The 69,645-nt window shown below is 41.4% G+C and overlaps 7 protein-coding genes across 10 annotated transcripts in view; 3 read left to right on the plus strand and 4 right to left on the minus strand.

Annotated features, from left to right (window-relative positions):
- Nucleotides 1-833: 833 nt before the first annotated feature.
- zp3f.1 (zona pellucida glycoprotein 3f, tandem duplicate 1) lies at nt 834-2,667 on the plus strand. Its single transcript, XM_086044019.1, has 9 exons — nt 834-999; nt 1,103-1,269; nt 1,343-1,443; nt 1,559-1,647; nt 1,711-1,888; nt 1,957-2,062; nt 2,135-2,220; nt 2,303-2,394; nt 2,467-2,667. Exons 1-9 carry the CDS (start codon nt 936-938, stop codon nt 2,529-2,531), a joined length of 948 nt encoding a protein of 315 aa, XP_085900145.1. The 5' UTR covers nt 834-935; the 3' UTR covers nt 2,532-2,667.
- Nucleotides 2,668-3,892: 1,225 nt separating this feature from the next.
- LOC147140569 (E3 ubiquitin-protein ligase RNF212B-like) lies at nt 3,893-9,047 on the plus strand. Of its 4 annotated transcripts, none has more exons than XR_015088456.1 (13): nt 3,893-4,296; nt 4,628-4,734; nt 4,831-4,883; nt 6,695-6,769; nt 6,903-7,009; nt 7,096-7,198; nt 7,282-7,310; nt 7,386-7,426; nt 7,790-7,814; nt 7,914-7,969; nt 8,156-8,216; nt 8,308-8,338; nt 8,413-9,047. XR_015088456.1 is itself a non-coding variant. In XM_086043751.1 (13 exons), the coding sequence occupies exons 4-13, from the start codon at nt 6,695-6,697 to the stop codon at nt 8,474-8,476; spliced, it is 606 nt and encodes a 201-aa protein (XP_085899877.1). In that variant the 5' UTR covers nt 3,893-4,296; nt 4,628-4,713; nt 4,831-4,883; the 3' UTR covers nt 8,477-9,047. The 4 variants fall into 4 exon arrangements, 3 of the variants coding, with proteins under 3 accessions (XP_085899877.1, XP_085899875.1, XP_085899876.1); XM_086043751.1 differs by having other exon boundaries at nt 4,628-4,713; nt 7,914-7,971; nt 8,144-8,216; XM_086043749.1 differs by having other exon boundaries at nt 7,914-7,971; nt 8,144-8,216; nt 8,413-9,045.
- Nucleotides 9,048-9,177: 130 nt separating this feature from the next.
- On the minus strand, nt 9,178-13,436 carry homeza (homeobox and leucine zipper encoding a). The gene is made up of 3 exons (XM_086043747.1): nt 12,960-13,436; nt 12,138-12,228; nt 9,178-11,785 (listed from the first exon to the last, which is right to left on the minus strand). The coding sequence occupies exon 3, from the start codon at nt 11,756-11,758 to the stop codon at nt 9,788-9,790; it is 1,971 nt and encodes a 656-aa protein (XP_085899873.1). The 5' UTR covers nt 11,759-11,785; nt 12,138-12,228; nt 12,960-13,436; the 3' UTR covers nt 9,178-9,787.
- A 2,870-nt stretch (nt 13,437-16,306) lies between these two features.
- dhrs1 (dehydrogenase/reductase (SDR family) member 1) lies at nt 16,307-27,392 on the minus strand. Its single transcript, XM_086043911.1, has 9 exons — nt 27,266-27,392; nt 23,643-23,791; nt 22,520-22,663; nt 20,237-20,316; nt 18,966-19,098; nt 18,759-18,902; nt 18,609-18,678; nt 17,988-18,068; nt 16,307-17,913 (listed from the first exon to the last, which is right to left on the minus strand). The coding sequence occupies exons 2-9, from the start codon at nt 23,784-23,786 to the stop codon at nt 17,777-17,779; spliced, it is 933 nt and encodes a 310-aa protein (XP_085900037.1). The 5' UTR covers nt 23,787-23,791; nt 27,266-27,392; the 3' UTR covers nt 16,307-17,776.
- Nucleotides 27,393-31,580: 4,188 nt separating this feature from the next.
- c10h14orf119 (chromosome 10 C14orf119 homolog) lies at nt 31,581-34,111 on the minus strand. The gene is made up of 2 exons (XM_086044221.1): nt 33,338-34,111; nt 31,581-32,186 (listed from the first exon to the last, which is right to left on the minus strand). The coding sequence occupies exons 1-2, from the start codon at nt 33,779-33,781 to the stop codon at nt 32,013-32,015; spliced, it is 618 nt and encodes a 205-aa protein (XP_085900347.1). The 5' UTR covers nt 33,782-34,111; the 3' UTR covers nt 31,581-32,012.
- A 688-nt stretch (nt 34,112-34,799) lies between these two features.
- acin1a (apoptotic chromatin condensation inducer 1a) lies at nt 34,800-60,292 on the plus strand. Its single transcript, XM_086042951.1, has 18 exons — nt 34,800-34,991; nt 38,990-39,055; nt 41,439-41,550; nt 41,629-41,684; nt 41,864-44,977; nt 45,781-45,936; nt 46,092-46,171; nt 51,168-51,225; nt 51,544-51,583; nt 52,269-52,411; nt 52,485-52,628; nt 52,712-52,895; nt 55,336-55,481; nt 58,063-58,170; nt 58,248-58,355; nt 58,441-58,747; nt 58,823-58,935; nt 59,019-60,292. Exons 1-18 carry the CDS (start codon nt 34,854-34,856, stop codon nt 59,343-59,345), a joined length of 5,400 nt encoding a protein of 1,799 aa, XP_085899077.1. The 5' UTR covers nt 34,800-34,853; the 3' UTR covers nt 59,346-60,292.
- Nucleotides 60,293-68,927: 8,635 nt separating this feature from the next.
- Nucleotides 68,928-69,645, minus strand: part of mmp14b (matrix metallopeptidase 14b (membrane-inserted)) — a 21,600-nt gene continuing 20,882 nt past the window's right edge. Inside the window, exon 10 of the mRNA XM_086043494.1 lies at nt 68,928-69,645. This exon is cut by the window's right edge and continues 743 nt beyond it. The gene's annotated coding sequence lies outside the window, so the exon portion shown is untranslated.

Below are 69,645 nucleotides of genomic sequence, written 5' to 3' on the forward strand. Positions count from 1 at the left end.
ACAGAACCTTTGAGAAAGTAAATGCTAAATAGCGAGCAAGTTGTAAAAGCCATACTTGAGTGTAGAATGTTTGACTCAGTGGCGAGACATCGGTGCCAGCAAGGCCTTCTCTGCTGGCCTGAACACTATCAGAAGCACTGACCTACATTTACAACCTAAATGATAGTATTTGGTATCGACTTATTCCCAACAGTCTATCCTCTTCATTTCATAGCATATAGATCGACGTCTTTTTGTTCAGTCGGATTTCATCCACTGTCTGTTGCCCCGTCAGTCCAACTTGCCCATGGCCAGCAAAAACCAGTAGTGATTGCCAATGTGTTGTCAACCATATTTGCAATTAGACTGTTTCTTTAGCCAGTCAGATTTTAAATTCGCTATCTGGCACACAATATACAGTATTTTCCATCCCCTTATTGGTTGGTCAGAACAAGCTAAATTCGACAAGCAATAAATCTGCAGCAATTTGCGAACAATAATAAATGTACTAATAGGCATCTCTGGTGAGTATAATATATTTTATTTATTTATGTTTTTGCCATCTTACCAGATGAATGTTGATTCTTAATTGCTCCGTATGGTGTACATGGCATAGTCGTATGCTATTATATGGTGTTTTTGTTTGCTATTGATGATTTCTACAATTGTGATTTGATTGCGGTGTTATTATGAGGTCGAATAAGTGGGGTAAATCCTCATTGAAGGCCCAGGTACCAAATGCGCGGGCCACACACCACCAGTATGACTTCATTTATTCATGTGAAAATATGGGAAATGCTGCATTGCACTAACGTGGAATGTGGAAAGAGCTCACAGTAATCAGATGCACCTGTGCTCGTCGGCATGCACCAGGTGAAGCAGTTTGATTCGATTGTCACCTTCCAGTCAGAGTGGATAAAAACAGTATCAGTGCTCTAAGTGCATGTTCAGTCACGATGGCTTTCATTTGGCATAGTGCATTGCTTCTGAGCTTAGCTGCGGCCATTGCAGTGTATGCAGGTAATGTTGGTTTAGCAAAAGTTTGTTTATTTTTTTAAATTTAAGCAAATTTGTGTTCTCATTTACTGTATTTGTTTTTTTTTTTTTTTTTCCCCCTCTTGAGATGTCAAGCTGGACTGTAGGCCAGATTTTATGTCACTGGTGTGGACGGAAAGCAGACACCATGCCGACACATCGCTTTTCCGTTTGGGAACTTGTGTTCCCACCAGCTTGTCTGCTCGGGAGGCAACTTTCACTGTGGAGTATGTAGACTGTAACTTCAGGACAATGGTGGGTACCTGTTTATGCCACCGTCTTGTGGTTTTGATGCCTTAACACTAAGACGTTCTACACTTTGTCATAGGTGACCGGGGACAAGGTAGTGCACACCAATGACTTGGTTTATTTGTCTCCTGGCTCTCAAGTGCCAACCTTCGTCCACCCTGTTATTTGCATATTTGACAGGTTGGTCGGTATGATGTGGTTCTGCGCCGTCAACCTCTAAAAGCGATCATTTCACCAATAACTGTTTTTGAAGTTGGCATTTAATATTGCACTAAACCTTTTTATTTTTTTGCAGGCCCAAAGAATGGTCCCCAACCACCTTTGACCCAGTATTCTCAACCTATGGCCAGTCGGGTCTAGTCTTCCATATGGCACTTATGAATGGTGGGTTCATGGCAAAAATGAGAGTTTTTGTGTGCTCAACATAATGTTTTTTTTTTTTTCTAGATGACTTTTCCGGTCCGGCTGAATCAACCCGTTTTTCTCTTGGTTCATTCATCCCAATCATGGCTCGTGTGGAAGAAAATACACATCAGCCATTGCTCCTTCTGATGGATGAGTGTATAGCTAGCACTACGCCAGAGCGCCAGCCTGACCAGTTTTACAACATTATTGGCAATAAGGGGTACTATCCAAAAGCAGGCTTCATGAGTAAACCTATAGCAATATAATCATTCTTTTCTTCATTAATAGGTGTCTTTTGGACAGCAAGATGTCACGTTCCAGATTTGAACCAAGGGAGAGGTCATCAGAAATCAGACTATATCTTCAAGCATTTAGATTTGCTCTTGAAGAGGAGGTAACTTTTTGTAATTGCAGAGTTGCCTTTTTCAACATGATGTTGACTTCATGTCCATGCTCTTCTCAACAGGTGTTTATCCACTGTAAACTTGTAGCTTGGGATCCAGCTGGTATTGACAACACTAAGAAGGCGTGCAACTTTGTCAAAGGGCACGGGTAAGTAGAATTTTTATCAGCTCCCCCATTTCGTTGAAATGTTCCTTAATTTACTAATCCCAACAAACGTTCACCATTTCAGTTGGGAGTTGGTGGACAACCCGGTGCATAGCAAGCTGTGTGACTGCTGTGAAACAAGCTGCAAGTCCAGGTGGTCAAGGAGTGTAGCTTCAGGTATTTCTGTTAACTCCCCCTACCCCCGCTCTCCTGGAATTTTGCTGACCTGAAAGTACTTTGTGCTTGCAGGGAAACATGGCGTTGTCCAGAATGCAGTCCTTGGACCACTGACTATCAGTGAAGTTGGTGTCTAGAGACAATTTTTGGTGTGGCATTTCCTTAACATGTATTCTTGCCAACAGGAATAGACTGCAAAATGTTTTCTCAAGCTGCTTGGTCAACCAATTTTCTAGCCTAAAATTTGTATATCCAATAAACATCTGGAACATATTTGTTTTGTGGCTATTTATTTTTTATTGCTGATTGCACAAGTTGGGGTATTGTATAAAAATGTAACTACTTCACGAACAAGCTTTGCATTCTATTCATCACAGACAATTACCAAGTTGTTTTTGACTAATGGAGAGTCTACAACTACAGACAAGCATGCATAAATGATAGTATAATAAAACAGTTTCCCTAATTTAGGTGGTCCACAGCCCCTGTGTAGTTATCCAGGATGTTCTAAGGCAGGCGTGCCCATTAAAGCCGAAGTCAACCCCCAATTTTTTTTTTTTTCTCAAGAATATGTTCCCAGCAGACCCACTAGTTGAAACGTAGCATTCTGATTAATTTTGTTTGTGGAATATGTTAAGCAAAATGCACACATTTTTAGCCATCTCTTGGGGCGGCTATTTTGTCTTTGACTGAAAATGACATCACAACTGTTCACGGCTAACCTGTTTTCTAAAGCTGAGCCGTGATTGGTCGTTACCTGAGCCCTGGGTAGTTGTGATGTAATTTTCAGTCGACAAGACGAAATGGCCACCCCCAGAGATGGCTAAAAATGAGTCGATTAACTCTTATTTCACAAATGCCATATTTATCAGAATGCCTTGTTTCAACTAGTGGGCTATCATAGAACATATTCTTAAAAAATGCTTGGGTTGAGTTTCGCTTTAAAGGAACATTCTTGAAGAAAAATCTATTGTACAGTTACAAAACCAAAGTATGTTTGGGTTGAGCTCCCATTTAGAGGAAGTCAACCCAAATATATTTTTTTCAAGAATGTTCAATGCAAGCCCACTAGTTGAAACAAGGCATTCTGATATCGCGTTTGTGGCATAAGAGTTAATCCACCCATTTTTGACCATCTCGGGGCGGCCATTTTGTCACTTGTCAACTGAAAATGACATCACAAGTGCTCAGGTAACGACCAATCAAGGCTGACCTGTTTTCTGAAGCTAAGCCATGACTGGTCGATACCTGAGCCCTGAGCAGTTGTGATGTCATTTTCAGTCGACAGAAGTTCCAAAATGGCCGCCCCCTGAGGTGGCTAAAAAGGGGTGATTTTTGCTGCTTAACTCATATTCCACAAACACAATATTAATCAGAGTGCCGTGTTTCAACTAGTGGGTCCGCTGGGAACATATTCTTGAAAAAATGTGTTTGGGTTGATTTCCCCTTTAAGGGTTAAGGCCAGTGAGTGTGTAGTTCAATTTCTCATCACAGTCAATGAGTCAGTGGCTTGGCCAAACTCGGTCACCACACATAAGCGATCGTAAATACTGAACAGGTTTATTCCAAGGCTTCCATAGCTTTCCTACCAGTCAAAGTGTTGGAAAGACTTGGAAACTCCGCCTCCTCACTAACTGTTTGTCTGGTCCTTGTTAAAGTTGTTTAAAGTTGCTGTTAGAGTTTTTCTAATTGTTTATGGAAATAGCCCCTGGTTTGCTGCAGTTTTGTATTTATATAAATCGTTTTTTCATTTCGAGTTTGTATGTAGTGTATTTGTATTAATACCGAAGTTCAGTGAATGTCTCAATAGTCACAAGTCAACTGCCTCATAGCTACTATTCGCAAGCTAACGGCGGCTAACTGTTGTCCATATTTGTCTCCCACTTCTCAGATTTGCGGCAGGTAAGATTACTAAAATATGAGAGTATGTTTTCGATTTGTCAGCATATTGAGTATTTAATTTCATGTTTGAAGTAACATGTGAAATCTGATTTGAAAATTTGAAGTAGCATAAACTCTTTTAGCTAACACGTGAAGACATTTAATAGCATGCTATTAGTTAAGAATAACTATGTTTGTGTGAGAGACATTTTTTGAATATGCTTGAAGATAATGTGATGACATACGTAAATAGAAGTGAAAAAGCAATTTATTGTAGATGTAAAGCTTAACTATCATTTTACAAGTCTTAAGTTTTGCTCGTAGCCTTTTTTGTTTGTTTGTTTGTTTGCAGCTAGGTTATGGAGTGGTTCCACTGCAACAAGTGCTTCTCAAGAACAGGATCAAAGTTTGCAGTGTCCAGCTGTGGACACATCTGCTGTGAGGCCTGCATTAAATCTGGCAAGGCTTGTCTGTTTTGATAATATTCTGATTCCTTGTAATAAGTGATTGACAATATGGTTTGAGTCACTCTTGCGATTGTGCATTTTCCCTCAGAGCAATGTGCCATATGTGGAACCAGGTGCACTTACCTGCCCATCACAGATCAGGTTGGTGATTTTGACTTTGGATCTTGTGTTGCGGTGACCCAATGTAATTTTCCACTTGCTAGAGTTGTATTTCATGCACAATTTAGATTAGATGTATTTAGTAAGAGCCAAATCGGTCCATATTTACTCACGAAGAGAAGGTAAGTTGAGTTGGTATTAAAATGATTATACAGAAGATATGAAAATGAATGAATTTGTTTTCACAGCATGCAAGCATTGATTCCCCAAAACCTTAATGGAATTGCCAAACTGATAACAGGTTCACACAAATACTGGTGTTAACAGTTAAACTTGGTTAAACTACAAATACACTGTGGCTTAAGACTTAAAATGTTTTTATTTAGCATGTACATAAAGCGAGAGCATAAAAAATAATCAGTACAGAAATATACACAAGCTTGATAAATGCTTATTTGTCTTTGGCATTGCAACTTCAAATCACCTTTTTGATCTATAATACTGATGGATTAACTAGTATTTATGTTAGCATTACTAAGTTCTGTTCAGGACATAATAAATCAGACAATTTTAATTCATTTCAAGCATTGACATGTTTTTAATTTCTGGCTATTCTGACGTGTCTTTTTCTGTTAAAAAATGCATATCGCCTTCCATCGCCTATCTATATCATTGATGCTGTTCAGAGTCGACGGATGCGCTAACAGAAGTGCGTTTAAAATGATGGATGGACAGACTGATAGGCGATTACTATTTAGTCCGGCTTGACAAAAAGGCGGATAGAATAATGGCGGAAGGGTACCCAGGTTGCAGCCGGATGGCGATAAACGGGCTGGCAAGTTTTAGTAAAATGCCCACCTCTGAATATGACGAAGTGATTATACATTTATATGACTTTCATGGTCATAGCCTTCTGAGAGATACTGAACCTACTGAATATAGATATATACACAACACTTGAGTTTTTACAACCATTTATCATGAGCTGAACTCAAAGATATAAAACGTGTTTCTATCTGCACAAGGACTTCTTTTAAATATTGTTCACAAATCTGTTTTAGTGACCACTACTCCTTTGCCGAGATAATCCGTCCACCTTCCAGGTGTGGGATATCAAAATGCTGTTTAGACTGCTTGACAATTGCACAAGTGTGTCTTAGGTTTACACTATAAAATGTGCAGTTTTATTGTATTTGGGGAGTTATGTCATGGACACTCTAATGTTGAAAGGATGTACACAATACCTGATGGCTGAAAACACAACCAGTTCTTGCGAGGCGAGCATACTCACCGGAAATGTCACCCACTCAGGATGTTTGGGTTGTTCTGGTGTGATGTGTACAACATGTTCCAGTTCTTACCAATATCCAACATCTTTGCACAGACATTGTAAAGGCGTGGGGCAACATTCCACAGGACTTAATTAATAACGTGATCAACATTATACAAAGAAGATCTGTTGCACTGCATTAAGCAAATGGTCGTCAGACCAGATACCTGAACCTGACCCCCCAGCCCCCCCCCCTTAATACAGTCAAACTGCACAGTTGAAAGTGGCCTTTTATTGTGGGCTGCCAAACTCACACCTTGTGCAGTGGAATAAAATGTGTTGCACTGTGTGAGGGAGATACTGGGATTGCTTTTTGGGGTACACTTTCATTCTCATAATCTTCAGTTGTGCTGTAGCAGAGGAATTAAAAAAATGCTGAATTGTCCTTAAACTCTACATATACACACGGATTTTGAAAAAACAAATCAGAAATAGGAAATTATTTCAGAATGTCTTTGGAAATGTTGATATGTATAAGGTGTGATAGTGGTCTTCCTAAAAAACAAATGGCTTTGTGTTTTAGATGAAACCACAGGAAAGGGTGTTTTTTATGGATCCTGTGAAGCTCATCCAGTCACGACTTGAACACATTTCACAGGTTTGTTCACCTTCAGCCCTTTTTACTGCGGTTCTTTTCATGACTCTGCCATTCTGAGAGGTATTTAACCTTATTGATGGCCTAAGAAAGCCCTGAATTCATATCTGAACATGAAAGGCGGGTACTCCCTCAGGTTGCCGATTTTCAGCGGGCACAAATGGAGCGGGCAACGGCTTATTTCAAGCACAAGTCTGTTGAACTTGAAAAGTGTTTGAAAGAAGTCACTCAGCAGAGTTACAGGTGACTGGCTCAAGGATGTATTCATTGTACTCGTAAATGAGACAAATATTTGCTTGGATTGTCACAGTTGTTTCTTTTGCCATAAGGCAAATAGCTGAATTGAAAAGAGAGAATGCTGATTTAAAAAGCCAAAATATGGAGCTGAAAAGAGAGATGGCCGAGCTGAAAAAGCCTCTTTCACAGAGGAGGGTACGTGTGTTCCTGAATTTTAAATTCGAATTTCAAAAGTGTTTTTGGAATAGTTGGTTAAAGTGGAAGTCTTCTCTCCATAGGCTTCTCCAGGACAATTTCAGACGAATGGGTAAAAGCAAATTTACCTCTCACAATGAATGATTTGTTGTGTTGAAGCTGTAACTGAAACTTGAGTCTCATATAGTGCTCGAAGGATCTCGCTCCCCGTGGCTGTCACTTCTCCTGGTAATCCCACTTAGCCAATTACCTCTTCCTAGATAAAAAAAAAAAAAAAAAATTCTGTTCGTAATTAAGCAGGATTATGCAAAACCTTCCCAACCAATTTCCTATGAAACTCTGAAGAAGAGGATTGTTTAAGAAGATAAGCAGTATTACATTATGGTGTGAATCCAAATACACTTGCAAATTGAGTCTCAAAATTTCATTATAATTCTGCATGATTACTAACGAAATTATGACACGTTGGGTATTTTTCACCCTTGCGGCGGTGTGTTCGCTATTGGAATGTTTTTTTTTTAATTTTTTTTTTTAATATTGTTGCTCAATCTAATAATTTTGATTCATGCTGTACTTGTTTTGTATCCCCAGTTACCCCTCATTTAAGAACTATGAGGTATGTCTGACACAGCCATGTTGTTATATAGCCCCAAAACTAACAAAAGAAAAGTATTTTACAACACACATAGGTCCCAATGTGTTGTTTGCTTTTCAGTCCAGCAGATTCCCCAGTGTGGCCCAGAGACAGAGGTCTTGGTCTTGCATCCCGTGCAGTTAAGTACCAGGATTATTCAATTCAATTTCTTATCATTTTTGAGCAAATGAAATGAACAAAATACTGTTCTGCATGCATTTGCAATAGTGTACTATCATGGAGTTGCTGCATATTAAAGACTCATTATGCAATCAACTACTTTTATAATAAATAAGTTCTCATGTGTACAGTATGATTTTCCCCAGACTCCTGGATCGACCACTTCTTTGTCTAGCCACAGCCCTCTTCTTCCATACGGACACAGTAAGTTATGTTTCCCATCATTCATTTGTGCATATTTGGTCTGATGGTCTCCGAATATTAAATGCCTTGATGTTCCTCACTGTTTTTAAAGGGACCCCGACATCCATCAGCCCATCTACAAGGTGAGAAACGCAATCCTTAAGTCATCTTTTTGTCTCATTTGTACATTCTGCTCTTCAATTTGTGTCATTCACAGAACACCAAACATCTTCCAGTTCCATCTGATGACTGACTTATCAATTCACTCACCTAGGCGTTAATCAAACCTGTTCTATTTGTAAATACACATCAAAAGCTGTTTTTGTTGAGAGAAAAAAAAAGGTAGGATTATTTTTTTGTCCACACTTCAGTTGTTGTACTGCGTTGTTTTCCGTTGAGTCATTTAAGTCATATGGTCTAGTTTCTTCATGGGGCTCGTTAGTCCTGGGTTAGGGTTAGATGCTTTAGGTCTACACATTAAATTGTGAGGGGCATTACCGTTAATTGCACAGTCGCTCGCAAAATTTACAATTCAAATCATTGCAATGATATGAAGCAGTGTTCGTACACAAATTCATCTTTGAATGTATTCCTGACAACTTTAGATGAATTTTTGAACGACTATTTTTTGAAACAGATGTAAACAAACGCTTCGGACATTTCTTTAAAACATAACCAAGTGAGGTGACTTGGTGCATGTATGCGATTGAAGATTAAAACAACTTGAATATAGTGCTGTTCGTCACAAGTAAGAAATAAAATATTTCTTATTATACATGTCGTGATCACCAGCTGATTCAAATTCTTTATATTGTTAAGTTACATGTACCTCATTTGTCTACTTTAATGATTTAATAAATTCACGGAGTTAGATCAGCATTGTGTTTTTTCTTAGCACAGTGAAATTGAAACCAGTATTTCAACAGATTAGCCAAGTGAATCAAGGACTGTGTTTTGGAAAAAGTCTGCAGAAGTGAATGGCAATGTTTGTAACTTGTTTTTTTTAATCTAAACTTGTATAAGTTAACAAACAACAGCAGGTTAAAGCAGGACAGTGTTTAGTACATGAAATAATTGGACTTATTAAACATAACGGTAGCAGGCTCCAAATCCAAAGTGCAAGATGTCAAATTAAAGGGGAAAATGTCCAGTGTGCATTCCTTATAAGGAATAATGGGTTACAAAGGAATGATTACAAACATGTCAGTGGCAAAGTCCACAGAAATCTTGTCTCGTCCACTGTACTCGGGTACCAAAAGAACCACCAGTTTAAATTACTGCTACAATGAGCTATTCTGCCATTTATATCTAAACAAGAAAAAATATAGCAAACCAGTGTACACATTTCTTTCCTATTTACAGAAACACAGGCAGCAAAGTTCTTCAGTTTCAAATATATTAGGATAAGCAGAAAATGAAGTCAATATACATGCCTCAAAGCTTGATTTGGGCTTGTACTCGGAAGACTAAATGTTACAATCATGCTTCAGATAAAGCAAAATAGTAGATACCAAGTGACAACTAAGCTTGCTGGTCGAGATGATATTATTGGAGTGCTCAGTCGACACGAACCCTTCAGTAGGTTTCAACCTTTAATCTGTAACGACAGGTTCTTGGTCAGTCTCCCCAACAACCTGAGCTGAGAACCAATCCCGCACTTGTTGGTAACTCATTTTAGATTTCTTGCATAATATGTCAAGGTCTTTTTCATTGAGTGAGCCTGTTGAGAGGAAATAGTTTACTAATGGCTGCACATTTGGGGAACCTGCACTGGTTCCATTCACTTGAGATTTCCGTTTGCGGCTACCACCAACTCGCGGAGACGTTCCTGAACCATTAGGTAAACCGGCATTACTCTGTTGGGCGGCGAGCTCTGCCAAGAATTTGTCACGGACCCCCTTAACCCATCGCAGCTGGCCGTTTTTCACAGCATAACGCGTGTCCCCAAACCACTGGATAACATCAGCTCGAGGTAAACCTGTAATCTTAACAAGTTCTGTGTAATCTTCACTCTTGGGCCACTGGCATCGCAGGAAGTGCTGCTTTAACAAAGCCAACTGCTCCTTGGTCTTTCTCGGTCTGCCACCAGATGTCCGGGATGTAGATGCCGTTGAGAGGTGTAGATTATTGCCCCTGACTGAGTGGACTGACTTCTTTGATGTGCTGATGTTGTCTGGGGGCTGTTTGTATGGTGACGCCGCAAGTGGTGGAGTTCCAGAGGGGGTGGAGCAGGGAGAGGACTTGAATGCGTCGGGCGGTTCCTGCGGAGGAGCCTGTTGGTCGAGCTTGCACGGCTTGACCAACTGCAAAGGCTCTTCTTCACTTTGTTCCCCGTCTTTTAGACTGTCTCCATCGCCAGACAGATCTTCCATCGCTTCATATCCCTCCGCCTCAAGGTCCCGTTCCCCGAAAGCCTCAAGGCTGTGAGACAAGAAAGTCTGAAAGAAATGTGAATTTCTTACCACATTGCTTCGGGCTCCTTCCTGGCCCTTCCCCGCGGGATTAATAAGACGACTCTTTTGAGTCGTAAGTGAAAGAGGTTCGCTTTGTTGTTCGTGTTTGCCTCCGACAACCGGGAGGGCAGAAAAGCCCTGGGCTGCCGCCAGGCTTCCCCGACCGACTCTAAGCTGGTAACGGCTGTCGCTGAACCATTTCCGGATGTCATTGCGGCTCAAACCAGTCTCTTCCTGCAAGCGCCTAAGCTCCACCTCTGCAGGCCAGTTCTCTCTCAAAAAGCTCTTGCGAAGTGCAGCAAGTTGAGCTTTAGACTTTTTATAGCGTCCATGGCGGTGTTGTTGTGGAGAGGACCCCGAAAGGTCCAAGGACACCTCAGCAGCAGCATCGGCGGCGGTGGCAGCCGCCGCATTAGCACTTGATGGTATGTCACTTGGTGGGCGGTAGAAGTAGGAATCCTGAGGTGGAGGTAATGTGGAACTGAAACACGGGGAGGTGGATTTGGTTGGTTTATAAGAATCTGGCGATTCACATTTTGGTTTCTTCTTCTGGGGAGTCACACTCGGGAAGACGGGCTCTGCTTCAGAATCTTTATCCTCAATTACTTTGGCTTCATCACTTGTTTCAGTGGAGTCATCAAAAGAATATGGCACTGATAGTTTCCGTCGTGTCTCCTCTATCTCCTCTGATGACCAACTGATCCCATATTTAATTCTCTGTACCATAAACCAAACCTTAACTTTGTCCAAGGGCAAAGAGCAAACGCGGGCCAGGGTGTTGACCTCAAGTGAAGATGGGTATGGAAACAAGTTAAAGGCTTGGACTAGCTCTGGAATGGAGTCAAGTTCGCGGGTTTGATCAGAATGTGTCCACACCAATTTTAGTTCTTCTGACACAAGGGGCAAGCACACAACAGAGTTGTGGTTGGTGGTGAAACCGGACGCAGAGCCAGGGTTGCTTTCAGGTGACCTGGCTGGAAGATGCAAATCTTGAACAGCATGTTTATCTTCTTGCTTTACTTTACAAACAGTCTTTGTCGTTTTGCTCTCCAAGAACTTCTTGGCCGCATATGGTCCCACTCTGCCATTTTGTTCATCGTAGGTCGCCATCTGGGCCTTACAAGTAGGGTGTTTCACCTGGAAGAAAAAGGGGGTTATTTCATATGTTGATAGTTTCGGGGTGAAAAAAAATATCTGATCACTATAGAGGTTATATGCTAATGCGTAAAGAACTTTTGTTTTGCCTTCATTGTCGCAGTCAGTTATCGGACAGCTGTTTCCCCTCCCCCCTCTACTTTGAACTCCTTATTCTGAACTCCCACTGAAATGAGTCGTATACCCGGTCCAGACTGGGTTCCCCTCCCCCAAAGTGTGGTGGGTGACTTTTGTTTTGTGTGAGCAGGGGGGTGGGTGGGGGGCACTGGTTGCAAAGGGTGGGAGCGTGGAGAACAGACATCCATGAGAAAACCCTTCACGGTTACGTTCTCACCCTTTTCTTGTTGGGCTTTGTTCCACTGCAAGTCTCCAAAGACAAGTAGAGCCTCTTCACGAAGCTAAACAGCAGAGCAGAAGCCTGTGAACTTGTAAATGGAGAAAATGATCAGTAATAGGCTTTCATTATTTTTTTTCCAAGTTAAAAAGTACTAAACTCAAAAACACATCAAAGGAGTTTGAGATACTTTATTAATGTTGAGCAACAGGTATCCACAAAACAAGCCAACTTCTTTGTATTACTATTTTAGAATCAAGAGTGGATAAACAGTATTAAGTACAAGTACCATTTTTTTTATTCACTGGATTTCATGAATGAGTGAGTAGTCTTTAACACGCACAGCCTGGACACAGTGCTCAACTACTTTTTAAAAAAACGACAAAATGTTCCTTAAGAGTGGACATTTTAAATAGGAAACAAGATGAAATCATGCGCATCTTGTTTTGAGACTGCGCCACGGCCGAAGATTTAGGTCGCTTTAGCTACGTAAGAAATGTGTAACCAAACCACGAGCCAACTCAAACGCCACAACGTTCGTCATTCGTGACCTATTGGAACAAATAGGGGCGGTAATTTAAGAAGCCGCCCCATGTTGTTGTTGTTTTTTTTTTTTAAATATTTTTTTTAAACACGTAAAGCGGTGAAATTAAAAATGTTGATTTAAATAAGGGGGTATACACGGCTAAAAAGTTGCCCGTTGTGCCACTAACAATGGTAGTCGTGCCAGTCCCCTCCATGGCGTACTAAGTAAAACGCTTGACTGAGCTGGCGCACTTCGCCGCCAGACACACTTCGATTTAACGTGGAAAATAAACTTACCACAAAATAATCCGTCGTACCGGGGTTCCGTGTGAGCGAAAAGACAGCAAGAAGAAAAGACCCAGTTTCCGTTTCGTGAGAGGCGGCTCTAAATGGCCGAAGTTTGGAAGAAGACTATGGACACAATGCCCGTCCGTCTGGCGGCTTGACCCTTGGTTTATTTAACCGAGCACCTCGTCGGATTAACGGCCAAGGAAGGCAAGATGCGACGGCGACCAAGTTTGTAGCCCTTTCGTCGGACTTGGTCTCGCTCGCCCCCCCGGTTAGGCTCTTTTATTTCCAAGTAAGAGCTGGTGTTCGGTCGCGATCGCTGCTTGGTCCGCGGCCGCTTTTGTTCTGTTGAGAAGTGTTTCCACTGTCCGGCCAGATCGAGGCGAGGCGGAGCTGCGGACCAGGAAGCCCAACAAGGCCCAACTGACTGTCACAGCCTCGGTGGAGTGGGTGTGCCAGTTTGCCGGGGAAGGCTTCACATTGGTGGGAGGAAGCGTCTGTACAACAAATCCCGGCCAGTGGGCTAAACACTAAACCCCCCCCCCCGCCCCCCACGTCAACCACGTTGTGCGCCCCCGTCAGATCTGGCCCACATACTATTTACCGATGTGACTTATTTGCGTACAGAATCATCTATTTTATCCATCAACCAACAGCGCAGTACTGTCCCGCATTGACATGGTGTGGTTTTAGAAGGCGATTATTCGGGGAGGTGTTTATTTTTTTTTTACAAATTATATGAAATATGTAAATGTAGTTGCTAAATGATGGTGCTTATAATTTGAGGGCTAGCTCCAACATAAAAAAATAAGCACACAGCACCGCAGTGGGCACAAACATGAAAAAAAAACACCAAAACATTATCGTATGAAAATGTTTGGGCACTACTGATCGTTTTCAAGATTTTTCCTTTATAAATCATTGGTTGTTCGGATCAGCAGTTTCAATTAAATATATCATATACAGTAGTCAGGTTGATGGTTTCCAAGCATGGAATGTCCGCTTTACAATATTTAGGTCTGGGGACTGATTTGTCCATTTCAAACGGTTGTACTTGTAAGTTGTTCCTCTGCAGGAATGCCTTAGTAATATTTGCGCAGTGTTTAGGGTTATTGTCTTGTTGAAATATCCAACCCCGGCACAACTTCAACTTTGTCACTGATTCTTGAACAATTTTCTCAAGTATCTGCAGATACTGACTGTAATATATGCAAACTTCAACAAGATTGCCAGCACCTGCACTGGCCACACAGTCCCACAGCATGATGGAAGCACCACCAAATTTTACTCTGGGTAGCAAGTGTTTGTCTTGGAATGCTGTGTTCTTCATCCGCCATGCACACCGCACCTTGTTGTCCAAATAACTTTAGTTGAATCAGTCCACAGCCCCTTATTCCAAAATGAAGCTGTCTTTTCTGACTGGGCGTTAATTTTTAGCATCCCTCTAGCGACTCTGTTTATGGCATGTGCGCAGAAAAGGATTCTTCTGCATTACTCTCCCATACAGCATCTGCTTGTATAATGTGTGTTGAATAGTTGAACGATGCATCGTGATACTGTCAGGAGCAAGATCATGTTGTAGGTCTTTGGCGCTTGTCTGTGGGATGAGTTTGACTGTTCTCACCATCCTTCACCTCTGCTTATCCGAGATTTTTCTTGGCCTGCCACTTTGGGAATTAACTAGAACTGTGACTGTCGTCACTGTTCTTCACTGACTGCTGAAATCTTTGAGCTAGCTTTTTCTATCTTTCCCCTAAACAATGATAATGAACAATCTTTGATTTCAGATCATATGAGAGTTGTTTTGAGACTCCCATGTTGCCACTCTTTAGAGAAGATGCAAACATGAAAAAAACTTTCGAGTGGCCATGTTAAAGGGGAAGTCAACCCAAACATATTTTTTCAAGAATATGATCTTTGCAAGCCCACTAGTTGAGACAAGGCATTCTGATAAATATTGCGTTTATGGAATGAGAGTTAAATCACTCGTTTTTAGCCATCTCTGGTGGCAGCCATTTTGTCACTTATGTCGACTGAAAATGACATCACAACTACTCACTGCTCAGATAATGACCAATCACAGCTGACCTGTTTTCTGAAGCTTGGCCGTGATTGGTCGTTACCAGAGCCCTAAGCAGTTGTGATGTCATTTTCAGTCGACAGAAGTGACAAAATGGCCGCCCCCTGAGATGGCTAAAAAGGAGTGGATTTTGCTGCTTAACTCTCTAATATTCCACAGACACAATATTAATCAGAATGCCGTGTTTCAACTAGTGGGCCTGCTGGGAACATATTCTTGAAAAAAATATGTTTGGGTTGATTTCACCTTTAAATACCCTTTCTCATGGGTGGCTTTATCTTTGCATGTAGGTCAAGGGTCATTGAGCTTACCAAACACATTTTGTGTTCCAATAATTAGTGCTAAAGGTATTCACATCAATAAAACAAGGATTCCCAAATGTATGCAAATGCCTACTTTTGTTTAAGTAATTATCGCACACTTTCTTTAAATCCTATAAACTTCATTTCACTTCTCAAATGTCACTGTGTTCGTCTGCTATATGAAAGATTAAACTGAAATTACCGATTCGAAAAACCATTGATTTATAACGGAAAATCTTAATAATTATAAAGGGTGCTCAAACTTTTTCATATGACTAAGTCTTTTTGGGGGGAGGCATCATTTGGGTTACAACTGAGTTACTAGCAGTTTCTTTTCCTGAAGGGAAATAAGAATGGATCGTTAGCAAAATCGCCTTTGCCAGTTCTGAGATTGGGGGTTTGAATCTGGCCTCTGACATTCCTGTGTGGAGCACATCGTCTCGTTATTGCGTCGTCGGTTTTCACAGGTTTCCTCCACATTCCAAAAACATGCACATAAGGTTAATAAAACTCTAAATTGTCCTCAGTCCAGGGTGTACCGTGCTTCTCACACCTAAATCAGCTTGGATCGGCTTTAGCACACTCGGACCCTAGAGAGGACATAAGGTAGAGACCCTTAATTCTCAAAGTGTGGTACGAGTACCACCAGTGGCATGTGGCTTCTCTCTAGTGGTACTCAAAAAACTCACAAAGTTTAGCTCAGTTGTATCTAACTTTTAATTTCAATGTATTTGCATTTAATCTTTCAGAAATGTTTATTTTCAAACAATTATTTAGGTCGTTTTTTACTGTTATGTGCAACACATTTTAATGTATTTTTGTGTGTCCGGCGTGATATGTCTCTTGCAAAAAAAGTTTACAGTACTGTATATGTATAATCAAATAAAATTGGAGTTTAAAAATTAAAGGACTATTATACAGTATCTCGGTAGAATTGAAGAGTTGCTTCCCTTGTTTTGAATAAGACAAACAGCTGTGTTTTACCCCATTTCTTTATTTATCGAGATAGATTGGTAGCATACTGCACTTTATAGTACCAAGACTTTTACCAATACAACTATATATGTATAATGCTTTAACATTTTATAAAAAAATATATATATGCATTATACTGTACATTTTGTCTGTATCCACATCAAATACAAACAAACCAGCTTCATATTTACCCCAAATACACTTAACATTCTCAAATTAAAATGGCAATAATGGAACCTCCAAATTTGAAAAATATGCCTCTAAAATTTCACAAATGCGCACACTATTTTGTGTTTTTTTTGTTATGCAACCACAGAAGTTTACCAGTAACACTGATGTCAAAGAGGAGAAATAAAAGATGAGCATTCTTCTAAGGTGGATCTTTTCTCCGTCCAGGAAAATATGGCTTAACATTGTGATTTAATTGCAATTCAGTTATCCTGAAGTCTCTGCACATTTATCATTTGCGTTTTTCATGTGCCAAAGTTATGATTTGGTACATGATTTAATTGCAATTCAGTTATCCTGAAGTCTCGACATATTTATCATTTGCATTTTTCATGTGCCAAAGTTATGATTTGGTACATTCACATATAACATTAACATTGGTTATTATTACACTTGATGCATTTTATTTATCCCCGTCAGTCTATTATTATTTCATAGCGTTTGTCTTGGCTGCACTGCTACCATTAAGTATGTCGATGTTGCAATTTTTGTGATCCAATCAGATATCAGCATATTTGTGCTTCAATGTCAACCTAATCTGCCCAGGGACTTTAGAATCACTAGTGCTGTCTGATATAATTTAAACCACACTAGCAATGGAACCATTTCTTTAACCAGTCAGATTTAAAATTTGCCATACAGGGCCAGCTAGCTGGTTCACAACATCAGCATTTGTCCTTCCTTTTGATTGGTTGGTCAGAGCAAAACCTGTTACAGCCAACTACAATGATCAAAACACGTGTAGCAATCTGCACACATTAATTGATGTAATAATCAGCATCTCTGCTGAGTATGATTTGTATCCCTTAAATGCATATGTTTTTGATAAATATTGATTCTTAACTGCTACAGAGGATCCAAGTGGTGCAGTTGCATGTTGTTATGTTATGTTTTTGTATAGTATTGATGGGTTATATTTTATAATTATGACGTAGAAGTGGCGGTATTAAGATGTGGCTTAAGTCCTCACTGAAGGCCCAGGTACCAAATGCACAGCAACAACTATTTAACCCTAGAACAGATGGAATCCATTCGTATATTTTCCTATGGGAAGAGTTGTTTCAACATATGAAAAAATTAGAGGGTGAACAGCATTCCAGACACGGATTTAATTCAAATTTAGAGGTTTCACTATAGTAGCCATTCAAACTTCCTGGAGTCTTTCATTTGAAATAGACACTTGTGGTGATTGGATTAAAAAGTAGTCACAAAGAGGTTTTCAACGCCATACCATCTTGTGCTTAGAAATGGTTGCTTGCCAAGGGAAGCAGAAAGCGTGGCAGTCTTATAAAAGAAGGAACAAAAGATGAGAGCCAGGAGAGATATGGAACTTTGGTCAGCAGAAATTTAAGGGAGGTAAAGTCCTCTACCCACCGCCCTGGAAAAGCAAACAAACAAATAAAAACCGTCAACTCAATTTTTCACTTTCATTCTTCCCCAAAAGTGACTCACCATCGACATCTTGGATCCCATAACGCCTCGCCAGGTCACAGGTCATGAGAATTTTCCCGCTCAGTGACATCAGGTTTTTATCTTTAAAGCAGTGAAAGGATTCATTAGTTGAAGCTAAAGAAGCATTTCTGATTAAAGCTTAAAGTTGAAGTCAAGTCAAATATTATCTTTGCAATAATATGATCTATGTGCCCCCACTACCCTAAACACAGTATTCTGATATTACGATTGCGGAATAAGGATTAAGCAGAATAATCCACCTGCTTTTTTGCCATCCAAAGTGGCACCAGCCCCTTGCTGGTGACTGAAACTGACATCAAAGTGCCCACAGACTTATTTTACTAATGTCAACCTGTTTTCTGGGTTTGGGCATGCAATGCTCAAAAGGCAAGCCCAAGGGTACTTGACATTCATTTAAGCAGATAGTAGGGGGCTCAGTCTCCTTTGCTGTCTGAAAATGGGTGGATTATTGATTCTTATTACACAAACAATATTCATCAGAATACCAAGTTTAGACTAGTGGGGCACAAACATCATTATTGCAATGAACATTTTTCAACTTCTGCTTTAAAAGTAAAGACTAAAAGTTAAAAGATGTCAGTCAATTTACAATAGGCCTACCTTGAGTGAGGTTGACAATACACAGGCCACTAAATTCAGTGGTTTCTCCATTGGCAAACAATTCCTTAGACTGAGGGTGAAAAAAACCAGATATTTAGCAAAAATATCAATACTCTACACATGTGGTTCCTCTGCTGCGGAGGAGTCTACCTTGGAATCCACTTCCTGTGGTGCGTCATCAGAAAGCACAAATTGAGTTATTAGCTCCGTCTTCACCGGTCCGGGCCACAGACTGACAGATGCCACTCCCCTGCGCCGAAGCTCCACAGCCATATCAACTGCCATGCGGTCACACTGTAAAGGAATTGTTTAATTACTCTATACGTAAATCTGGGACCTTATGAAACGCCAACTTACTGCTGCTTTCCCAACACCGTATGGCACATTGAAGAGATATCGCAGCCCTCCCATGGATGAAATGGTGACGATCAAACCCTGACCTCGAGCCACCATCATACGGGACGCATACACTGAAGAGATATAGTGGCTTCTACCAGATTGAGCAAATAAAACAAAGATCGTTTAATTAAAAACCAAAAGATCCATCATTACAGAGGTGTGTAATTTACAGTTAGACATTGGTGCAAAAGGTCTTGTGCCACCTCTAACACCGTCAAAGAGTGTCTGTATACATTTTCTTGTGCTGTAGCCGATTTCACATCATTCGGCTCGATTGTGATTGCTGCATTTGTCACTGTCGCATTGACACTTTTCCATCAATTTGCATATAGTATGCAAACTACCGATCAACAACAGAAGTATAATACTTCTGTTATCGACCGATCAAGAGTCTGCATCACTGCAGACGCTGCACCGACCTGCCTGTCGATCTCTCGCTCCATTCGTCCCTCATTTGTGAACGAGAGCCCAAAATACTTGATCTCCTCCACTTGGGGCATGATCTCATCTCCGACCGACCTGGGGAGGGCGCTCCACCCTTTTCCGACTGAAGACCAGAGTCTCAGATTTTGGAGGTGCTAATTTTCATCCCAACTGTTTCACTATTGGTTGCAAACTGCTCCGGTGAGAGTCGGAGATGGCGGCTTGATGAAGTCAACAGTACCACAGCATCTTGGCAGAGTCTAACCCTCACGGGAAAATGAATTTGACTTACAGCCGGCAATGCCGAATGACCAAACTCTGACAGCGGTCTTACTGGGAACGAACAACCCGTACAAGGGGGTTCGGTACACAATACTCGTGGAGCAACCCCCAAGGAACATGGGTCAAACGCCTTCACAAAACACATATAGATTGTGTTTGTGTGTTCAATAAATCAAATCAAGTTACACAGGCCAAAAAGGCCCAATCGGACTCTTCTTTCTTCTTGACGGCATCCCTCACTGCTGGGGTGCACCAACGGGTTTGGGGATTGCTGCCAGGACAGGCACCGACCACAGTTCCGGTCGGCCGCCTAAACAATGTAGGCGTGGAACGTGGTCCAATTGGACTCAGTGTTACCTGCCTCCCCCGGGACATTGGTGAAGTTCTGCCAGGGTTTCTTCCAGAGGGTCCAACAGACGCTAACACTACATTTGGGCCTGCCAGGTCAGACAGTCATCTTCCCCCACCATTGGAGGAATGAGAAATGCAGTTTGTCGCCATGATCAAGCACACAGGCCTAATACCTCAGGCCCGTGTTGTTGATGGTGTCCCAAAAAGACGGATCAGTCTCCCAGAACTTTTTCCCATTGTTCTCAAAGATAGCCTGTAATGACACAACATATGAATGAATGAATGAATGAATGAATGAATAGTTTATTTTGGGTTGTACGCATAATACAAAAAAAGAAAAATACACAAATCATTTCGAATATCAATTGACAACCGAAAAAAGGAATAGGCTGAAGCAACAGGCTTATTCTTGCCTATCCTATACTGTCCCATGAATCACCTAGAATTTCAATAGAACAAGATAAATAAATGCTATACATTCACATTTTAATCTCTAATTTTACATTTTATCAATGGCCATAAACGTTTTTCATACAATTCAGAAATCTTCATATTAAATTGATGAATGCAGGACCTAGGTGTTATATAAACACAACTAACTATCATAGTTTTTGCTCTTTTAGTCATAATTTCAACAGTAGCACATTCCATTAAATTGTCAAAAACAGTTGTTATACCACCAATAATCCTGCATTTAAACTCAGACATGACAAACAAAGCAACACCCCCACCCCTTTTGTTAATCCTGTTTTGCACAAACATTTCATAGCCGTCTAATCCATCCTGCAATTCTTTATCATCACTCAGCCAAGTCTCTGAAACTGCAATTACATTACATTTTTGCTGAAATTGCTGAAGATAATCTTTTATTTTTGAAAAGTTACTATAAAGACTCCTGCTGTTAATATGGATAATTGAAAACCCCTTTGTTTCAAAACTGACATTTTCCTCAGAATCATACCCACAATTCAAATTAATATTCTGGTAGAAGTGGGTCTCTGGATCAATGTCATTTTCTACTTTGTAAAAGTTATGTTCTTGAAAACCAAAAGATAAGAAATCTGTATGTTCACACATTCTCTTTCTAGCTAATTTAAAATACATTTACCACCTAGAAATTATTTGATCTAATCATCTCAACAGGAAAAGAAACTCATCATTTCCATACAACTCCTCTTCTTCAACATAATCTTCATTTCATTTCTATCGATCCAGATCCGTAATGTCTCTAATAGCTCTAACTTTAGCCTGTTCTGGTGTACCATTCAGTATTATCATTACTTTACAGTTTCTTGCCCAGGTGTCTTGAATGCGTTTCTCCTTCTTCGGAATTCTTGCTTGTCGTGCCACTTCAGCATTTCTCCTTGTGAGATGTTCATTGACATAAACTCCTGTGCCCTTAAGTTTTCTTGCAAGCTTTGACACCCCAATTTTATGCTTTCTACTCACAAAGCGGATGATGATGTTTGATTTGTTGTTGTATTTTAATGGTAAGTTGTGGCGGGCAGCTATAGTGTTACTGTCTAAAGGAATGTCTTTTTTGTTGAAAAACGTTACCACTTGCTGCTCAAGTGAATGCAGTTCCCCTCTTGGTGCATCCTCCCCATGCTTGTCGCCTGCTGTGATCCGAGCATAGGTGTGCGGTGGGTCGCCTCAAGGCCGGAAATAACCAAGTCATCCATTCTTGTGTGTTGCTCCAAATTATCCACTCTTCTTTCCAGATCTTCAATCTTCTTGTCCTTCTCTTTGATCCCAACTTTCAATTGTCGCACTTCCTCAATTAGATCAAGGCTCACCTGTTGTTTCACCACCTTGCTAAATTCTTCTGACATGAAACTCAGAGACTTCTTAACTTCTTCCATGTCCTCTGCCAACTTCTTCGTTGCCATGCTGTCTGCCGATCACAAAAAAAACAAAAAATCCCTCTAGAAAACGCAGAAAAAAAAGAAAAAAAAACACTGTCCCACTGAGACTCCAGGTAATTCAATTTTACTGGTTGTCAAGCACATGTCCTGAAAAGTGCTCAAATCTTCAAAAATATCAGAAATAATCCTGCAGGTTGAAGCTTTACTTTCTTGCAAAGTTAAACAACTTTCCAAGGAGCTGGGACGTCAAATTCTGTCAATGATATTTGCTAGATTGGACAGCACAGCTTTCAACCAGCAGCCATCTTGGCATCAGGTCATGGAAAACAACAACCTGTGCCGCCGTGCTCCAAGTTGATGACGTCACACGCGGTGTCCCAATTCTGCAATTTTTGTAGACTTGTAACCTGCGCTCTCGAACACTGCGTGCACTTTGACTACATGTACACGTCAGTGAAGACCGTAGGTGCAAGTGTGGATATTGGGATTGGGCCATAGACGGACTAAAGCATAGATGAATGATAACTGCCCAGCTCTGATAACCAGCATAACAAAACAGGAGGTTCTGCAGTATATGAAATAGGCACCAACCTGTACTCCAGCGTATGCATTGTTCACCAGGAGGTCCAGTTTGCCACTCTGTTCCAGTTTTATGCGTTCGAACAGTTTCTCAATATCGCCATCATTGGTTGAGTCACAGATGACCGGCACACACTTTCCACCCCTCTCGCTTACCTGAGTAGAGAGCAAAGCCAGCATATGTGTAGTAACTATGGAAAGTGGTTTTCCCATAAAGCTGTTTTGAGAATTTAGTTGAGTTTTAGAGATGCGGTTCTATTTAAAAAAAAAAAAAAAAGTCCATTCCAATACCGTACTTCTGCTCACTTGAAAAGTGGGAGTGGCTTCATAAAAAAGGTGCTCTGTCCTGAGTTGTTTAATTAACACGTCTAGTTGTAAATACCATGAGCTGCAATTCTCAATTTTTGTCTCAAATTCATCTTTTAATCAGAAACCCAAATATTTTCATTATACTGTACAACAAAAACAAAGGAACTGACCTTGCCGTTCCAATACTTTTGAAGGGGACTGTACATGTTGTATTGTATTATTGTTTTGTCTTATCTTGTTGTCTCCTGTTTAATGTTAGCTTGTAACGTGCAGTCAACTTTGTGATGCTTTGTCAACAAACTGGCAGCACTACTTTTCTTATGTGACAGATACAACATCACCATCTCTGTTCTTTTCTACATCCTTTTGCTTTTTTCCCCCCTTCTTCTTTGTGAGCCCTGATTGCTAAGTTTGCTTCATTTTGTTGTGCTATAGAGGCATTTCCGACAAGACTACTTGTAGGGGGCTCTCTGATGACCAACGTGTCGTTGCAATGACTCGGTGTTGCGTCGTTGACATAGACCGTTTGTTGTCGGAGGTGGGGCCCACAAGCCAGTGCAGCAGACACTCAACAAGCGTGAGTTGGGGAGGGGAGAGTCGCGTTCGTCGCAAGCAGGTGCAAATAAATTAATGTCCAGAATTTTGCTGCTTAACTCATATTCCGCAAACGCAATATAAATGCCTTGTTTCAACTAGTGGGCCTGCATAGAACATATTTTTGAAAAAATAAGTTTGGGTTGACTTCCACTTAAAAAGTACTTCGGCGAGCAAGAACGTAACTTCTTGGTATGTTGTGGTTATTGCCCCACCCAGCTCATCATTTCACCTCTGCTGCTGTTTCTTTAAGAGTCTTCTCCTGACGTCCGGTGATGTAAACGGTGGCGCCTGCCTCAGAAAGCTGCAGCGCTATTCCTTTACCAATGCCTCTGGAGGCACCTGTGACCACACATATCCAGCCAGACAGTGACATTTTCTCTGTGGACGCAAATAGATGGATAACAGTCAATCAACAATTGTCATAAATAATGCCGATTGAAAAGAGGCAAGAAAGAAGACTCTTAACATCTGTTCCTCTTTCACAATGTTTTACACATTCATAAGCATACAAACATACACAAGATCAAGTACAAACCAGTTCTTGACAGTGGTACGTCAAAATTCGAAATGGTCGTACCATTTAAAATTTGACAAATCATCCCCAAAAATATAACTCTATGTACAGTATATTGTGTTGCTCATTCTGGTATGTGCGTCTTGGCCAGCTAAGGGTAGTTCAAGGCAGACATATGAATGTACACGTCACAAATCCTCAGCAGTAATATTAGTCCTTCTTCACAGAGGTTAAGCAATTTACGACTGTGGGTATTGTCTGTCTACATGTTTTGCCGCACCGTTTGTGTTGAAATATTCATTGATTCAAGAGTTATATTACCACAACATAGATGCATAATCAATAATCAATTGTCTGTGTCACGGAGTTTCCCATTATATACACACATGTACAGAGGTGGGCAATATACTACATTTTTCTGGTCCGTCAATCGTCATCAGTCAGCGGCCTGGGTACTTATCCGTCATTCGTCAGTCCATCATTTCTCGTGACAAACCGAATTGGAATCGTCAGTTGGTCAGTCCCTCAGTCAGTCCATCAATTAAGTCCGTCAGAAATCTCTTGGCCCATCAGTCGGTCCCCCCGAAAAACAGCAAAACTGATAGCCCGTCACTGGCGGACTGATGGCCCGTCACTGAAGGACGCGGTTAGTGACGATTACGCTGATGGACGAAAATTCACCTCCGTCAGTACTTAGTCCGTCATTTTTAAAAAGTGTCCCGTCATTAAGGCTTCTTCATACTCCTGCGGGCGATGTCAGCGAGCGCGTCACAGTGGCAATGCCGTGCGCAGTTTGCCTTTATACTCGCACGCAACCCACACGCATTGTTTTGAAAATATGTTGCAGTTTCACTCCAAGTCAGGGGGCGTTGCTACGGTTGATACAGACGAGGTCACCGCAGGGCGGAATTTCTTCTTCCATTTATGGCCAATGCCGGTCGGTATTTTCACTGCTGGGCAATAATGAAAACGACAGCGACAACAATCGTGCCTGCTACACCAAAGGGACCCAGATGACTAGACGATGCATTTAATTGTATTGCGAATACAAACTGGTAGGTGGCAGCGCAGGTGGGTATGTGTGTTTGCAGGCTTCTTTACACACACATACCGTACGTGACATAACACCCACGCCGCTGCCAAACTAGTTTGATGCGCAGCTGCGTGGTGGATCCCCTCCTCTGTGGTGACAAATAAATTCCTCTCAAATTACGGAGCCGGGGAAAAGTATACCTCATCTCAACATGTGACATAACGGACAAATCACGAGAAAACGCGCAAGGCCTTGTATACGCAGCGACAATTACTGATGTGTGCGCGGCATGTGTTGCAGACCTGTCGCCAACATGTCTCACAGCACAATGCATCAATGCGGCAGTTGTCGCCCGCGCCGACGCGGGAGTATAAAGAAGCCGTTTATCAGCAAAATGGGTGTCCGCCAGTGATGGATTGACAGTCTTGACAGAATGCCCATCATTGCGCGTGCATACACAGTTCATATGCATGCTCAGGCATCCTTCAACATTCCAAAAACATGCATGGTAGGATAGGTAGAGTCTGGGTGTGACTGAATGTGTTGTCTACAACTTGGCAACCAGTGCAGGGTGTGTAGCCCGCCACATGCTCAAAGTCTGCTGGGGATAGGCTGTAGCTCACCGATGACTTGATGAAGACAAGCTCTATGTAAAGTCTATGCACCAGTCTGGTCACCAGGCAGTTGCATAGACAAACACATTAACATTTTGAGCCAATTCAGAGTTTTCAATTGACCTAACATGCAGGTTTTTGGAATGTGGACTGAAGCCAGAAGACCTGGAGAAAACCCACGCAAGCACAACTAGAACATCTAGATACCAAAGAAAGAGTAAATTCTCAGACATCCTTCCTTTAAGGCTTCCATAAAGCTGTTTTCAATATCCTTGACATCCAGCTTCAGGTGTATGTACAGTATGTATGCTAGTCTAGTATAAACTTTGTCCTCATTAGTATGACAGCTTTGGCATACTATTATGATGACTACATGTCACTAGTGAGGCAAAACTGCACTACTTGACAACACTATGCTACTAGGGACACTTCTACTAGTTAACATCAAGTGCAGGGATGGGCAACTGGCAGCCCATGGGCCGCCTGCCACACTCTGAGTAGCCCTTGATTCATTTCTAAAAATAAGAGATAGAATAGAGCGTATTGACCTCAAGCTATCAAGGATATCGTATAAATCCTTTCCATTCACATTTGCATGATCCAGAATGCCCACATTTGTGCAGGAGCGATGCATATAGTTTTTAAAAATACAGTCTGATCCATAAATATTTGGACATTAACACAATTTTCAGCATTCCATCTCTGAACGACACCATTATGTATTTGAAATGAAACATCCAAGCAGTGCTTTAAGTGTAGACTGAGTTTTGATTTGCATCCAAATCAAGTGAATTGTGTCGGAATTCCAACACATTTTACATGCCTCCACCTATTTAAGGGACCTAAAGTGATTGAACAAATTAACATTATCATAAATCAGATGTCACTTTTCAATACTTTGTTGCAAAATCTTTGCAATCAAGGACAGCCCGAAGTCTCGAAACCATGGACATATCACCAGATGCTGGGTTCCGTCTCTGGTGATCCTCTGATCTTGCTTGGACCCTTGCTACGACAATAGTTGCACACAGCTGTAATGCTGAAAATTGGGTCAAATTATCCATTCATCCATTATTTATACCGCATTATCGCGGGGGTGCTGGAGCCTATCCCAGCTGTCTTTGGGCAGTATCGTCCTAAGAATTAAGGATCTGAATGCACAAAAAGCAGTATGTTTAAAAAAAATCTGACGTTCAGGCTTTCCTAATGCTGTATTCAGCTCGGATTTCAATGTAGGTTCTTGGGCAACCGATGTCGAATTTTGACATTTCACAACTTATAAAGGAGCAGAGTGCACCGTCACTTCTTGAGGCCATAGTCAATAAGTTCTCAAGGGCTGTGTCGTGGGGTTACCCAACCGTTACTCAGCATTTACTTGATAACGCCGATGCACTCATGACTACATAATAAATACAGGCCAAAGGTGAGCAACAACGTAGTAGTAGTTGGAAGTTATAGTTTTTTAAATAACCATTTGTTACAACAAATTACCACAAAGTAAATAAAGGAAAACAAGACTTTGCGTTAAATGTTTAAATGAAGATACTGTATGTAAATTCCAAATGTTATGCAAATGTAGTACAATTATAGAGCAGACAAAGTTAACAGAAATGTTATTTCACATAATTAGCTCCCAAAATTAATTACTAACTGAAAGCGTGTAGCGATATTAACAGCAAACAGAAACTTACAGCGAGTGGCGTCGGATATTTTTTCCTGTCTAGTCTCCGTAATTATCTGGAATCTGAAAAGTGCTAACGGTTTACTTCAGATATGAATATAACGCCTACTTTGCTTTGCCTTTCTTCTTCTTTTCGCGACCTTTTACCGTAGCTGCTATGCATGATGTTGTTTTACTGCCCTCCCACGGTGAGACTTCAATACTGCACGTGTGCCTCCTACCCAGTACAGTAGCACGCTGTATTTCCCCTTTTGTATTTTGTAAATCTTTGACTAATAAACATACACAATACTATAATTATACAGCGTGGCGAAGTAATTATTTCATTAAATGTGTAGGTTTGCTCATTTACAGTGCATACGTATGAGCAGTCTTCAATTTCTGGTTGTCTATTGTGATAATTGACATAATTTAGGTGTAGCAAAAGTACTCAGACTCTGTTGAAGAACATCCATCCATCCATTATCGATTCCGCTTATCCTCACAAGGATCGCGGGTCGTGCTGGAGCCTATCCCAGCTGTCTTCGGGCAGTAGGCGAGGGGAACACCCTGAATTGGTTGCCAGCCAATCGCAGGGCACACAAAGACAAACATCCGCACTCACAATCACACTCAGGGACAATTTAGGGAGTCCAATCAACTTACCATGCATGTTTTTGGAATGTGGGAGGGAAACCGGAGTACCTGGAGAAAACCCACGCAGGCACGGGGAGAACATGCAAACTCCACACAGGGAGGCCGGAGCCGGGATCGAACCCACGACCTCTGAACTGTGAGGCGGACATGCTAACCAGTCGATCACCGTGCCCCCCTGTTGAAGAGCAGACTTGTGTAAAAAACACACTCTAGTCAAAGGAGAAGTTATTCAAAGAACTCTCTTTGAATAAAAAAAGTGCATACCCTGAACCCAGAAAAAAAAACCTGTCTCTTTTTACTGTCAATTAACTAGCATAGTTTTTGCATTAAGAAGCAGAGTGGATGAGGGACAATGCTTTGCGCCAAGATAAATTCTGTCAGGATAATCAGGACCAGGGGTGCAGCAATGGGTGGGACTGGGTGTGCACAGGTCCACCGAGATTGACAGACTGCCCACCCAGTGAGATTCATGAAAAAAAACAAAATTTAATGATTATTAAATTATTTTTTAATTTGCATTTTGCGTTTTTTATTTTATTAAATATTAAGAATGGCGTACTTGTGGGTGTCTAAGGAAGATCTGAACTTCATATTATTCAGTTTGTCATTTTATTTGAATATACGACGTATTCCACTCAGTGAGAGAAGTAATCAGGCCCAACCTGATTTTTCCAGGCCCACCCATTAGCTATGACTAGACGTGGCCTAGTCAGACTCCTGACCTCAACCCAATAGAAAACCCGTGGAGCTAGTTGAAGTTTCAATTGCATTTTTTTTTTTTTTGAAAATTTTACAGTGTAAAATAATAATTTCTCCCACTACATGTGACCCTTTTTTTGCTGACAGCTCAAAGTAAAAAAAAAAAAAAAATTTTTCAAAGTTACAAATCTTTGACATATCTTACTACAGCCTGTCGTTTTTTACATTTAAATACAATTTTATGAGGCCAACTTAAATGATGAAGACGGTCACAATTTTTAATCAGCTCTTCTGGGGTAGCGGCACGTAGCTCCACGCACTTCCTAACAAATGTATGACAAATATATCATTTTAAATATGGACAAAATATGTGCATCACATTTTTATTTAACCAATGTAAGTGGAAAAACTGGTTTTGTGCATTTTTTCCCCCACAAAAATCAACTCATTTATAAGTTTTATATTATTCAAGTACAGTATGTTCCCGCAAGGAATTCCAAATCCTCTAATTATTAGGCCTACTCACATTGTACTAGTCTCCGACCCAGTCTTCTTCTTCTTCTTTTCCCTTCGGCTTTTCCCTTCAGGGGTCGCCACAGCGAATCAATTGCCTCCATCTAACCCTGTCCTCTGCATCCTCTTCTCTCACACCAACTACCTTCATGTCCTCCCTCATTACATCCATAAACCTTCTCCTTGGTCTTCCCCTAGGCCTCCTGCCTGGCAATTCAGAACTCAGCATCCTTCTACCGATATATTCACTATCTCTCCACTGGACATGTCCAAACCATCTCAGTCTGGCCTCTCTGACCTTATCTCCAAAACCTCTAACCTGTGCTGTCCCTCTGATGTACTCATTCCTGATCCTATCTTTCCTGGTCACTCCCAGAGAGAACCTCAGCATCTTCATCTCTGCCACCTGTCTTTTCCTCAGTGACACTGTCTCAAGAGCAAACAACATTGCTGGTCTCACCACAGTTTTGTACACCTTTGCTTTCATTTTAGCTGAAACTCTTCTATCAAGCATCACACCTGACACTTTTCTCCACCCGTTCCAACCTGCCGGTACACGCTTCTTCACCTCTTTTCCACACTCTCCATTGCTCTGGACTGTTGACCCTAAGTACTTAAAATCCTCCACCTTCTTGATCTCTTCTTTCTGTAACCTCACTCTTCCACTTGGGTGCCTCTCATTCACACACATGTATTCTGTCTTACTTCGGCTAACCTTCAATCCTCTCCTTTCCAGGACAAACCTCCACCTCTCTAGCTTCTCCTCTACCTGTTCCCTGCTCTCACTGCAGATCACAATGTCATCTGCAAACATCATAGTCCATGGAGATTCCTGTCTGACCTCGTCTGTCAGCCTGTCTATCACCATAGCAAGCAAGAAGGGGCTCAGAGCTGATCCCTGATGCAGTCCCACCTCCATCGTGAACTCCTCTGTCACACCTACAGCACACCTCACCACTGTCTTACAGTCCTTATACATGTCCGCTCTCACATACTTCTCTGCCACTCCAGACTTCCCCATACAATACCACAGTTCCCCTCTGGGCACCCTGTCATAAGCTTTCTCCAGATCTACAAAAACACAATGCAGCTCCGTTTGGCCTTCTCTGTACTTCTCTATCAACATCCTCTTAGCAAATACGGCATCTGTAGTACTCTTTTTTGGCATGAAACCATACTGCTGCTCACAAATGCTCACTTCTGCCCTTAGTCTAGCTTCCACTACTCTTTCCCATAACTTCATTGTATGGCTCATCAGCTTTATTCCTCTGTAGTTGCCACAACTCTGTACGTCTCCCTTGTTCTTAAAAATGGTAACCAGCACACTTCTCTTCCACCCCTCAGGCATCTTCTCACTGTCTAAGATCCTGTTCAATAACCGACCCAGTGCGTGCGCAAATAAGTTATGTCTGCCACCTGGTGGTAAATGGTGATATTGCAGCGTAAAAGTATACAGTGGACCACATGCATTGTATGAGGTTTTTGGGGAAACTGCTATTGTCAAAAATATTGGCGTGGATTGCAAAAAATTTTGTCACCACTTTTTGACTGATTCAAAGCTCTAATTAGGTCATATGAAATATTCACTGAAAAATGTTATGTATATGTATATACAGTTCAGTTAGTTTTCTTTATAGTCACTTTTAGGACTTGTACTGTCCTAAGGGGCGGGGGGTGGGGGGGAGATAAATAAATCAAAAACTTTATGTGTATGGATAGGTCTCTTGCCACTGAACATTTTGAGTGGTTGGAAGTCAAAAAATATTCATAAATGCCTGAGTTGTCACACTTTAAGTTCACGTCCAAATAATGTACACTGACATGCATTGTGTCACAAAAAAAACACATGCCACGAGGGTTAAGTACCATAATAAACACGCAGATCCATCCATCCATTATCTAAACCGTTCGTCCTCACAAGGATAATTAGAACAAATCCACAACAAAGACCCATTTCATGGCCATCTTTAAAAAAAAAAAGGCATTTTTTTTCATTGCTAGCACTTTTTCCTGGAAAAAAACACTCTTGCCACATTTTATACTTATATCCTAATTTGCATCATAGTTGCTGAATGAAACCACATAACACTGACAAAGGGCCAAAACCTCATAAGTCACATTTTAGTGAATTTCATAGTTTTTCAAAAATCTATACTATTGGTCAGTCCGCATGCGTGGGTGTTTTTAAACATTATTGATCAATCTAAAGTTTTCAAAATGGCTTGCTCTCTTTCACAACGCATTGCCAATGACTGAACAAACTTCACGTTTTTGTAGTGTCCTGAAAAGTGACTACCTGTATTTCGGAGGTATAGTATTTTGGCCCGATGCCAGAGATAATCATCTAGTGTCCATCTTAAAAAATGGCCACCATTTTAATTTTTTTGTGGCTAGCTTTCTTTTTCTGAAAAAGTGATCTGCTCCACCATATGCATCGCACATTGTCATAGCAGGCTGAAACACATATAACACAAAACTCGAGGGTACAATCGTGTAGTTTATTTGTGCAAGGTTACAAAAAATGTCCACACCACACCATATCCGGTATATAAATCAGGGTAGTCAAAACATAACATTATCACACTGCTATTAGAGCTACAGCTTCAATCATCCAGATGTGTCCATGAAGTACAGTATTAAACAAAATTCTAGTTTGCTGGAAAAAAATAAACTTAAAAAAAGTGGGGGCGTGTATAATAAATAAACTTCTGTGTGTGTGAAGTTTCCCTGAAGAATTGTTGAAGAAACAGACTTTTTAAAAGTTGTTCACAATGCTCAGGAGTGTATTCAACATCAAGGTTACACCTCACACCTACATGTATTTCTCTTTTGGGAGAAGTGATTATAATACCAATGCACATTCATTTTTGCTTATTGTCCCTGCATGAGTTTCAAGATGCAATCATGGCTCAGTCTCTGCCCGCTGTACCCGCGACACAGTTGTAAAAGTAAGCGACAAATGTGGGATCCCTCTCTTCCAGTATGTGTAAGAAATGATTGCGCTCTTCTTCTCCCCAAGACTCAAACCATTGTGTCCACAGGCGCAGCTGGCATTCAAATATGTTTGGTAGTCTGTCCTTAACCTTGACAAAGTGAAAAAAGGAGAACAGGTTAAGGAATAGTTGCGGGTCATTCCACAACCGGAGGACATTATCTGTATCCCCCTATTAAATTTCAAACAATCCACATAAAAAAATACAAAAACATGCACTTATTTTGTAAATTCTGAGACAAAATGTAACTGTAACTGGGAAAATAAAGTGATTCCTCAATATTGAAATATGAAATCGCTCAAGCACCTCTTAAAAACGGCGTCTTTTTTCTTTTGATGTCCCAAGCTCTTGATGACCATTTTACTTAATCATTGGCGTCAGGCCGAAAAGTATATCAAAGTTTTGTCAATTATTTTTCTACCCATAAATCAATTCTATTTGTCAGTTCTTATGTGTGGTTGAGCAAACATGTTTTGTTTGGGGTCTCCTGAAAAGTGACGATTTTGAAGATACGGAGTTTCTGTCTGATATCAGCATTATCAAATGTAGCGGATAAAATGAGTTTTAAATCTTTTTTTAATTTATTCAGTTGGTATGCAGAGGTGCAACAATTAACAGATAACTCATCGATCAATTCTTTAATAATTGATTCAGATAAAGGCATATTGCATTAAGGTCACTTCCCTTTTACAACCTTCCCAATTTATTTGTACTTTGTCCAAATTTGAGACAATGCTGACTGGGAACAACCAACCAAACATCTTTTGCAAAATGCCAAGGTGTTTTTACTTCTTGAAGAAGTTTTATTACTTGGTCTTTAGATTCAACTGACATCTCATGTGTTGGAGACATGATTCATGTCAACATACTTCACACCAAGCTGTGAGTACTCTTATTTAACTGCTGACCAATTAGCAGATTCAAATCGTACGTAGGTGTTTGTTTTTTTACCTGAAAATGACAATCTTATTCCATTTATTTTTCCTCAGAATTGTGCGATTCCACATTGTTTCCTTTTCTTGCTCTCAAACAATAAATTGTGACTCACTAGAATTTTTTTACAAGAAGAATGACATTGATAGTTGAGCTGGATGAATCAATCTTGATTTTGATAAGTGCATTTAAAAAAAAAACACAATCTCAGTTATTCCAACAATTTATGCACTGCCCAAATTGTCCTCCAATTCTTAAACGACCCATTTAAACAGTTAAGAGGACTGGGTGTGTGGCACTGCCGTTACCTGAAGAGTACTGAGAGAGTCTAGAAGGGTGCACACCTTCCCAGGCACGGCTTTGCCCACCAGGTCCTGCAAAAATCTCTCCCGTTGAGAGGAAGTCCAGCCCTGGAACCAGCTCAGGACGCACCTCTGCTCCTGGAGGCTCACATAAGAGATGGGCACCGGCTCTCCGACCTGGCCTCCGCTCGGAGACCCGCATGTCAGATTCTCCAGGGTGGGGGGGCCGTTGACACCCTGGGGTGCCGAGGGGAAGCCCTCCGGCCCGCGAGAGGAGAGGCCATGGCGGTCTTGTGTCGCCGTGGTCGGTGACGCCATAGTCGGCGGCGCCCCCTTGAGCCTGGAGCGGTAAGGACCACACAAGCCGTCTGTCGCCGACATTCTGCGGCTGTCCGAGGAAAATTGCTGCTGATGGTCCGAGTTTTGACCGACGTAATTGAACCATGACATGTTTGGACAGGCTGTTGGGGTTCAACATGAGAAGAGCAAGCAGCGACTTATCTGCTTTAAATTAATCGGCAGTGCCAACCGACTGGGGAAATCCTTTGGTTTGTAACAACAAAAACTGTACGTTTAACGGGCATCCATGAATAGGAAATACCTTTATGCACGAACGCATCTATATTACCCACCTTCAAAAGCCTAATTGTCATATTTAAAGAGAATCCGTCATCACCACTTCTATGCCATGCTATTCTTCTTTCTTCCTTTTTGCTTCTACTTCTTCTTCATAGTGTGTAACAGCGGTTTGCAAACTGTAATGGTGCGTTACCGCCACCCATTGATCTCCAATGATTACTGCTTTGTCTTGCAATCTAAACGGGTAATTTAAAAATAAATGAATGAACAAAAGAGCTTGTATTTCAAATGTACTTTATTTAATCCTAGAATTCAAATGCATATGCAATATTTTGAAAACAATATTTTCCTTATTCCTCTTTTTTTTATACTATTTTATTTAACTCCTCTCTCTCATATATTACACTTACACTTTGATTACACTATTACAATCCTCCTATTGGTCTCTTGGTCTCATCCATCCATACATACATCCAACCATCCATCCATCCTTCCATGATATGATCCAGGCCTTGCAGTGGCTCTGAAAGGTATAATTTGTGATAAAGAGCTATATTGTATGGCTATATTGAACCAGTTTAGGAGAAAGTATTGCCGCACAGACGTTTGAAATTATAATTAATACGTCCAATAAAGTGTTTATATAACTGAGGGCAAAACCAAACGGTCGTGAACGCTGCCGAAAGCGACTGTTCAAAAGTTGACTTTCAGAAGTATCAGAACTGCGCAGAAATTACGCAAATACGATCGTTCGCATAATATAAAATTATATTACAAACCAAAGGTTAAAAATAATAAATGTAGGTTAAAAATATGTAGTGAATGAAATCAAAAGGGACAAGCGTATTTTTGATATCGGATAGAGGAAGTTGTCGGCGATGACGTCGTCCGTAGGAGGGCGTTGCTCGACGCTCTCGCTGGAATCGGTCCAGAGGAACGGAAAATGGCGGACCTCGAAGACGTAACCCTGGACGGGAGACCACTCCAGTCTCTTCGTGTAGCAGATTTAAAAGCTGCTCTTGAGGAAAGGGGACTCTCGAAAAGTGGACAAAAGAATGCTCTTGTCAAAAGACTCAAAGGGGTGAGTTCCACTGCGAGTTGTGCGGCCACCATTGCAGCGAGTTCAGGATAACGATGAGACGGGCTGATGCTTTCTCGAGGGCCGACAACCGAGTATCGTTACTGTTGAACAGCGTAGTAGCTGGAGTTTGGCGTTTAATAATTTCCAATCGATTGCATGCTGCCTCTATTTGTTCTGTGCGTTTTCTTAAAAGTGTGTTCTGTGTCGGTGAGCATACCGGTCATTGGAAGAAAGAGTTAAGTCAACTTGAGTGCACATCTCGAAATATGTGTTGAGGCTGATGTTTCCCTGTTAGCTCATTAGCTATGCTGGCTAACGCCGTGAGTTTAGCAGTGGCCTCTGTAGATTTCTGCTGTTTACAGGGTCTGTCTGAAACACCCGAGAGTCTAGCTAATAGTTTGCAGCTATGTTAATTCAGTAGCGTAACACATTTTAACACGTAAATAACGACTGTTAAGTTGTGATCGAAGTCATCTTTTTGTATTGTTACTTCTCGCTATGTACTGACGACTTAAGGTCTGTGAATTCTTAAAATCTGTTTGAGGCCTTTGAGCTGCCGTAGGTCATTGACGAGCTGGTTTGTTTACTTTTCTACTGGCCATTAACCACCCAAATGTTACCGTTGACATTATTTCCTTTTTAATAAAACGGGTGGCAATACAACTGACATCAGAACTGCGCCTAAAAAACAACAAATGATGGTTCCTTTTGCTTTTACGTTTCTCTCCACTGTAGGCTTTTCTTCATGTTATCAAATTATGTGTGTATATTTTAGGAGTTTAAAAATGCAATAACGTCACGTCTGTCATAGACAAAACCTGACATAGTTTACATAAATTATTTGTTTTCATTCTAAAATCTCTTAGTGGTGCCAGATGTTGATTTCCTGTTACAAATACTGCCTTTGTTTATTTTGACTTTCGGCTTAGTCCCTATTAGTCCGGGGTTGCCATAGAGAGTTACTCGCATGATATATTTGGCGCAGTTTTTACGCCGAATGCCTTTGCCGATGCAACCCACTCACGACAGTGGCAGGTAAACACTGAATAGGGTAAAGCAGGGGTGTCCAAACTCGGTCCTCAAGGGCCGGTGTCCTGCCTGTTTTCCAGCTCTCCTTGCTGCAACGCACCTGAGCTGGAAAACAGGCAGGACACCGGCCCTTGAGGACCGGAGCTGGATACCCCTGGGGTAAAGGGTCTTGCTGGACCCAACTGGATGCTACAGTTTACCATGACCCGGATTTGTTCCCCAGTCCTTGGTGTCTGAAGTCAGGGGCACTGTCCACTGACCTTTATAACTTTTAATCCTCAAATCATTTATTTGATATTACAAACTGGTCTTGCATTTCCGGAAAGTGTCTATGAGAAAAAAGTTAAATTGTACTATAGTGAGGGTTGGCCAGACATAATTACTCTGTTGACTTACCGTTCGAGAAATAAAATGGACATGATTAGGGCTTTCACGAACAAATCTTTTTACCTATTCAGGAACCCCCCAATGACTAATGAGCTAATGAGTAAAAAAAAATAAGATAAAAATCCTACCTTACGTATTGTAGCATGCAATAGTAATTACGTATCTATGTTCCTGTGTTCCCACCTCCAAGCGACCCCAGCTTCGCTTTGCTGTAATGACATAAAACTAAATTGTTATACTTTTTTAGTTTAAAGCGACCACAAACCTTTGGCATATTCGAATAATACTACAAGCAAGCGCTCACCGATTGAGGGATTGAGTCCATCTGCAACAAATGTCTGTGCGGTAAACACGGAAGGGGCTAAACATGGTTCCGGGCATGGCAATTATGGTTTTTATAATTATGATTAATTATAGTTTTGAAGCAGAAAGTTTTGTGGCGACCATTTTTTGTCGTCAAGTTAGTCATTTTTCCTTTTTCCTGCAGCCCTAGACACCATAGTTGTTTTCAGACTTGCTAAATTGCCATTTACATGTGTCTTTGTTTACATATATCAACACTCAGTTGCACTGCTTCTTTCCTCCCCTGTCAGTCAATTTGCTTGCGTTGACGCGGGCAGGACTCATTCACACACACACACACACACACACACCCACACACACACATACGGATTTTTTCAAACCTTAAGGATTTTTGGGTATCTGTGCCAGAACCCGCACGTAAAGATTAAAAAAATATATATATCAATCAACAGTTTTGGTCCTATTATGTGTGGTCTGCTCCGATTATCTCAACACAGAGCACCACACACACAAAATTTCTGCTAGAACAACGGTGTAGAATTCAGTCCTCTAATGCAGAGCTCTCGCATGCGCCAATTGTTGCTGAGTGGTTACGAAGTGGGCGGGAGTGTTGTAAGATGGTGATGTTGGTAAGAAAAGACTTGCTTTGGGAAATAGCCCTTGCCGTATAAAACACTTTTATACGAAAAACCCCCAAAAAACACATCAGGTAGGACATTTTTTTAAAATTTACCGCAGATTCCTCTTTTGTCAGTCAGAGTGCTTCATTGATGCTAAATTATCTTCATGTCAAAATCCACAGAGTCAAATTGACTCTAGAGTTGTAGTCTTTCCTCAAACACATTCAAATTTTTGGTTGTAAATATTGAATACGTTTCATATTTAAAGTAATCTGCCCTACTCACTTTGGCCCATATTATCGGGATAAATCCACCCTTAACTAGATGATGGAACGATACCGGTGATATTGTGATTTTAACATTACCACGATATCGTCATTGTCATGATACAATATTAAAAGCAGCAACTGTCCGTCAAAAAGCATCACGTTTCACCCGCTTCAGCTGAACACAGCATTGTGAACTACTTGGACGATGATAATACTTCGCGCTGCTGAGCCAATAGGAGCACATGACAATAAAATGACTGGCCAAGCTTATTCTTTCTCATTGCAGTTATTGTGTACAAAAAAAATATATGTTTTTAAAAAAATATATATATCATAGGTTATTATTTTTAACAATATTGGGAGTTTTTATACAGTGTTGTGAGCTTTTATTATAGTAATGCCAAACTCGGGCAGTATCATGATAATTAGTGTTTTGTGAGGTTCATATTCTCTTTATGCGTGTACCGGCCTTACTCACTTTATAGAGACAGAGATTCAGCCATTCAACACTGTTGAGGAACCAGTTTAAAGAACTGGTGCAGAATTTTGATAGCGTACATTTTCCACACAGCCTTGCACAACCAGGTAATAGACATTTTGTAGGAGGTAAAATATGTCTGATTTTACTGTACCACTACATAATGTATGTACAGTAAGTAGGGCTGGTTGATTATATGATTGACAATCGTAATATTACGTGACCAGCTGTGAGCATATTTCCTCCACCATAAACAGTGGAAATGTGTGTGACTGCAGCCAATCAGAGTCCAGCTTTTCCGATTTTACAAGCACACGTTGAAATATTGGGAGGATTTGTGACCATTTTGGGAGCACTTTCGAGCCGCACGAGCAAGCTTGTTCCCCACTGGTTCTATTTAACGAGGAAGTCATAAATCAATAGTGTTTTTGTAGATGAGAGAAGGTACAGACATACCCAACAACTACTTGTCGTTTTAGCCTGCACGCGCCAGTAAATAACCATGTAAATGTATTGGTCACCAGTAGATAAATCAAATACACACAAACAGAGGAATCCTCCATTCTATGTTAATGCTCATACATGCCACTTTCGTCCCTAGGAAATAAAATGTATAAACACACTATACAATTACATGAAAATACATTTTTATGAAGCATCCTGCACATTGATCTGTGTTGTGCTTAATGTTAGCATTCTGTTAGGATAAATGTCATGGCTATTGTTCATTTATTTGCTATTTTTAGCTAAAAGCCCACAAAGAGTTTCAGAACAAGACCAATAGAAATTTTGAGTTGGTCAGTATGTGTATCATCAAATTTAGAGCTAAAAAAAGGAAAAAGAGAACTTCTCTGCGTTGTCTTTGTTGCTCTTTACTGTGCAATGCCAACCTATATCTCTTCTCAATAATAGGCTCTCATGCTGGAGAACCTGCAGAAGACCTCCACTACTCATGTTGGACTTCAACCAAACTCTCAGGCAAGTGTTACAAAGCTACATCCCATTGTCAGACTTCAAATTTCTAGCATTTGAAAATGCTAGCAATAAATAAATAATATTACACCAAATGCATCAATTTAACTTGATAGTACTAGTAGTGTTGGACTAATTACTCAAATATTTGCTTCCAAACAAAATCAAACAGTTTTTGTTGATTGTTGTCTTCTGTTATAGTTCTCTCAATATTTAAAAATATTTCATTCAAGATTTCCATTTATGTATTCCTGGAGTATCCATGTTTTTCCAATATTGTAACAATAGCTTCTTATAAAGTAATGAAGAAAATATCAGTTGCCACCTCATGGGATGTAAGCAGGCCTCTGGTGTAAATACAAATCTCTGCTTACTGGTGGTAGGTAGCCATCGCTCAATATCAACCCATGTTTGTTCATGTCTGTATTTTTTCACAGTACCACAAAGAGTGAGGAAGGCAGTCACTTCTGCACTTTAAACAAATGGGAGGGGAAGATTAATCAAATTCAGGAATTTTGTACTTTCTGTAATAAATTCTCATTAATTCATACTGAATCAAGAAGGGTGTGCAGAGGGCTTCAGAGCAGGCAGTCTGCAGGCTGAAGCACTAGCGTTCAGTGAGACATTAAGGCGAGTATCTAACATGCTTGATCTTTTTCGCCTCATAAGTTGAAAAAAAAACTCCCCTGTATGTGGGGAGGAAAAATCGTCCGTGTTTACATACTGTATCATGTTTCATGAAACAGTCATATTTAGGAAGTGGTAAAGCCACTGATTTGTTGACATTATTCTTGTAATCTGCACTTTAGTTTGTGCCTTACGGCTGGATGGATGATTTACAGTAGAGTACATACTTAAACCACACTTGTGTGGCAGAATTATATTGTCGCGGTGAACGCTAACAAAACTGCACATCAAAGTACAAACAAATAAATAATATAGAGCAAACATGTCATTGTGGTCAAGGTCCCTTTTAAAGTAGAGTTTTCAACAAGTCAAGGAATTTTACTTTCTCCGAAAGTCAAGAATACAAAGGGCCAAGGACTTTTTGGGTTATATCAACACAAATTTCTACATGGTATGACAAAAAATATAGTACTCGAAGTCCCAGGTTAGCCCAATAAGTCCCAAGACTGGAGAAAATAAAGATATAACCATAACATAAAATAAAAAATATAACTATGATGAAGACATACACAGTGACCCCCAAAAAAACAGGCCCCCGAAAGATTTTGAAATTTGAAATGGATTTCTGAAGAAGAAAAGGCCAATGAGTATAATGTTTATTGTGATGTTCTCAACACAATGACCTAAAACCTCAAGTTGCATTTGATTCCGTACTTTTTTTCTCTAAGAAATTATGTTTATTGAAAGTTGGGGACCTTTGGGGGGGGGGGGCACCCTGATGCTCATTCACTGTTTGAATGTGCAAAGGTGCAAGGCATCAAACAACAAACATTTAAACATGGAGAGTGCATTACAAAGTAATCTAGGTCCACAATATTGAAAAAAGTTTTAAAAAGTAAGCCAAGAAACAGCTGTTGAACCACCAGCTGGTCACTTGTGACTAATGCTAATAGCTAGCTGCAAGCCAGTAATGACGGACACTTGTGCCATATCATACAATGACGGTGTAATTAACTAGCGTGTTGTTAGTGTCATAAATTAGCGACTGAATAGGATTGTGGGATGGCGTTGCGTTGATGTTGGTGGCAACTATGTAATGTCAATTAAATCTGCGATAAGGCAAGCCGAAATTTCCAAAACAGAAGTCAAGTTAAGCGGTTATGCCAACACCCGGCCAACTTACAAAATAAAAGTCTACTAACTAAGTCTATTGCACTCGCATCAATGACTCAGTGTATGATTTGGTAAGCTTTATTTTGAAGTTAGCATTTGCAAAGGTGGCGTGTTAGAGTATTTTTGCAGCTTCCTTTACATGTCTCTTTGAATGACAGCAGGCAGAAAAAAAATCCTGTATCATTAATTTGAGGACTCGTTTCACCCCAAGTTGCCAAAATGCTCCCATAAATGCGACTTATGTGATCCATAAGGGTTTTCGACTTCCTCTGCTACTGTTTTAATGACTATTGCCTTAATGTGAACGTGGCCAGGATTTTTTGTTTTTCATCAACCATTCCGTGGATCGTGCCCGGTCCGAACCAGGGTGCTTGATCTGTACGGATCATGGATCAAAGATGATCCGTTGCACCACTAGTTTTAACATATATTGTATGACTGTTGTTGTTTTTTTAATTGCATGACTGTTGTTTTTTTAATTGCACACTCCCCCTTTTAATAAGTGTAGTTTTTGTCACTATCTTCAAAAATGTATCTGATGATTGCCCAATGAATTTCAGCCTAATTTCATTAACCTTTCTGCATTTAGATTGGTGAAGAAATGAGCCAGAATAGCATCATCAAGCAGTATCTGGCTAAACAGCAGGAGCTCTTGCGGCAACGTCTGGAGAAAGAGGCCCGGGAAGCGAATGACGCTAATGGTAAGTACAGCTACAATTTGTCGGTGCAAATATGTTAATGATGATGCCAGTTTTAATTTGTGTACCTTTCGTAAACAGAGCAAGAGGAACACACAGATGTTAATAACAGTGTTGCATGTCCTCCGCAAGCCCAGGTCAGACAATTTCCCACCATATTGTTGTCTATTGAATCCACTTCAAAACATGGTTATATGTCGCTAAAATGTGATTTAAAAAAATAAAAAATAAACAAAAAAAAACTGCCAGTGCAAGTAATGCTTCAAAATTGTAATGATGTCACTGCAAAACGTTTCGCCCCCCATTTTCTCAATAGGATGTGACCCCAGCCTTGGCTGACCAGCACAAACCACCTGCCCAATCTGATGGAGAGATCCGTTTTGCTGCAGTAAATGAGGGAGAGGCTAACAGCAACCAGGAAGCTCACATGTCCGCTCCTCCTGCCTCTGGGTCAATTACAATGCATGCTCCTGCTAATGAGCACCAACCAGAGAAGAGTTCTGCGGCCAATGACTTCCCAGCTGACAGTGATGATGATGATAGTGAGGACGGCGAGGACGATGGTGATGATGATGATGACTGGGGCAGTAACATTCGCAGGAGAACTCCGAGACAACCAGCTCGAGGGCCCTCAACACGTGAGAGGTGTGGAGCATCTCGTCAACCCCAGCAGCCACAGCACATCCCTTCCCTTTTATCTCCTCAACTCCGCCAGCCAACCCCTCCTCCATCCCCACCTCCAGAGTTATCATTCTCTTTGCCTGACACCCCGAAACAGAGCCCCCCTAGTCCAGATGTAGCCCCAGCACGGCACTCACCCAGTACCTCCAGCTCAGGTTCATCTAGCAGTGATAGCCGCAGTAGCAGTCCAGAGCCACAGAGAAGTGGACATGTGGAGCGTAAACCTGGCCCATTAACTCTTCTGGCCCGTAAAATGGAATCCGAAGGCGCTTTCTCCGGGACCAGTTGGCCTGGTGGCAATGGGGAAGGGGGTAGGAAAGACAGCAATTCACCAATAACCACATCATTTTGTGGCACAGAACATGTTGAGGGTCTCTCATCGGCTACCACTGCAGGCCATGTGCCAGTTTCTATGATAACAGGCATCAACCAGGGCATCATCGGAACACATCCATCTCATAGTCATATTCCTGTGAGTGTGCTTAAGACTTCCACAATGGAAGAGAGGAAATCTGAACTAGTGTCAGAAAAGGCCCTTGAGCTGCAAAGACAAGAAAGGCTAAAAAGCCTTGGTGAAGAACAAGCATTAGAGGAAGCGTGCAAAAAGCCTCTTGAGCGGGAACGAAAGGAAATTGAGAGATATGAGCATCAGCAGGCCTTAGAAATAAAGGAACGAGAAGCTTTGCAGTTGGAAAAGAAACTTTCTTCAGAAAGCGAGAAGCTGGAGAGGGAACAAGCTTTGGCTAAGGAGCAGGATGAGCGAGAGCACACCTTGGCAAGAGAGAGAGCGCTAGAGCTGGAGAGGCAAAGGGCCTTAGAGCAAGAACGTTTCCAGCGGGATATCGAGGAGAGGGAAAAGAGAGAGAAAGAAATGGAGTTAAAAAGAATGCAGGCTTTGAAATGGGAACGAGAAGAAAGAGAAAAGGCTCTTGCAAAAGAAAAGTTAGAAAGAGAAAAAAATTTGGAGGCAGAAAGAAAAGAAAAAGAACGGATTGAGAGAGAAAGGACAATGGAACAGCAACGGTTGGAAAGGGAGAAATTAGAGGAAGAGCGGCTAGAGAAAGAAAAAGCTTTAGAGCAAGAGCGACTGGAGCGGGAGAAAGAGCGGCAAGAAGCATTGGAAAAAGAGCGTCAAGAACAAGAAGCATTGGAGAAAAAGAAGAAGGAGGAAGCTTTGAAAGAGCAGAAAGAACGAGAGAAAGCTTTAGAGCTTGAGCGACTAGAAAAAGAAAAAGCCTTGGCGCTTGAGCGTATAGAAAAACAAAGAGCCTTAGACCAAGAACGTCTTGAAAAAGAGCGTCTTGAGAGACTGCAAGTAGAGAAAGAGCGCCTGGAGCGAGAGCGCCTGGAGCGAGAGCGCCTGGCGAAAGAGCGCCTGGAGCAAGAGCGCCTGGAGCAAGAGCGCCTGGAGCAAGAGCGCCTGAAGCAAGAGCGCCTGGAACAAGAGCGCCTGGAACAAGAGCGCCTGGAGCAAGCACGCCTGGAGCAAGAGCGCCTGGCGAAAGAGCGCCTGGAGCAAGAGCGCCTGGCGAAAGAGCGCCTGGCGAAAGAGCGCCTGGCGAAAGAGCGCCTGGCGAAAGAGCGCCTGGAGCAAGAGCGCCTGGAGCAAGAGCGCCTGGAGCAAGAGCGCCTGGAGCAAGAGCGCCTGGAGCAAGAGCGCCTGGAGCAAGAGCATCTAGAGAGAGCACGTGTAGAGAAAGAGCGCTTGGAGAACGAGGCTCTAGAGAGAGCACGTGTAGAGCAAGAGCGTCTAGAGCAAGAACGCCTGGAGAAAGAGCATCTAGAGAGAAAACGTGTAGCGGAAGAGCGACTAGAGAGAGAGCGTCTAGAGAGAGCAAGTGTAGAGCAAGAGCGACTAGCGCAAAGGTTAGAGCGTGATAGAGCAGAGGAGCAAGAGAGATTAAAACGTGATAGGAAGGAACAAGAGAGGGAGGCCTCAAATGCAGCTCTTGAAAGCAGTATTGAGGAAAAAATAGCAATGGAAAGGGCTAGTGAACAGGAAATTTTAGAGAAGAAAACAGCCAAGGAGTCAGACAGTAAACTCCCTCCAGCCATGTGTGATAGTCAGCTTGGTGTTACCCCTCCCCTTTTCGCAGGACCAGATAGAAAAACAGAGGCAGAAGGCCAGGAAGATGCCAAAGCTCCAATGTCACAGAGTGAATTCCAAGCAGCAGAATCAAGGACATCACTCTCATCTACGCAGTCACCAATGAAGAAATTCCGGTTCTTGAGGGACCTCCCAATTCAGGCCCAGTCTACCACATCCATGGTCATCAAGCGGCATCGTACCTTTTCCGATACACCCCAGTCTCAGGTGTCACTTTTCTCCTCCCCTGCCAGTTTTGGAGAACAGCAGGAAAGTGAAACCTCTGCTGAACAGGAATGCCACGTAAAACAGGAAGTTAGTACTAAAGCACTGGGTCAGGTGGGGACCCAGTCTGAGGAAGAGTCAGCCTTTAACAAAAAAACAAGTTCCAAAGAAGGTTTTACAAATCAAGTATTAGAGGACAATGTAAAAGATGATTCAGTGAGGCAGGATGAGCCTGCCAAGGAAATCACCAAGAAATTAAAAGATGTGGATAAAGACAAGGTTTCTGCAAGCCCAGTAAATGCTGTACAGAGAAGAGAAAAACGTTCATCCTCTAATGATTCTGCTTCCTCTGAATCTGATTCTGGTTCCTCATCATCCCGGTCTTCTTCCTCATCCTCCTCTTCTCTTGAGAAAATCTCCACTTCAAGAAATAGAATGGTAGGCAATCCAAGTAGAACCATTTTCCTTGTCATTTAAACCGTTTGCAGCAATGGTACATTGGGTTGGGCATTATTTTATAGTTATCAATTTCAGCTGTGTTTTGTATAAACTACTGTCATCACACAGAAACACAATATTGCTGACGTAAGTTAATTAAAGAAGATGTGTTATGCAGGTTTAAAATAATGAACGAGATGGACCGTATCAAAATTTTGTCATGGTGCGGTCGGATTAAGAGGCAGGACGGGTCTCAGATCGTGTCTTGACCTTGGCACTAGTTTGTGAATTATTTTTAGGGGAAAAAATTGACACAAGAACAAGTAGGGCTCTATTGCGCCATGACTGTTTTGATTTTGGATTCACTGCGCTTCCTCTCCGGCCCGCTACCTCACTTTCTGATCGGCTGCAGGTCATTATCAACTGCATCCGTGCTCGTTTGTCCTCGGGGAACATCGAATATCACCGATTTGAGATCGGACGTCCTTCGGAGCGACCGGGATCCGTCTGAGCACACCACACATGGCAGGATTACCTGCTCTAACATTATCTTTGGAGCCATTACCAGAATCGGCCCCGAACTACGATTGTTAGAGGGGAGATTCAGAGCTAAAATTGGGCCGATTATCCTGCCGTGTGAACCTGGCTTAAGCAGAACCAATTTAGATTTATAACAGGCATGAAGTTGCAGATATGGTGTTGGTGCTCTGTACCCTCTCTAAAAGTAGTCTTAAATGCATGTACAGAAATGCACAGGTAGGAAATGTTGCCCCCAATGTCATTTATCTGCTGCTTGCTTTTAGGAAGGAAAACGTGACACAAGTGCTGCACCACAGTGCAGGGTGATTGCTGTGGCTCAAGATGTCAGTATAAAAGAAATTCAAAAGGCCTCCCATTACAAAAGAGAAAGGTCTGTCGAGAAGACAAACACAGCAGATGATGAAGCCAGTCAGGCCAAGGTTAGTGGCTCTACTTCCCCAATTTATCATCATCATTATTTTTGTATTATTATTTTTTTTTCATCCAATCAATGGTTCTACATTTCTAATGGCTGGCTTTACATTATCTCCCTTCTTTCATATGTTAAACATTTTGGTGCCTCTTAATATCCCAGAAACCATTCCTTGAAACACCAACTGGAGACGAGATGAAAAGGAAAGATGGCAACGCATTGGAGGAAAAGGATGAACAAAGGTCTGCTCTCATGTCGGGGTAAAGTGGGTTCAGTGGGACCTCAATAAATGGAATGCACATGGGTATCTCTATCTATCTATCTATCTATCTATCTATCTATCTATCTATCTATCTATCTATCTATCTATCTATCTATCTATCTATCTATCTATCTATCTATCTATCTATCTGAGTGATGGGCATTACAGTTCTTTTAAGTCTACTGAATAATAGGGCTGCCATGATTAGTCGACTAATCACGATCGTCGGTGCGTTGTTTATTTTGTTTCATTTTTTTGTTATTATTTTTCTTTCGAGACTGCCGCGTCTCGCTCTTCTCCCGCTGGCTGTTTTCCTATCTGCAACGCACATTCGGGTGATGTAAACAGAAGCATTGTGGGTAAAATAGTGTAAGCCTTACAATGTAAGGGCTAATTCGTGTTGGCAACAGAGTCCGATACGGCGCATTTCACCAAATATACTCAATACAATACAAACCTGCCTTTTGTGGCAGCACAATGGGGATGCCCGATCATTTAAAAAAAGGAAGCAAGTTTGTGCTTATGCCTGATTTCATATCTGACATAGGCACAGTTGTGTCTAGAAGCTAGCTGCAGTTAGCATACACACGTTGCGGTGCGTTTGATGTAACGCTCCTATTTGGTACGCTAACACGTCATAGCATCTTCTATGGATTAAGCAGCCATTGATCTGTAAACTCACGTTGATTAACAACCAAAACTCTCTGTGTTTATGCCTGTGGTGGACATCGAAATCCATAATTAAGTTTGTTGTAATATAGTGCAAAAAAAAAAAAAGAATTCCTTTTTTTGTTACAGGTGCATACCACATTTTGATTGCGTGGATCAATTTACTACTTTTAAATTATGCACACTAGTGAAAAGAATAACAAAACCTTTTTGATTAAGTTTAAATTGACACAAAATTAAAAAGCAATACAAGTGTTTATTTTAGTTTTCTTTCGCACAGAGCATTTGCCCAATTTACTCCTCTGATTTCACTACCTTCCGTTAAAAAAAAAAAAAAAGTCTTGGTGCCAAAGAAGAGTGAAATATGTATACAAGTACTTCTTTTTGTATTCATAGATAATTTCACTGTATTAGTGCAACTCTGCATAGTGTATAATTTTGGTTCAATTTTAAAACGCACTAAGGAATTACAGTTACAAATTTTAAGGCCAGTATCACCATCAATTTAAGTCGCTCCTTTATTTATAAACATGTCAGGAATGATGGCTTTAGTTGCCAAGTTTAATACAAGTTGTATGTACTATCATCTTGTCTTCATGATTAGTTTGTACATAAAGAATTTAAGCTGTAAGCGAATGATGCTTATTATAAGAGCAGCTTTCTGCTGCGATTTGACACAATTTATACATTATCCGATTAGTCAACTAATCGCGACTACTGTTAGTGATTAGTCGACTAGCAAAATAAACCTTTGTGGCTGCCCTACTGAATAATTAGAATCAGTTCATTTAAAAGAATACTACTCATTACAACAAATCTTGGTACCAGGTGGTTGGTTAGGCGTAGTAACCAGGAGCCAGTGTAATGAAGTCCTTTTGGAATGTGGGTATATATATGTGTGTGTGTGTGTATATATATGTGTGATATATGTATATATATATAGGTATATATATATATATAGGTATATATATATGTATATGTATATATATGTATATATATGTATGTATGTATATATATGTATATATATGTATGTATGTATATATATATGTATGTATGTATATATATGTATATGTATGTATGTATGTATATATATATATATATATATATATATATATATATATATATATATATATATATATATATATAATAAAATCAAAGACAGAAACAGAGGATTAACTATTTAATTTGAAGCCATGCATTGTTTACACTCCAGCTGGTACATGCCCATTTGACCCTGCAGTTGAATTGGATACATCTTCGAGTTATACCCACTTATAATAGAGGCCTGGGTTAAGATGTAGAAATAAATGAATAATGCAATTGCACTGTTCACGTTGACATGTAAAAATCAGATATTGACCCCCCCCAAAAAATCTGATCAGTGAATCTTATTAACACAGCCGCCTACAAATTTGGCAAAGTGCAGAAAATGCTCCATTTGAGGATTTTAAAAATGTATTATATATATATTTTTTTATAGCTGCAGTACTATAATTTCTTTTGGTATTTCAGTGTTCGACATTGCTCTCCTCATTTTCAGTTATCAGCCAATAATTTTCATCCCTGGTGCATCTACAAACTCATATAAAATGGGAATCAGCACACCTCTGCCACCATTTAAATTTCAGCTCTTCTATGTGGTACGCTTTTCCTGACATTTTTGTAGTGACATCTCAACACAAGCCATGGTCCGCAGGGGGCTTCCACAGCATCAGAGAAATCTCATTGTTCACAGGTATCAGTCAGGAGAAGGGTGTAAAATAATATCCATACATTAGATATATAATGGAACACAGTAAAACCATTCATCATCGAGTTGAAAAAATATCTCACAATAGTGACATTACCAAGAGCAAGAGGTCCCTTCAAAACAGATGAAAAGATGAGAAGAAAACTGGTCAGGGAGTCAACCAAGAGGCAGACAGCAACATTGGAAGAGTTACAGGAAGCTCTGGCAAGTATGGGCTGTTTAGTGTATGTGACAACAGTCTTCATAAGTGTAGACCGTGGGCTAGATTGGCAAGACGGAAGCCTTAATAATCACAACACTTTAAGCTTTAATGCAATGCAAATTTTCTTTACAAGAATATGTTCTATGCAGGCCCACCAGTCGAAACGTGGCATTCTGATTAATATTGTGTTGGCGGAATATGAGTTAAGCAGCAAAATCCACCCATTTTGTAGCCATTTCAGGGGGCGGCCATTTTGTCACTTCTATCAACTGAAAATAACATCACAGTTGCTCAGATAACGACCAATCATGGCTCAACTCACCCTAAGCAACTGTGATGTAATTTTCAGTCGGCAGGAGAGACAAAATGGCCGCCTCCTGAGATGACTAAAAACGGATGGATTTTGCTGCTTAACTCATATCCCACAAACGCAAATCAAAATGCCATGTTTAAAATAGTGAAGGCAAATAGAACATATTATTGCAAATATTTTGGGGGGGTTGATATCCGCTTTAATCACTGTAATTTGGGCTTCATCAGAGGCACTTTAAATTGTGTGTGTGCTGACTCTGATTTACATGCTTTAGAATATGCCTGGTTAATTCTGAACATCGTCACACCCTCAGTTATGAGGGTCTTCACATTTCTAAAACCTCAGTTTATTTTTACTTCCCATCTCTTAAAGATTTTTTTTCTACTTCAGTTGTACTAGTTAAGGTCACATGAATGATGTATGAATAATGACACACTAATGTATACCGTATTCTGACAAATCAAAATGTAACACAGTTCACCAGCTCCCTAAGCAAGTGTGTAGCCACTAAAAGAGTGGTGGGGCTTTCTGTTGTTAATGTATGTAGGTATTTTGTGTGTGATGCTTATTCTGTGCCGTAAGAGATAAGCCGGTGCACAGAGGAAAGTGATCAAATTGGCTGAGGTAGAGTAAAAGCCAATCAGAGGCAGTTGGGCAACAGGAACGGCAAGCATAGTTAAACCTAAAGCAGCCTTCTAGAACTGGAAATATAGGCATTATATTTCCATGAATGAATTAATTGATATGTTAAATGCACATTATGCCCTGGATACAAGTGTTTCTCCATGTTGATGGTGAGCAATTCCCACTTGAGTCAAACTCTTTCAAAGCACCAGTTACCAACATGGTGGTCAGAGTAGGGGTATGCATGCCATGAAAATAGATCGGGTATCGTAGTATATAGAAGCTGATTAAGTTGCAATTAATGTAAAAGTCTTAAAAATCATATTGTGGTATTTTTATTGATGCATTTAGTAAACATACATGACATTGATTTTTGTTGGTTTTGTTTGATGGACTCACTTTTCAGGAGGGCTGCATTTTCCCTTGAAACTAGTCACTTTTGGGGAGGGATAACTGGCTAATGTTTTTTTTTTTTTTTTTCCCCTCTCCTCAAAGTCACATTCCCATCACTGGTTTTGTGCGGAAACAGATTAGCTCATCTAAAAATGTTCGGTTCCATGCGGAAGGATTTCCTATCAGGCAATAGTCGTGTCTGCCTTGAAGCCAACACGTGGGTCCTGATTCATAATATTTTTTTCTTCCCTTTGCGACATACTATGGCACCTCCGATGCGCTTTTATAAGCGGTGTAAGATTTGATATTTTAAAGATCAAATTCGACAAGCCAAATGGCAGACGAAGCCGTCGTCCCTGGCATCTTATCCCTGGCCGCCGAAGCAGCCATGAACGCTGTCGGAGAAGAGTAACCTGTGGTGGGAGGAAGGTATGGCAGAGGGAGCGGGAGCTTAGCTCGCTGCGGCACCCCGCTTGTGTGCATCGTTTGACGCCGCGCTTGTTCGTGTGTTCGCTGCAAAGTTGTATTAGCTGCTACTACTGTGCTCCCTTGAGGTGACACCAGCAGAGGGGAGCGTTCAGCGCACTGTGCGTCACCGCTCTGCAACGTTTCGTCTCGGCCAGGGCGGACGCAACCGATTTTGAGGCGGACTGCGGACGCAATAATATTGCTTCTCATTTTCACGTTTGCGCGTAGTATTTTTCGCGGTGTTGGGAAACGTTTCGTCGCCAGTGTATGGTCCATGTGTCTCAGTTCGCGCCCCCGTTCAGTCTTATGGCGAACATTAATATTTTCTGTAGTGTTGAATCATGGCGTTACAGGTTATTCGCTTGGTTTGCATGGTGAACCTGTTGATCGTAATAAATATATGGACAGCAATACATTTGAATGAGTAATTCATATTTTCGTCATAATTTGATTTAATTTCCTACTTAAATGTAAATATATATAATTATACTTAATTACTAACCATGCAATCGTGTTTTTTTCTCATTTTCTGCTTATGTAAACAAAATGGAATGAAGGCAGGTGATTGAATCTGCCATGGCAGAGTCAGAGATGCTTCTGGAGGCCAGCGAGGAGGTAGGACAGCAGTACAATTGTTCATTCATCCTTGTATTTTATGCACACTGTCTAATCTATAAAACAAAAGATTATAATCTCAAATCCAGAGTTTCCCTGCACACTTTCCCTGCAGAAGGATAGCCTTAACTCATTCACTGCCATACAGTTTCAGACCCAGTTTTACCCTTATGTTTAAAAAAAAAAAAATCCTGGGATTGAATGGCTGGATTGTGAAAAAGCAAGTAAATTTGTCAATGGCAGTGAATGAGTTAAGTGTTCAGCATTTGTAGTCATCCATCCTCCCTTATAAATTGGGTTACTTTTCTTCTGTTTCAGGCACACAAGGCCTTCTCAGCTCGGAAGATCTCTCTTAGCAGTATGTACATGGTTTATCTCTTTTTAATGTGTTCATTTATTTTTATTATACAGATTAGATCAAGGATTCAATCTGCTGGGAGGGTGGGGGTAGGGGACTGGAATTGCTAGTTGTAGGACCTGTGACTTGCTTGGCTGAAAATGAAAAGACTTGACTGAGTTAAACTATTTGACTTGACAAGTTATTCTGTTTATAGTTGAACATCGTCCATTTCAAAATAGTGTGCCTTTTTTTCCAGGACACAGATTAGCATTTCTCCCAACAACTAGTTGATTTTGTGACACTCTGATTCTAAAACTCAAGTCGTCTCCCCAATTAATCTTAATCTTTCATTTACCTGGTACATGCACCTATAGCTGGTTTTCTCTGGCCTGAATTTATAGATGTTGTCATATAATTATTGTGTTTACAATCTGGCAGGATGCGTTACACAAGCAAATAGCCAAGTGCATTTTAAAAGCATAGCCAACAAGAACAAGTCTGAGAATGGTTGATTTGCTGCATGCTAGTGCTTGCCGTGCTAGTGTGAATTTAAGCATGCTAGTATGAATGCACCCTTAGTTTTGGTTTGTGAACCATCATTTAAAGTTGTCTTTGGAAATGGCACGTATCTTCTTGAATCAGAAATACAGTAAAATAATTTATGTGATAATTTCCCTGACTGTATTTTTTGTTGTAATGATAGGCAGTAAGTCCTCTCCAGGGACACGCAATACAGATGGTGATCAGGAATGTGGGACTGCAGGTGGTCGCAAGAGGAGGTGGGGTTCCAGCACTGTGGTCACTGCCAAGAAAACTTCCATCAGCATCACCACAGATTCACTCAAGGTTTGAACAGCATGCTGTGACTGACACTCTTCTGTCTTGACTGAAAAACGCTTATAAAGTATTTTGTTCCCAGTCTCTGATCCCTGACGTCCGGCCGGGTGCGGGCCAAGATGCTGTTGTGGACCTGCATCCTGAAGAAGTTGTTCTGTCTGAAGCCGAGGAAGAAGATCAAGAGCCTCCGGAGCAGGACCTTCAGATCCGCCGCACTGTCACCCAAGTAGGCTATACAGCTAGTTGAATGTGTGCGCCTTTTGCTGCTTTCCGGAATCGTGGCGAGCTGACCTGATGTCTCAATTGTAGGAGGTACCTTCAGACAGCCAAGAGAATGGACAGAAGCAGAGCAAGAGGAGGAGATGTGAGGATGTGGAGGAAAATGACATTCAGGGAGACCACAATACAACCGAATCTCATGAAGAGAAACCTGTGGAGAACATGGAAACCCAATCACCAGCCCAGCCCAGCCAGGATGGAGAAATCAGTACCGGTAACCTTTTTTTTTCTTTTCCTTTCTCTTTCTTTCCTTTTTTCCCTTTCTTTCTTTTTTCTTTTTCTTTCTATCTATCTTTCTTTCTTTCGTTCTCTCTTTCCTTCTTTCTATCCTGCTTTCTTTCCTTCTCTCCTTTTTTCTTTCTTTCTTTCTCGGCATGTCAAGAGCTACACAAACAAATATAAACACTATAGGCCCATGCACCTACTAATACACCTCCTCCATATACCGTATTTTCCGGACTATAAGTCGCTCCAGCCATAAAATGCATAATAAAGCAGAAAAAACATATTCAAGTCGCACTTTAGTATAAGTTGCATTTTTTAAGAAAATGTATTTGACAAAATCCAACATCAAGAACAGCCATGACATTTACAATTTAAATAACGAACAATTTAAAATAAAAATGGAATACAGATAACAGGCTGAACGGTATGCTTACGTTACATTACACAATGCACCCCCTCCACCACTTGGAAGCCAAGTTGCCTCCGTCGCGTAACGTTGATATGAAATGTGTCCATATAATTCAAAATAATAAAATTGTGCGCTAAGTACACATTTCCACCGAGCTACGATGGTAACATTTATCTTACATTCACTATATCGTCGCTGTCATGTGAAAAACCCTTATCTCCGTTTTTTTTTCATTTTCTTATTTTGACCTGAATCATGTTTCTGCGTTACAGAAATTGCATGAAAGTGAAAATTTTAAAAAGTTTCCAAAATTGGAGATAAGTGTTTTTCACAGGACAGCAACGAAATGTGAATTTGGGGGGATTCACCGGAGCGCCTCATCCAAACAGTCACTCGAATCAAAGAGCGTGACCGGACACAGTGATAGGCAGCAATGTGGCTTCACTTAGCACTCCAATCCATTCCACAGACTCAACAACTCGCTCAATCCTGGACGAGCTACACGACGACGAAGATGCGCGCATCTGCCGCTAGCCGCTAACGGCTAACAGACTCAAAACGTCTCTCGTTAGGACCCCTTAGCTGTCCAACAATATGCCCGACATAAATCAACGTAAAGAAAGGACTCATTGGCTGCCCGAAAACATGTCTGGTGTAAAACACACAAGTTAAACAGTAAACCAATGCCTGTATGAACGAAGCACTTATGAGGAATTTACAACAGGTATGTCAGAAAGACTGGGGGGAACCAAAGTTTAGTTCCGCCTTGGTGTGGAATCAATTGGTCTATACTACCCGCTTCAGCCAGTGTAAATTCTCAAAATTAATGTGGACAACACTACAAGGTAAGATAACTTTAAACTCACCAAAACGGTCATAGATCGATTAAGTTATTGATAGTCAAATTGCCTTTTTATCATACTAGGCTCCAGCACTTGTGAGGATAAGCGGTATAATGGATGGCTGGATCGATATTTTAATTACTTATTTAACAAAATATTATGATTTAACTGTTTGAATTATCCATGCATTTTAATAGCGTTAAGGATTTATCTTTAAGTTTCTTTATGTGAAATGATATTACAGGTCTGCCCAGCTCTGCACTACAGGTTATTCTGCCCGTTGTAAAGTCAATATGTAATGCAGGTTTATATGCAGCCTTAGAACGCCCTCCTGTGGTTGTTTGGTGTATTGTTTGCTGACCTTGAAAAGGCAAATGATACAATATAATAATGTGTTAATAATTTCACACATAAATCGCTCCGAAGTATACGTCACACCCCCGGCCAAACTATGGAAAAAAAACGGGATTAATAGTCCGGAAAATGCGGTATGTCCTTTTCAACATGCCTGAAAAGGGGTCGGAAGAAGTACAATAATTTCACAGCTTACTTGTTTTTCTTAAGTGGAAGTCAACCCAAACATATTTTTTTTCAAGAATATGTTCTATGCAAGCCCACTAGTTAAAACAAGGCATTCTGATAAATATTGCGTTTGTGGAATAGGAGTTAAGCAGCAAAATCCACCCCTTTTTAGCCATCTATGTGGGCGGCCATTTTGTCACTTCTGTCAACTGAAAATGACATCACAACTGCTCAGGGCTGAGGTAACGACCAATCACGGCTGACCTGTTTTCTGAAGCTGAGCCATGATTGGTCGTTACCTCAGCCCTGAGCAGTTGTGATTCTATTCCACAAACGCAATATTAATCATAATTCCTTGTTTCAACTAATGGGCCTTGCTGGGAACATATTCTTGGAAAAAAATGTCAGGGTTGATTCCCCTTTAAAAAATACAATATTTTCTATATATGGGTAGTGCTCCAGTAATGCCTGATGAAAATGTGTAGTTTTGCAAGTATGATTTTAAAAATAGTCAAATGTAGTCACGCCAATAATTTATTGGGGGAAAATTATGTTGCAATAATCAAATCAAAATGCAGCCTTCTGGATCTAATCAAAATGTGTGGTGATGTTGGATTTCTACCACTACCATGACTCTTTTGCCATCCCTGTCTTAGTGGCCACAGATAACACCCTCATTCGTCGCTCCATCAGTCAGCAAAGAACAGGTGTTTCCATCACCATTGACGACCCCGTACGCACCACCAGACAACTGTCTCCTCCACGGGGCAAAGTTTCCAGCATTGTTCACGTCAGCAACCTGGTGAGAAAACAAATGCTAAATTTAATCACTCAACAGCATTTCATGTGTGCACTTTTTTATATGTATGTCGTTTGAAAATGTCTCGTAATGCATCTTTTCTTATTTATCATCAATGGCATGGTCGTCCTCTTAAAATGATCGCTTCAGTCATTTTTTTTTTTTTAGTTTTTTTCAGAAAATACTTAAAACTGAACCACATTCAAGTTTCATTTGAGGCATCAAAGATCTGTTTAACTGAGGATGCAGCCGATTTCACCAGAGGTGGCCAGCATCCCGAGATGTTTAAGGCAAAAAAAATACATTTTGTCAAAATATGACATTGGCCATTATTTTAAGAGGCTGACGATATATACAGGTTTCTAACATTAAACTGTTATAATGTAAGTGATGGCCTTCTCAAACGACACAACTTTTCTGACGTTCACAATGTACCAGATAATATCGTTCTGTGTCTTGGACCAGGCGAGACGTCACACTCTATAAGTCCGTCACTGACGCGACCCCGCCCAATTGTTGTGTACTTCTGTCAAGATTATGTCCATTCACGCGGGTCCGTCAGGGAGGCAGGACAAGCAGCTGTGTTGTCATGTCGATGGCGGCATTATATATTAGGCATAGACCGATATGCTTTTTTCAGGGCCTATCGGGGCCGATTATTAGTAGTCAAGGCTGCTGATAACCGATATTTGAAGCCGATATTTATTTGTAGAAAAAAGGGGTAAAATGATGTCAAATTTATGAAAAATAAAAACTAAATGCCTAAAGCCCATGTTTATTAAACAACTTTAGTGATGTACAAGATGTTAAAGCTTTTCTATATCTTAGAAAATAGACAACTTTGTTTTAAGTCTCACAAAAAAAATGCAAGGAGCTCCCGAGCTCAGCTGCATGTCTTATAGTTCAATGAAAACAAACATCTCCTTACAGTAAATAGTTTTCTAAAAATGCACTATAACTGAAATGTTTCTTTCACACATCTTTGTTTTGAAGTTCAAAAACATAAAAGTGAATCCTCAACACAGCTACTAGCCAGAAAAATAAGCATGTTTCCAAGACCGGACTTTCACATGCAGTACTTTGTCGTCAATTTTTGGAGCGGTGGTTGTTTTAAAGTGCTCTATAAATAAAGTTGAGTTTAGATTTTCATTACGTGGCTTATACACAGACACGCACGCACTCACTCACTCATGTCCGTCCTACTTTTATCACCATTTCCCGATATTATCAGCAACTTCTCTCAGGAGGATGTCATTCACAAAGCAAATTAACTGTTGTAACATTGGGGGAGTGGTTATCTTGAGCCGCAAGTCAGCTTACTGTGGCGAGCAAAACCGCCCCTTGTGTTTATATGACATAGAAATGTTACAAGTGAGTTATAGTAGACTGACATTTACTTAAATTTCAGCGAAGTCTATTGCATTACCTTGAACTACTAACTCGCCGACTCCCGTCGTGTATGTGCCTGGCTCGTCCAGGAGACAGAGCGAGAGAGAACGAGCAGGAGGCAAGCACGCAGCTTTATGCTGACTGGCTGTTGCGCACCGCACAAGGAACCAAATCAGATGGTGCTTTGGGCCGGCCAATCTGCCTATGGAGGCAGGGCCAGTCGTGCAGCAAACAGAGAGAGAAGCACTCTGCAGCAAGCACGAATAAAGCAGTTATTAATTTATCGGCCTTAAAATGAAAAAAAAGGCCGATGCCAATAATCGCCAAAATGCAAAATATCGGCTCCGATAATTGGCCCGGCCGGTCTATCCCTATTATATATGTGTTTATGTACGTTTGTTTTCTGCTCTGAAAAGGCAAAAAAAAAAAAGTATATTCTCCCAAAAATAACTTAAGGTAACAAATTTGTTTTATGATACACTCCATATTTGCTAATCAGCTACTGGCTTTGCAAACGCAGCATGAGTTAAAGGATGACATCGTAGGATGACATCGGAGGACATGTCACACTATGCGGCAAGAGGAACAAAAATTCTGACATGCCAGACTATTGTGGTGGTCGTGAAGCGTCCCAGACGCCAAACGACCAATCGCTGAGTGTGTCACACTGCACGGGCTGCGATGCGTTAAGACAACGCAAAATCGGCTACGAGACAAAATCGGGCTGCATTCATGTAGTCTGACATTGGTATTGCTGTGTCCATAACAGCTTCAAGACACACACTACTGGCCGTGTTGTCCTCTAGAGCGATAAGACCATTTTTTCTTTTTATTGATTTCTCTTCAGGGCGCACTTGCAACAAAGTCGTGTGTGGCTTTTGTTTTCGGCTAATTTATGGCCTTTCATGTGTTTGCAGTGTCGCAATATTGTGGTGGATTTGGCAGCAATATACATTTAACATGGGAAAAATGAATTTAATATTCATACGAGTAGTATATTGCTGTCAGATGTGGGATTTAATCCACTGTGCTTTTGTGTATTTTGATTTAAAACAAAAATTCAGAATCTACACAAAACGTTCTCTTTCTAGTGCTGGATCGTACTGTGTACCAATTGTACACAGTTCACAAATGTTTTAGTGTTGACGAATGTCTGTGTTATAACGCGACTGTGCTGTGCAATAATGTTGCTTAGGTGAGGCCGTTTACTCTCGGGCAACTGAAGGAACTGCTGGGCAGAACTGGCAGCCTGGTGGAGGACGGCTTCTGGATTGACAAAATCAAATCTCACTGCTACGTCACTGTGAGTTCATTTTACTCAGGTGTGATTTTCACCCAACAATTGCAATGAGAGTCAACTCGGCACCTTGCTCTGTCTAGTACTCGAGTTCAGAAGAGGCGGTTGCCACACGAGAAGCTCTTCATGGAGTCAAGTGGCCTCAGAGTAACCCAAAAGTTCTTAACGTAGACTTCTGCCAGCAAGATGAAGTAATAAGCCTTCAAGAGCCCATCTATGTTTTTGTGTGTTGAACATAAAAATCAGTGTTCGCCTGACGTTGTGTGTGCTTTGTAGCTGGACTTCCACAAAGGGTTGGGCGCAGCAGAGAAACCCGGAACGGAGGAGCAGTGGCTGGCCGCCAACCGTTTTCAAGCAGCGGGCCTGCCGTCCCTCCTCCCCAAGCGAGACCAGTGGGCCGAACGCGAGCGGGAAATGGAGCGCAGGGAGAAGGCGCGCTCGGAGCGCGAGTGGGATCGCGACAAGGTCCGGGAGTTTGGGAAGCCTGGAAATGACGGGGAGGGAGGTCCTCGGAGGTCACGCTCGAGGGAGAGACGGCGCAAGGAGAGGGGAAAGAGCAAAGAGAAGAAGAGTGAAAAGAAAGGTAACGACCACAAGACGGCGCAAGCGCGGCCTATTCACGTGAGGTGACCGTTTGTATTGGTGTCCATTTCTGCAGAGAAAGCCGCTGAGAAAGCCGCCGAGGAACCCCCTGCGAAACTTCTTGATGATCTCTTTCGGAAAACTAAAGCAGCCCCGTGCATCTACTGGCTTCCGCTGACTGATGAACAGGTACAAAGCGCCCAGCCTCTGCTCACACGTCCTCTTGTACAGAGCAATGCTCGGACACCTTCATTCATCCGTCTTCATTTCAGTTTGTCGAGAGGGAAGCCGCCAGAGCGGAGCGGATGAAGGAGCGTGAGAAACGACTGAAACAGCAGCAGCAGGAGGAGGAGGAGAAAAAAAGGAAAGAAGAGCGCAAGGAGAGAAGCAAAGGTGGAGTTGTTGCGACGGGAGACCGGAGCGAGGGGGCGAAAGACAAGGAGCGAGAGAGAGAGCGGGATAGGGACAGAGGTAAAGAAAGGGAGAGGGAGAGGGACACTGACAAACACAGGGATGGCTACCGAAGGCCGGGGGCTAGCGGGGAGGGGGGCAGCAGACGCTCCCGAAGCCGCAGCGACCCGCGAGACAGGCGGCGCTAATCAGCTGATGGAACTGTCTCGAGAGACCCGCCCTCTTCCATTTGCCTTCCACTACATGTACTTTGTTCCAACTGAGACCCAGCAATGGACCAACCCATGTCGTCGCCCTCTCTCTGTTTCACCTCAAAGCACATGTACACACACACACACACACACACACGCACACACGCAGACATGCTGAAAGGGGACCAGAAAAGTGGCAGCGTTGTATGTGTCACTCCTTGTCAAGGTTTGATGTATATTGTCTTGATGCATTTTCCATCACTGTTTCTTGGACTTTCCTCCAAGCAGCATAGCAGTACGGCATGCTGGCTAATTCCTTATCCCCATCTTCCCCTTCTGACCGAAAGTATTGGTGCCATCAATTGCTCTTTTCCTCCACATTAAACAGGCTTGCACTTTGGATGAGGAGGACTTGCTGCTGCATGGAAACCAACAATCTTCTCAGCCATCCTGCCTCGAGAGACAGAGGAAGAGAAAGCTAGTCTCTTTGCAGAGGTGTGCTGAATTGTGGCCAACGTGTGTGGCATTCTGTACAGACATCTTTAATCATACCTTTTTAACTGAGGCAGCTTTGGAGTATTTTGATCTTAGGCAATGCAGTGTTCCTCTCTCCAGCTGTTTGGAGAAGAAAAAAAAAATTCTACATGGAGACTGGAGGCGACACTTTTTCTGTCGCACCAGATTCCATTATTATTATCTCATCTATGTTCGTTCTCTTCCCTTGCCGTCTTTTGACGCTCACATCATGTTGGGCTTATAGGCCGTCGAGGGGGAGATTGTACTATTTTGTTTTCTCACCAATGGTTTTAATATTGTTTTTATTTTACCATTCTAGTACAAATGCTTTGTTTTTGATTGTTTTTTTTTTTATTTCTTCTTTGATTACGCCTATCAGTGGTGAATGTACAAATAATTAAAAAAAATTGGTAAAAAGTTTGAAAATACTTCGCCTGACTTTGTTTTCTGTTTCCTCCTCCAAGTTTATCTGATCCCAAAAGTGACTATATAGACACAATTCACCAACCAGATGGAGGGGTTCTTGCCGGTTACAATGCAACGAACTAGTTGGCACAGTGCTCACTTATTGTTCTTACTCTTTTTAAGTAAATTATATTTACTGTAATTCTAACTCCACTAGTGGTTGAGAGAAGGTAGAGTCTGACGTTTGCAAACGAATTAGCGTAACGGTGCGTTGGCGCTGTTAAAAAAAAAAAGTCCGTCATAAACTTAGAACCACTTTGTATCAGTAGCCCGATGCCGTTACACCAACAGTCCACAAGATGGTGTTCACCACATGCTCTTGTGTTTTGACTATTGACCCCCTCAAATACGTACAATACTGTCTGAGTGATTGTTAGCAAATCCAAATACCGACGCATTCTGCTGTCTTGCCACATCAAAGATGGCCGAAGGTTTTCTTTTAAATCCTCATATTTAATCTACTCGTTTCCTCCCCACCATTTCCCCGTGTGTAAATCACGAGTTACCCCCTTTCCCCTCTTCTTTGTCCCCTTTGCTCCATTTTTCTGCTCTTGACGTTCATCCTGCAGACCACAGCTGAGCTCCTGTGTAATTACAGCCCATTGGTCGCTGAGCATGACATTTTTGTGCCCTGATGCAAGTCCACGCGTCTGGACTGGTGAATCCTCTGCCATCTTATCTGGCAGACAAACAACTAGGACAGCTCAGATGTCTAAGTAAATCTGAAAGTAGGGCTGTGATTAAAGGGTCCAATATGGCAGTTCTTGATAGTGTCATGAGCTCCTAGAGATTAATGAAAGAATATATAGAGGGGAGCACGTGCTTACAGTACACTACAGTACAAAGAAGCCTATACTGGTATCTGCAGTGGTTCATTTTAGTGCAAAACAGGATCATTGAAAGATTCCTTTAATCAAATTAAGTCAGCAAATTTCACACGTGATAAATATTACCACGCAAGCACCAGTCCTGTGTCGTTGTCTCTTTGGAAAGGTATACTGCAGTATTTCTCAAACTGGGGTCAATTAACCCCTGTAGTAAGAAAACAAACATTTTAACAGTATAATTATTTATCTGTTTTCCTCACGACAGTGCCAACAACTTTGCTTCGTTACCGTCTGCTCTGAATCAAGTCTGCACATGCAGTAGAAGATGGGATGGTCCATTGCACGAGAAAGGGGGTGTGAACCGTCAAAACGATTATGATTGATTTATGATTTTGATTTGTTTTTAAGTTTGTGAAGTTAGACTTTAACAATTGTTTTAAATTGAAGGAAACTGCATTAACTAACTTTAGCTTTGGGTCAATTAAAAACTGACGTCATTGCTATTCATCACATAAATCTGACATTCCCATCAACTGATTTTTTTTTTTTTTTAAGAACAAAAGGTGTATATCCTGTAATTGGGAGTCCTGTTTTGTTTTGTTTTTGGATTAGACATCTCCTAATTAAGGCATATGAGAATGACATTGTATTTTTCAAATTCTTCAAAAACTGCGCTTGGGTGGAGTTTTATTTCTTTTGGTATTTTTGCTAGACTTTGTGCCGGTAGAATTGGGCATAACGGGGCGTTTGTGCTGTTGTGGGATGGAAGAAGACTTTTTCACAACCAATCTGCATGGAGTCCCTCATTCGCATCAAAATCGGGGCGGTTGAAGCGCAAACCTGAGTACACTGTGCCTGACAATGCAAATACAACACCCCCTCAAAAAAAAAAAAATCACCCAATTTGGGATTTGTATCCAGGACCCTGGTTTGGAAGCGCAGAGCACTAACCACTGAACTAAAATGTTTGGCCAACGAGCTCGCCAAATTGCATTATAACCACTATGGAAGGTACAACTGAGGCTGGCATCTGTTAAACATTTTCATATTTGGGACCTTCCGCGAAGTGTACACCCTCTCTATCCCTTCAAACTGCCCCATTCAACATCCACATTAATCTCTTATTGATCAGCCGATCAATGTGCACCTATTACGTGTGTGTGTGTGTGTGACAGTGTGAGGGAGAGCTTACTTGGCTTCGATGGTGTTGATGTCCTGACAATGACCTCATCATGCCCATATTTGGTTCCTTCCTGTTTTATAACCGTGTCCATTGCCTGTTATATGCATGAAGCGGAGTTTGGGGACTTTACTTTTTCTGTATTTGCAGGTGTCCCTTCCTAAATGCTACACTTATGATCAAAGTGTATGTCCTGTTTTGGTTATACTTTGTGTGACTCAACCCGTGACCCAGTTGCTCACATTGAAACATTCTAAGAGCATCTTACTCCTTTTGGAAGTTCTTGGAAAGAGTTCAGATGTAGTTCACTCAACTATATTGGAATCTACTCTCTGCCATTTACCTGCCCAAGCAGTTACATACCTGTATATGATACAGGTGGCCCTTTTTGGGGGCTTTATCACCTGCCCCTAAAAATGTCTGTGCACTTGCCAGATATCATGTCTCCCAAGGCATTCACCGCAAAAAATGACGAGAACAATCAGAAACGTGTGTATGCTGCGCTTGAAGCTTTTCAGAACCGCGGACCACCTGCGTCTTGTCCAGAGCCGGGGTCAACGGTACAAAGCGGTAAGCTGAGCAAGGCCACTGGCAAGAGCTGTAACGGCAATATTCTTGGGCCCTGTAAGCAGTCCCCTCCCACGCGTCCCTCCCCTCCACGGTGAAACCGCGTAGGTCTTTGTGTCCAGTCCTCAACACACAGACCCACTCAGCTCTTCTTTCAAAGACAACCCTCTCATGTGGCCTCTTTGATCCCGGCACGTCTCGTTGACTTTCCTCTGGATTCGTTGCGTTTCTCTGTTGGCACGCGGCCGCCCCTTCTGACACATCTTATAGATTCCCTCTCATCGCGGAGGCAAAGCTGGAAGGAAACACGAGAGGAGACACGATCAAAGCCAATTTGCCACTCGCTTATGATTTTGGCCTCATACAACCCCCCCTCCGGTCCTCCACCAGCTCTCGTCTTTGTGATGACATCTTTGCGCTTATGGAAACCAGATGCGGCAGTAAAAGAAGGGTTGTGGAGAGAAAGGGGGGGGGGGGGGGGAATGTGCATCAGGTTGTAGTCAGGGTTCGAGTCCACTATCCTGACTAGTTCTCGTTGGGAGGGGGTTTCCTTGTGGATATGACTAGGTCAGGATGAGGTCAGTTGGCCTTGGAGCAAAACCAGGAAGGAGAGCCTGAATCAGCATCTCATGTCAGAGGTGTTTTCCTGCCCGGGCTTTGGGAAAAAACCAGGCCGCATGAGGCAGACGGCCTTTGGGAAAGAAAAAGTCAAATGTTTTTCGTTCAACTTCCTTGCACCTGCATTTTTGTTTCAGCCGCACAATACCACCCTCTGGGAGACTGCGCCCATTGCACCACACCCAAGCACAAAACCTCCCTTTGGCTTTTGACGGTTCAGATTCATCTCGGAGGGGCCAGTGTTGAGTGAAAGTGCACCGTTGAGGAAATGTATTCTATGGTAAACCATGAAATAAATCATACGTCATCCATCTGAGCCACACGCAGAACACTCACCATGACATTTTAAACACTTGCACACAACTGGAATATCAGAGTCGATGCCAAGAGCTTTGTCAAAAAATCCGGTAAACAATACTGTACTCGGTTTTGATTTTCACTGTCAAGAGGTATTCATTTAAAAATGTGTTTGTTATTGTGGTTGTTGTTTGCAGTGATGTAAAACCGTACAACATCCTACTAAAGGTTCTTAGACCAAAATCGTTCCACCCATTTTCTCAACTGCTTGTCATCATTAGGATCACAAAAGTAGTTATATCAGACCCAAACTTACAAAAACATGTAATGGACTGTAAACTCGGGTCAATTAGTGGAGCCCCGGTTTAAAAGCAAACAAGGTGAAACTCCGTTTAGCTGTTATGCTGCACACAAATGGAAAAAATTGCCAACAGAAGTGAAGTCAGCCCCAAGTATAAATGCCTTTAGATCCAGCTTCATCCATCCATTTATTAAAAAATCCGCTTATCCTCCCTGAATTGGTCACCATGAGTGCCGATTGGCTGGCACCCAATCCAGGGTGTGATTCGCTTTTTGCCCGTCGTCAGCTGGGGCGCTGATATAGCAGGATGGATTTGCAATTGTAAATTCGAGGATCGTACTCACTTTATCAATGTAATGTTTAAAAGTGAGATTAGTATCGGACATAGTGCCCATCCGTCACAAAAATCACAGTATCACCTGTGTACATAATGACCTTGCAACCGTTTTATTCATCCAAAACGTTTCACTTTGCTTCACTAGTACGTTTCATTCCAAAGCACTAACTTGATCACCAAAATCAAAATGTGATATGCGCGCTGAAACTGAACATACTTACTTTTGAGTACTTCAATTTAGAAAGAGAGAGAGAGAGAGATCGAGAGAGAGAGAGAGAGAGAGAGAGAGAGAGAGAGAGAGCGATCAAGCACTTGCGCTCTGTGTTTCAGCGCATTGCAACGCCTATACAATGTGTGAAAATAAACCGAGTATACTGCCATGAGGCGTGAACCTTGGAAGACGTTGCAATGTATTGTTTTCAAGATCTCGTTTTGTACAGCGAGGCAGCATGCCTCAATAGACCCCCAAATACTACTAGGCTACTAACTACTATTTCACGGCAGCTGTACATTAGTGTATCTCCTGATGACACAGGACCCATTGATACCTTTTTAAATTGCATTTTAGATATCAAGTCATGGATGGCGGATAATTTCCTACAGCTCAATCAGGACAAAACTGAGGTTTTAGTTATCGGTCCTGAAGGTCAGAGAGAGAAGCTTTTACCAAAACTACACATTTTTAATCCCTCACATTGTGTGAAGAACCTTGGCGTCATTTTTGACTCTGAGCTCAGTTTTATTCCTCATATTAAAAATGTAACCAAGATTGGTTTTTATCACCTTAAGAATATCGCCAGAGTCCGCCCGTTTCTCTCTCAGGCTAACGCGGAAGTGCTGATGCACGCTTTTATTTCCTGTCGTTTAAATTGCTGTAATGCCCTGCTCTCTGGCCTCCCGAAAAAGAGCATTTCACCACTGCAACTACTGCAGAATTCAGCCGCTCGGGTGCTGACGAGAACCAGAGGGCGGGAGCACATTACGCCAGTTTTGAAATTGCTGCATTGGCTCCCTGTGTGTTTCAGGATCGATTTTAAAGTACTTTTATTAGTTTATAAATGTGTTAATGGTCTTGGGCGATCTTATTTATCTGATTTGCTTTCATCATACCAACCCTCGCGGATCCTGAGGTCCTCTGGTGCCGGCCTTTTATTTATTCCAAGGGTGAGGACCAAAATGCATGGCGAGGCTGCATTCAGCCGTTTTGGTCCTCACCTTTGGAATAGCCTGCCAGAGGACGTCAGGTCTGCAGAGACTGTTGATATTTTTAAGAGGAAGCTCAAGACACACCTTTTTAGTTTGGCTTTCAACAACTTTTAAATAATTTACCTTTTCTTTTGATTGAAGATAATTTGAGGGGGGACCCCTTGGGTCTGGGTGGCCGGCGGCCTCTACACTTTGTGTGGGGTCCGCCTGTCTAATCCGGGCCTCTATGGTGGTGGCGCCCCTGTGGCCGTGGGCTGTCATTCCCCTCGGCGCGGAGAGCTCCCCTTGGGTACCCTTTCCTCATATGGTTTCTCTGTGCCTTGTCATGTCTTTTTAACACATTTTATCAGGTTGTGCACTTTGTGTGGGTGTGTGTGAATGATTGCTGATGTACTAATGGATATCTGTCTTGGGTTTGTTGGGAGGGAGGGCATGAACAGATTTTTTTTTTTTTTTTCTAATTATCTATGTTTTGCTTTGAATGTTTTAAAGCACTTTGAGTTGCATTTTTAAGTATGAAAAGTGCTATATAAATAAAATGTGATTGATTGATTGATTGATTGATTGATTGATTTATATAAATTGTCTGACCATTTGAGCATATTCAACATAGGCTGAAGAGCAACCACAAATATATAGTATTACATCTTACTTGATTGTCTGTGGTCTGCTGGAGATGATTAAAATTAAAGTGCACTTTTTTTTCCCCCCTAAATTGGTGGCGCAGTTAGGACACAACCATTTCTTGAAAGGAGGGTGGATCGGAGTGGAATTAAACTCTAAAAACACTTTTTATACACACGATGGAGACAATGTAAGGAGCTATTAAAATAAAATTTCGAATTTAGTATCGATAGATTAAACGCCAATGGTAGGGGTGGCAACTGGTGGTTCAGCATTTGGTAAAGGTGGCAGCTGCCACCCCTTGCCGCCCTGTAAAACTGCCTATATGCCCAGCATATGCGTTATGTAAAGTTTGGTCATTTCTGAAACCAAAAATAATCTAAAGAACAATGAGAGCAAAGCCCGTGTTCGTGTTTGTCGTCATGCTGCCCATAGCAGGATGTGGCAGGCGCTTAACAGATGCAAATGAAATCCATGTGTAGCCTACGAGGCCACTCGCCAGTATCCTTATGAACTACCTCACCCGACGTCCTTGTTGCCAGGCAGGGTTCAAGAGTCATTCTCATTTTAATAGGGAAGTTACCCAGGCTTCTCTCTGGGAGCTTTGTCCTGCCATTCCACTTTGATATGATATATGGGTTGGCCATTATATGAGGCGCAATGGACCAGAGCGGGACCTCCTCCAATGGGAAATTTCCACTAATCAGCCAGCAGACCAAATACATTAAACTGAAACAGGAAGTGTCCTGCTATGAGGAAAAACTCTTAAACTTATTAATGAGGTTTGTGACATGACACGCGGCCACCTTGTGACTTCCCAGACGGCAGAGTATAATCTAGCAACCTTTTTTGTTGTATCTTGGTTGGAAAAGTGGCTCATTTTGTAGAGAGAAAAACTTCTCCAGTTTCACAGAGAGGGGGGGGTAACTATTCAAAGCGTTGTGCTGATTCTTGTCTTCACTTTGCAGACTCAGCACGGGAGGACAGAAAACACACTTGAGGGCCACTGCTACATTTCTTGTTTGTGTGTCACAATCTATACAAGCAATATACAGTACATTGTTGCCCACTTTGACCTATTAATGACGCCCGCATCGCTGGCCACTGGCCAGCCACCACCACATTGCAATGTCCTGCTGTGCATGTGATCCTTGTGAAGCAGTTGGAATTCCAGATGTAGCTCATGGAATTCTGCTCCATTTCTGGTCTCCAAATGTGACTTAATCCACCCCAACACACACACACACACGCACGCATACACAATCCTCCTCCTCCTCCATCCTGCAAACAGCCTCGTGACTTTGCTCCCCCCAGCCCTGACTCTTCAAAACACTTCAGCAAAGCAACCGAGACAACCGGGCGCCCTCTTTTTTTTTTCTTCAGTTTTTTATTTTATTTTTTTTAAGAGGGCGTAGCGTTAAGAAAATAACAAAATTGATTGTACTCAATTGTAGATGTATTGCTGTCATTACACATTATAGATTTGCTTACCCACCACACTGTCATTCATATATATGGCGACGTCAAAGTGGCAGTTTTTGGTCATTTTGAAGTCGGATGACGCCTAAACTTGATGATTGAACTTTTATTGGCTCATGATGGAAGGCAGTACGCACTGTACAACATGAAATGCTGAGTGCATATTAGACATACACGCATACATGACCACATTTACTTAATCGGGTCAAATATTTACCAACTGCTTCATTTAAAAAAAAAAAAAAATCCCCACCTGAATCAGGAGAACACACTCACACGCACACACAACCATACAGCCGAGATATGTTTTCCTGCTGTGCAACGGGGCGATCGTCTTTATCCCTGTTTCTACTTAGGATTTGGACGCATTCCCCAGTTTCCAACCCAATTCCTGGGCCTGATTTTCCGAGCCCTGCTAATGGAGAGTGGAGTGGCTGGGGAGCAAGAAAGCTGGAGGTCCAGGAGGACAATAGAAGACCACAAGGAGGGAGAAAAAGTCAAGTGATTGAGTTTTAAAGCGCAGGTAAGAAATGGATTATCAAAATGTTTTATAGGAGTGTATAACAGTCTGAATAATGAGGGAAGCCTTGAAGCTCTCGTTCCAGATGAAAACATCATCGCATAGTGGAAATGATCGCTAACCCCTTAAAGACTGGATTCAAAATCATCCACGAATCAAAGTGAAAATTTGAATCACCTTTGTGATCCCCTCAAAATGACAATTCACGTGGCACAGTGGTGTGTGTACCCTCCATGTGACCTCAGTGTCAGGAAGGGCTTTTCTACTGGACTAAACACTTGCAGAAAAACTGACCTACATTTACAACCTAAATTCTTCCATAACAGTACATTAATGTATTCCCAGATGTCTATATTCTGTTCATTTCATAGTGTTTATCTGCACTCCTAGTATGTCATTGTCATTTAAAAAAAAAATATTAGTTCAGGTTTCAGCCTTCATCTGCACCTAATTTTCCCTGCAGGGCCTTTTGAATTAGTAGTGCAGGCTGTTTTTGTTTAGTAGATTATTATTAGTTTCAAAAATGGTGACATGATAGTGCCGGCATTGCAAGGTCATGGATTGAGTCTTGCATTATGTGGTAATACACATAGGTCAAAGAAGCAGTGCATTAAATGCCTAGTGAAACTCACACCACATAAATACTTTTGAAATGTCTTTATTCTTTATCGGAAATGTCCAAAATGTAAAGAACACAGACACAATCTCACTGAGAAAACGAGATCATTCTCATTATTATCATCATCACTAGTATCATCATCATTGCTGTGAGATTTCTCTTAAACCCTGACGAATAAACGTAGCACCATACTGTAAAATGGTAAACAAGTACAATGAAAAATGGAAGCCATTTTTTCAGATTTTGAATTTATTTTCATTTGAAGATAAAATAAAAACAATCAAGTTTCCAAAAATATATATAATAACCCGCGTCCCCAGTTCACTATTCCCACATATAAAATTAAGGCCACTTTCAAAACTGTATGTCACTGTCCAGCAGGACTTTTTAATGACAATGTACAAAAACACATTCATTACACAGACAACAACAATAATAGTAATAGTCATAATAATAATGACAACATCAGCATTTATATAAAAGGGAAAACACACCGTTTATTGCTCATGCTGACGGTTTCTTTCCCTTTTATGGTTCACACTGGCTCGGTTCTGTTTTACTGGAAGGTTAAAAAACACAATGACATTGTGGTTGAAAGAAAAAACTTTTGCATGAGTGTCTGTGTGTGTGCGCAGAGGGAACCGTGTGTGTTGTACAGTATACTGCTGGTTTGGGGTGATTTCAAACACAATTTGCTTACAAGAGGAACATGCGCCAATGGTATGCCGTGAAGAGGCCACA

This window comes from Filicampus tigris, chromosome 10 (genome assembly GCF_054856515.1).
Source record: "Filicampus tigris isolate MCC_2025a chromosome 10, RoL_Ftig_1.0, whole genome shotgun sequence".
NCBI classification, from domain to species: domain Eukaryota; kingdom Metazoa; phylum Chordata; class Actinopteri; order Syngnathiformes; family Syngnathidae; genus Filicampus; species Filicampus tigris.

What these genes read in the sequence shown, in the direction of transcription:
- zp3f.1 (XM_086044019.1), top strand. Translation starts at nt 936, where the DNA reads ATGGCTTTCATTTGGCATAGTGCATTGCTTCTGAGCTTAGCTGCGGCC. An exon ending in GTTATTTGCATATTTGACAG is followed by an intron (nt 1,444 to 1,558) that starts GTTGGTCGGTAT and finishes ATTTTTTTGCAG; the next exon opens with GCCCAAAGAATGGTCCCCAA. An exon ending in CCATATGGCACTTATGAATG is followed by an intron (nt 1,648 to 1,710) that starts GTGGGTTCATGG and finishes TTTTTTTTCTAG; the next exon opens with ATGACTTTTCCGGTCCGGCT.
- LOC147140569 (XM_086043749.1), top strand. Translation starts at nt 4,635, where the DNA reads ATGGAGTGGTTCCACTGCAACAAGTGCTTCTCAAGAACAGGATCAAAG. An exon ending in TGAGGCCTGCATTAAATCTG is followed by an intron (nt 4,735 to 4,830) that starts GCAAGGCTTGTC and finishes ATTTTCCCTCAG; the next exon opens with AGCAATGTGCCATATGTGGA. An exon ending in TCCATCAGCCCATCTACAAG is followed by an intron (nt 8,339 to 8,412) that starts GTGAGAAACGCA and finishes TGTCATTCACAG; the next exon opens with AACACCAAACATCTTCCAGT.
- homeza (XM_086043747.1), bottom strand. Translation starts at nt 11,758, where the DNA reads ATGGCGACCTACGATGAACAAAATGGCAGAGTGGGACCATATGCGGCC.
- dhrs1 (XM_086043911.1), bottom strand. Translation starts at nt 23,786, where the DNA reads ATGTCACTGTCTGGCTGGATATGTGTGGTCACAGGTGCCTCCAGAGGC. An exon ending in ACGGTGTTGGGAAAGCAGCA is followed by an intron (nt 18,903 to 18,965) that starts GTAAGTTGGCGT and finishes ATTCCTTTACAG; the next exon opens with TGTGACCGCATGGCAGTTGA. An exon ending in CACAGGAAGTGGATTCCAAG is followed by an intron (nt 18,679 to 18,758) that starts GTAGACTCCTCC and finishes TTTCACCCTCAG; the next exon opens with TCTAAGGAATTGTTTGCCAA.
- c10h14orf119 (XM_086044221.1), bottom strand. Translation starts at nt 33,781, where the DNA reads ATGTCATGGTTCAATTACGTCGGTCAAAACTCGGACCATCAGCAGCAA. An exon ending in ACTCTCTCAGTACTCTTCAG is followed by an intron (nt 32,187 to 33,337) that starts GTAACGGCAGTG and finishes CACTTTGTCAAG; the next exon opens with GTTAAGGACAGACTACCAAA.
- acin1a (XM_086042951.1), top strand. Translation starts at nt 34,854, where the DNA reads ATGGCGGACCTCGAAGACGTAACCCTGGACGGGAGACCACTCCAGTCT. An exon ending in TCCGCCGCACTGTCACCCAA is followed by an intron (nt 52,629 to 52,711) that starts GTAGGCTATACA and finishes TCTCAATTGTAG; the next exon opens with GAGGTACCTTCAGACAGCCA. An exon ending in GGATGGAGAAATCAGTACCG is followed by an intron (nt 52,896 to 55,335) that starts GTAACCTTTTTT and finishes TCCCTGTCTTAG; the next exon opens with TGGCCACAGATAACACCCTC.